The following is a 72,089-nucleotide window of genomic DNA, read 5'->3' as shown; positions in this document are numbered from 1 at the left end:
AAAAGGCTGACCCTCCCCCAAATAAGAGGGAATTTCTTTAGCCTGACTGCCTTCAAGTTGGGATATGGTGGTAGTGTTGTTGTTTTGGTTTTTCCTGTTTTCACACTCAAACTGAAACATTAGTTCCTCAAGGGTGTAGAGCCTGCTGGCCTTTGGACTGGAACCACACACACTATCGATTCTCCTGGTCTTTATCTTGCTGACTACAGATTTTGGGACTTCTCAGCCTCCATTATCACATGAGTCAATTCCTTATAGTCTTATAATACAGCTCATCTTGTGTGTGTGTGTACTCATGCATCCTATTAATTCTGTTACTCTGGATAAGCTGAATACTGATTTGATACTGAGAAGTAGGGTACTGCTATAATACTTGAAATTATGAAAGTGTCTTTGGAACAAGGTGATAAGTAAGGGCTAGAAGAGTTTTGAGATGCATGCTAGAAAAAGCCTCGCTTGACAAGAAGAGACTGCTGGTAGAAATATGACATTAAAGGTGATTTGGGTGAGGACTCAGAAAGAAAGGACAGCTGGAGAGAAAGCATTCACCATATTAGAGGATACATGAATATGAATTGAACAGTATTCTATAATATGGCTTTTCTAATGTTGAGCTTTGCATATGTGGAATAAATTCCACTTGGGGATGATGTATAATATTTTTTAAACAAGGTTGGATTCAATTTGAGTATTTTTATTACATGTGTAGGTTTATGGATCCACCACCAAGTTAATTATAATAAATGTAGCATTACTCAGATTTTGTTCATTCTGTGTCAGTAGTATTTTTCAAGGAATTCATCCATTTAAATTGTTAAAACTTGTTAGTATAAACTTGTTCATAATATCCCTTTAGTGTCCTTTTCAAAATACAGATAATCATGACAATAAAAGTTTTCAAAGAAAGCAAAAAAAAATCGGACTTTTCAAGTCTGAAGGATATGTAGTGATAACTTCCCTTTTATTCCTCAACTGATTATTCATGTCTTCCTTCTCTTTTCCTTGGTTAATCTACCTAGCAATATATAATTTTGTTGATGTTTTCAGAGAGTCAACATTTGGCTTGCAAGTTTTTCTGTTAATCTGTGTTATATTTCATTGATTTCTGCTTTTATTTTCATTATCCCGTCCTTTTACTCACTTTGCATTTACCTTGCTCTTCTTTTTCTAGCTTCTTAAAGTAAAAGCTTAAGTCAATGATCCTATATAGACCTTTCTTCTTTATAAATAAAAGCACTTAAGGCTATAAAAACACTGCTTTAGCTGCATCTCATAAACTTTTATTTTGCTGAGAGGAATTTAAAACTACATAGTGGGTTATAAGACTTGATACTGGTAAGATGTAATTTCTCCCCCAAGTTATCTATTGATAGACTAAAATCTCAATAATAAACACTACCCAGGTTTTCTTTTTCTTTCCCTTCCTCCCTCCTTCACTCTCTCTCTCTCCTCCCTCCCTCTCCTCCTCCCTCCCTCCCTCCCTCCTCCTTCCTTCCTTCCTTCCTTCCTTCCTTCCTTCCTTCCTTCTTTCCTTCTTCCTTTTCTTCTTTCCTCTCCCTCTCTCCCTCCCATCCTCCCTTCTTCTCTTTCTTCCTTCCCTTTATGAGTAGCTGATGCTAAAATTTAAATGTAAATGAAGAGGACCTCAACTATCCAAAACAATCTTGAAAAAGAAAAATGGAGAAGACTCATACTACCTGATTTCAAGACTTTCTATGATCCTACAGTAGTAATACAGTGTGTTTGGTTTACAGATAGACATACTAATTGAAGGAACAGAACAGAGACTTTAAAATAGACCCACACTTAACCAGTCATTGGATTTTCAACAGAGCAATCCAATGAGGGAAAGGCAAGACTTTTCAACAGTGGTGCTAGAGCCACTGGATAGCTATACGAAAAAGAAAATTAAACCCTGATCCATGCCTCATGCCATACACAAAAGTTAATTCAAGATGGATCATAGACCTAAATGTAAAGCTAAAACTGTATGGTATTTAGAAGAAAATATGATTATCGTGACAATAAAAGTTTTAAAAGAAAGCAAAAATCAGACTTTCTCAAAACTAAACATCTATTCATCAAAAATTATTGTTAAAAAATAAACAGAAAAGTTTCGGACTGAGAAAATATTTGCAAAATGTACATATGACAGGATTAATAAAGAACTCATAGAATTCAACAATATCAAGAAAAATAATACAATAAAAAACTGGAAAGATTTGAGCAAACAGCACATAGAAAGTGCTCAACGTTGTTAACCATCAGAGAAATGGAAATTAATACCCCCATGAGATAGCACTACACATCCTTCACCAGAGATAAAATAAAACTGTCAGAGAGAATGTGAAACAATAGGAACTCTCATATGTTGTTCATGGAAAAGAAAAATGGTACAAACACTTTGGAAAAGGTCTAATCATTTCTTATAAAACTGCACATTTGATTACCTTATAACCCAGTATATTGGGTTGAATAGTATCCCATCAAAACTCATGTCTACCAGGAACATATGAATATAGCCTTATTTCCTTATTTTCAAATAGTCTTTGCAGATATAATTAAGTTAAGGTGATATCCTACTGGATTAGTATGGGCCTTAATAAAATGACTGGTATCCTTACAAGGGGAGGGAGATTTGGATACATAGAAGAAAGAGAGCTGTGTGACCACAGAGACAGAGATTGGAGTGACATAGCTCTAAGCCAAAGAATGCTAAGGAGTGCTAGAAACTACTAGAGGACAGGAGACAACCCAGCCAACACGTTGATTTAAACTTCTGGTTTCTAAGCTGTGAGAATAAATTTCTGTTGTTTAAGCCTCTCAGTTTGTGGTAATTTGTTACAGCAACCATAGGAAACTAAGACATCCAGGGACTTATCCACAAGAAATAAAAACAAAAGTTTACCAAACAAAAAAACCTAGCATAAGGATGTTAACATCAGCTTTTTCAAAATGACTAAAAACTGGAAGCCATCAAGGTATCTATCAAGGAGAATGGATATAAACAGTCATATATTCATATGAGGGGTTGAGTAGTACTCAGCATTAAAAAGGAACAGACTACTCATATGTATGCAACGACATGGATATAGTTAAAATCTTTACACTGAGTGAAAGAAGACTTACACAAGAATATGTATTATATTATTCCATTCTTGCAAAATTGTACAGCAGGAAAACTAATTTACAGTGAAATAAAATCAGATCAGTGGTACCTCTCAGGCACAGAGGTGATAGTTTACTGGGATGGGGCACATGGAAACTATGTGATAGGATTTCAGTTAATAATCTATCTTGATAAAGTTTAGGTTGTGGAGGTACAGGCACCGTGTGAACCTGTGGACTAGTACACTTAAGATTTCACATTTCCTGTAAATAAATTCCACCTAAAAAGAAAAAATAACTTTAGGTAATTATATGCATGATACCCATTATTCTTGGACCAACCACCTTTCATCGGGCCCACCCGGCTAAGATGCTAGGATCTGGCTCATAAACTGCCATGTGTAGAGAGCTTAAGTGGACACCCTGGGCATGAGCCCGTGGGTCTCTGCCTGCCTATTACCTGCATGAGCTAAGGAGGAGACGATCTCTTACCTTTCACCACTTGTTAGATTATCTTTGCCAGTACCATTCGGTGTTCAGATTAGATCTTAACACACACTCATACCTGCCAACCACTCTGAGGGATAGAGATTGTCTGAGGAGAATGATCAGTTGCTAAGGACATGCCATGAAGACCTCACAAAATGACAGCAACAGACATACATGAATAGAGCCTCATCACCTCTTTACCTACTCACAGTGAGAATATCAGTCTCTTTTCCAAGAAGCATAGAGCCTTGACATATTGCACTTAACTCAGATATGCTCAACTATTCAGCTCTCCCTGAAATAAACTGCTTGTACTAAACTCCTCACTTTTACCAACCAAGGAGATATTGCTAGAAATCTGTGAGAATAGACAAAATAAAAAATAATGTTAACACCAAATGCTGGTAAGAATGTGGGAGAAACTCAAAAATTGCTAGTGAAAATTTAAAACAGTACAGCTATCCTGGAAATGGGCATGACAGCTTTTTATAAAACTAAACATGTATTTACAATATGACCCAGAAACTACACTCTTGGACATTTATTCCAGAAATGAAAACTTTTATGTTCACATAAAAACCTGTATACAAATGTTCATAGCAGCTTTATTTATAATACCCAGAAACTATAAACAACCCAGATGTCCTTCACTGAATGAATGGTTTAACAAACTGGTACATTCATACCATGAAATACTACTCAGCAATCATAGGAATGAAGTATTGACACATGCAACAATTTAGATGGATCTAAGGAGAGTTATACTGAATGAAAAAAGGCAATCCCAAAAGGTAACACACAATATGATTTTCTTTATATAACATTCTTGAAATGACAAAATTATAGAGACAGAGAGCAGATTAGTGGTTGCCAGAGAAAGAGAGGGAATAAAAGGGTAGCACAAGGAATCCTTGTGATGGAACTGTTCTGTATCTTTGAATATGGGAGCAGTTACATGAATGTACATGGGATAAAATCTCATAGAACTAAATAAATACACACACATACGAGAGAGTGAAGGAAAAACTGGTAAGATCTGAATAAAGTCAGTGCACTATATTAACAGAAATACAAGCCTGGTTTAACAGGAAAAAAAATCAATGTAATTCACCAAATTAAAAAAAAAAACCTAAAAAAAAAAATACACAACATATATGATCATCTCAAAAGATGCCAAAAACACATTTGACAAAATCCAACATCTATTCCCAATAAAAGTCTCATCAAACAAGGAATAGGAGAGGTTTGTCAAATTGATAAAGGCAACTGTAAAACTTACACTTAGGAGGAAAGCATTCCTCATAAGTTCAGGAACAAGGAAAGGATGTCCACGCTCACCATTTAAATTCATCATTGCACTGGATGTTCTCGCCTGTGCAATGAGGCAAGAAAAAGAAATTAAAGACATACTGAATGGAAAGAAGTAAACTCTACTTATTCACAAATAACATGATCATCTATGTAGAAGATCCTATAGAATCTATTACAAAAGCTACTAGGACTAAGAATTTTGCATGTTTGCCAGATACGAGATCATTAAACATAAATTAATTGTATTTCTATGTACTGTCAACAATTGAAAACTGAAATTTAAAAATAGCTTAACTTAAATAGCATCCAAAAATATGAAATACAAAGGGATTAATCTGATGAGATGCACAAGACCTGTGTACCAAAAACTACAAAACAATGCTGACAAAAATTAAGAAGTCTTATAAAAATAGAAGGATATACTATGTATATGTATTGGATGATACATATTATGTATATGTAAATTGTCCACAAATTGATGTAGATTCAACTTAATCCCAATCAAAATCCCAGTATGCTTATTTTGTGAAAATAACCAAGGTAATTTTAAAGTCCAAATGGAAATGCAGAGAATCTAGAATAACTAAAGCAACTTGAAAAAAAAAATGTTGGAGGATTTATACTTTCTGGGTTCCAGACTTATTATAAAGCTACGACCATCAAGACTATGTGGTACTGGCATCAAGATATAAAAAGAGAGGAGTAGAAAAAACAGAACCCAGATATAGACCCATACACATATGGTCAACTGATTTACTGTAAATGTACATAGGCAATTCAGTAAAGAAAGAGTTGTCTTTTCAATCAACGATGCTAGAAAAGAATGGACATTTGTATGCAAAAAAAAAAAAATAAATAAAAGAAAAAGAAAGAAAAAGAAAACACCGGAAAACAAAAACAGAAAAAGAAGTGTAATTAAATCCAGACCTGGTACCAAGCAGAAAAATTTACTCATAATAGGTTATAGATCTAAATGTAAAATAAAAATTATAAAACTTTTAAAAGAAAAAATATATATGAAAATCTTTTTTACCTTATTTTAGGCAAAGATTACTTAAATATACCACCAAAAGTGAGATTCATGAGAAAAAAAATTGAAACTTTGACTTCACCAAAATTAATTGCTCTTTGAAAGACACTATTAGGAGAATGAAAAGTCAGCCACAGAGAAAATATATGTAAATCAAATATGTGATAATGGACTTCTCTACAGAATATATGAAGAACTTTCAAAGCTCAATAATAATAAAATAAGAAACAAATTTTTTAAATGGGCAAAAGATTTGAGAAGACATTTCATCAAAGAAGAGAGATAGATGGCAAATAAGCACATGAAAAGATTCTCAAAATGCATGACACAGCTATGAGAATGTCTAAAATTAAAATAATAATACCAAGTTTTGACAAAGATGTGGAACATCTGGAACCCTCATACACTGCTGGTGAGATGTGAAATGGTGCAGCCACTTTGGAAAACAGTTTGTAAAGTGATTAAAAAGTTAATTATACACCGTATCATACAACCCAACCATTCCAGTCTCAAGTATTTAGCCTAAAGAAATGAAAGTTAATGCACACAAAGACTTGTCATGAATGTTCCCACAGGCTTTATTTGTATTCATCAGAACTGGAGACTACTCAAAGTCTTTCAATAGGTGAATGGTTAAATAAATTGTGGTATCTATATAAAGAAATATTACTCAGCAATAAAAAGAAATGAACTGTTGATACATGCAACACTGTGGATGAAATTTAAAGTAAATATGTTGAGTGAAAGAATCTAGTATGTATTCTGTATGATTTGATTTATGAATTCTAGAAAATGCAAACAAATCTATAATGACAGAAAGCAGATCAGTGCTTGTCTGGATATGGGGAGAAGGGAGAGGACAGGGAGGGGCAGGAGATAGGGCTTACAAGTGAGGCACAAGGAAACTTTGGGGTGATAGGTATGCTCGGTATTTTTGGATTGTGGCAACAGTTTTATGGATGTATACATGTCAAAACTTACCACATTTTATATTTTATATATAGTTTATTATACTTTGATAATATACCTTATAAATATCCCTTAACTATTATACCATAATAATACCTTATACCATAACATATTTTTCTTATGGTAATAAGTATAGCTTATATAACAGTTTTTTTGTTTTTTTGTTTTTTTTTTTTAAGGCAAAAGCATTGAATTCACTGTAAAGTACAAGTCCAGATGTATGGTTGTATCTAGAGCTGAAAAATAACAAAACAAAAATAAAGTGCCAGGAATGTTGAAAATAAAACAATAAAAAAAGACAAATCACAGAAAAATTTATCCTTACCTCCCAACTTCACATAAAATTAATTCCAGTTGGATTAATGACCTATAATGTTCTCAGAATTTATATGGAATTTCTACAAATCAATAACAGAACAAAACAGCCAAATGAAAAGGAAACCCCTTAAACAGTCAAATCACAGAAGAGGAAATACCAATAGCTAATCAATACAAGAAGAGATGCTCATGCTCAAGGAAAGCAAAGCTCCCCCAACCCCTGAGATTTCACCACAGACCAAAGAGATAGGTGAAAAACGAGATCTGACAGTACCTAGATGTTGGTGAGGATGTAAAACAAGAGCGCTCATTGCTGCTACCGGGAGCTGCTACCAGGAGTGTAAAGTGGTATAACAGCTTCATAATACAATGTGGCACATCCTAATCAGGTTGAGAACACTCAGTGTTTATGAACCAGCTGCTGCACTCCTACGTAGTCATCTGGAGAAACTCTTGCAGCAGGTGTTTTCAAGGAAGTAACAAGAATATATAGATAGCAACTTATTTAACGGCCAAAAATCGGAAAAACTTAAATGTCCAAAAGAAAGAAATTGATGATTCAACTTCATTAAAACAGAAATATTCATATAATGGAATCGTGTAACAGTTTTAAAAAGTATAAACTAAACCTGCACATTGTTACAGAAGGATGTATACATTACAATACTATGTACAGAATTTATAAACATGAAAAGCAACACTCTGTATGGTTGAAGGATCATCAAATGGAAAAAAAAGGATAAAGGCAGTCCTGAGAAATGCTAATCCATAAACTGGATACTCAGGGGCGAGGTCGAGGGGCAAACACAACCAGTATGGGGCTGTGGCCTGGTTTTATGTTTTATTTCTCAGGCTGCAGGGAAGGCACACTGGTGCTTATTGCATAATTCTTCATACCCTGTTGTAATCTTAAATAATCCATCATAAAAAAATAATGTTATGGGAATTCATGGAGTAGAACTGGTGCACAAAAAAGTTACCAAGTTAAAAACAGAAACTGGACAGTATCTAGAAGGAGCAGATGATTCAGGCTCAGAAGACAAGTACTATGTTGAAGATCAGGCCTACCAAGAAAAGCCCAATAGGGAGATCCTGTTCATGCTGGAGAATGGACACCAAATGAGCAGAGTGAGACCCCTGGGGGAGGAGCGGGGGTGCGGTGCCAGGGAAGCCCTCTTTGGGGTGAGCAGTTTGGAAGGGAGGCCTGGAGAACAGCTTCCCCTGGGAGATCACAGATGATTCTCCTTCCTCATCTGCTAAGCTCTTCAACTGGCCTGTCTCCTTGTCTACCTGGTGCTTTCCACTCACCTGGACAAAGGTCCAGAAGACATTCACTCTCATCTTTCCAGGGCTCATCTCCTTGTTCCAGTTGTGTGATGAGTTCTGGTTTGGAAAAGGCAATTCCTATTCACAGGGAAAGAAACCGAGGGGACCTTGGGTTAGTGGCTTAAAAGGCTATCACAGAACTCAGTCAGCTGGGGAATGCAACAATGCAGAAGGGAGCAGGGAAGCACAAAGTGGGGACAAAGGCTCTCTGAATGCTGAGAAAAAATGGCTAAAGCGAGGGGGAAATCCTGGAGCTACAGGCACTATGCTGATTCTCCTGTGTGCTTGAGTGAATACAAATATTCCCCCATTTAAAACACGTTCACTTGGGAGGAGTGACCAGGCCTTAAAAGAGGCCTGGAAATATGAAATGCAGTCAACTACACAAACACTCATAACTTCACTACTTTCAACTCTATAGAATCCAGACATTCACTGGGGGTATGGGGAAAATATTATTCTTATTTCTCAGCCAAAAGCATGATGGTTGTTACATAAATCTTAAAATGCCCACAAACAGAGGCCAAGACCTGAGAAGGACCATCCTTACCTAGCGACACCAAGTGGCTGTAGTTCTCCAGCATTACATCCCGATACAGGTTCCTCTGAGCAGGACTTAGGATCTCCCACTCCTTCTCGGTGAAGGCCACAGCTATATCCTGGAAGGCCATTAATGCCTGTAACACAAATACATCCCTGCTCACTCAGGAGCCAGCCATGCCTACTAGTCAACCTAAGCCACTAACCAGGGCCGAGGCAGCAAGAAGATTGCCGGGGGGCACCCAAGTGAGATACACAGATCCTGTTTTTAGCCTGAATCCTGGTGCCATGTGTTAATCCTCTCCTCAACATTGCTAGCAAGTCTATTTAAGAGTTCTCTATTCTGTTCTATTGATTGCTATGTCTATGACACTGTTAAAAAGTTTTGATTACTGTAGCTATATATATAATAGGTCTTGAAATCAGGTAGGCTGATTCCTCCCACTTTTTCATTTGAAAGGTTATTTTAGCTATTCTAGAACACATGGCTCTCCACATAAATTTTAGAATAATCTGTCTATAACTACCAAAAAATATTTCTAGAATTTTGACGAGATTTGCATTAAACATGTATATCAGTTCGGGGAGAACTGACATCTTTACTATGTTGCCTCTTCAAATTCACGAACAGAATGTTTCTCCATTTATTAAGATGTTCTTTGATTTCTTTCATCAGCATTTTGTGGTTTTCAGCAAACAAATCCTATATGTTTTATTAAGAATTTCTTTTTAGTGATTTTAATGGTATTGTAATTTTTGCTATAATTTTTATTTTTCAATTAGTTTACATACAATATTATATTAGTTTCAGGTGTACAACACAGTGATTAGACACTTATATAACTTACAGTGATCACACCAATAAATCTAGTACCCGTCTGAAACCATACATAGTTATTACAACATTACTACTATATTCCCTATGCTATACTTTATATCCCCATGACTATTTTGTAACTACCAATTTGTACCTCATAATCCCTTCCCCACTTCATGCAACCCCCTCACACGCTCTCCTATCTGGCAACCATCAAAATGTTCTCTGTATCCAAGAGTTTCTGTTTTGTTTGTTAGTATATTTTGTTTTTTGTTTTTTTTATATATATATATAAATGAAATCAATGCTATTTGTTTTTGCCTGACTTATTTCAGTTAGCATAATACTCTCTAGGTCCATCCATGTTGTTGTAGATGGCAAGATTTTTCTTTTTATGGCTAATATTCCATTGTATATGTATACCACCTCTTCTTTATCCATTCATCTATCGATGGAAACCAAGGTTGCCTCCATATCTTAGCCACTGTAAACAATGCTGCAATGAACATATGGATGCATATGTCTTTTTGAATCAGTGTTTTGGGTTTCTTCGGATAACTATCCAGAAGTGGAATTGGTGGGTCCCTCTTTGTCTCTTGTTATAGCCTTTGTTTTTCCTTTTTTTTTTTCAGTATTATATTAGTTTCAGGTGTACAACACAGTGAGATTAGACTTTTATATAACACATGAAGTGATCATACCAATAAATCTAATATCCATCTGAAACCGTAGTTATTACAATATTATTAACTATGCCTCTTATACTCTACTCTATATCCCCATGATTATTTTCTAACCACCAATTTGGACTTCTTAATCTCTTCCCCCTTTTAAGCCATCCTCCTAAAGCTCCTCCCATTTGGCAACCATCAAAATATTCTCTGTACCTATGAGTTTCAGTTGTCTATTTTGTTTTTTTAGATTCCACATATAAGTGAAATCATATGGCATTTGTCTTTCACTGCCTTACTCCACTCAGAACAATAACCTCTAGGTCCATCTATGTTGTTGCAGGTGGCGAAATTTCATTCTTTTTTATGGCTAATATTCACTTGTATGTATATGTGTGTGTGTGTGTGTGTGTGTGTGTGTGTATGTGTGTGTGTGTTATGAATGGATAAAGAGGATATTATATATATACTGTATATATAATATATATATATTATATATATATAGTGTGTGTGTATATATATGAATGGATAAAGATATTATATATATATATAATATATATATACATGTGTCTTCAAGTGGGCCTCCTTGGGTTCACCTTGTTTGGGACTTTGCGCTTCCTGGGCTTGTATGTCTATGTCCTTCACCAGGTTAGGGAAGTTTTCCATCATTATTTCTTCAGACAGGTTTTTAATTCCTTGCTCTCTCACTTCTCTTTCTGGTACCCCTATGATGCAAATGTTGGTATGCTTCGTCTTGTCCCAGAAGCCTCTTAAACTATTTTTTTTTTCTTTTCCTGTTCTGACTGGATATTTCCTGCTACCTTGTGCTCCAAATCACTGATTCAGTTCTCTACTTCATCTAATCTACTGTTGATTACTTCTATTCTTCATTTAAGTTATTGTATTTTTCACTTAACTAGTTTTTTATATTTTCTGTCACCATTTTTATGTTTCCTCTTTGACATTCTTACTGATATCATTGAGCATCCTTATAAATCAGTGTTTTGAACTACGCATCTGGTAGATTTCTTATTTCCATTTTGTTTAGTTTATTTATTTATTTTTTCCTGAAGCTTTGTTCTACTCTTTCATTTGGAACATGTTTCTTTGTCTCCCCATTTTGGCTGCATCTCTGTTTATTTCTATGTATTAGGTAGAGCTGCTACATCACCCCATGTTGGGAGAATGACTTTATGTAGTAGGTGTCCTGTGGGGCCCAGTGGCTCAGTCTCCCTGTTACCTGAGCCAGGTGCTTCAGGTATGTTTCTTGTGTGGGTTGTGTGTGCCCTCCTGTAGTAATTGAGGCTTGACTGCTGTTGGCATGTCAATATGAGGGACTGACTCTCAGGCTGATTGGTTGTGAGGACTGACCATGACTAGAGTGGAGGAGCTGTCGTGCAGGGCCTGACCCTATGCAGCAGGATTTGGTTTAGCAGTGCCCTGGTGCCCTTTGGGTCGGTCATTTGTGGAGGTGGTTGGATGGTGCTGTGGTCTAAAACTGGCCACCAGGTGTGTTGGTTCTGAGGCATCTTGAGAGGTGCTCTAGTGCAGGCCAAGGTCAGCTGCTGCCTGTGCTCTAACAGAGGTCACTTGATATAACCTACAAAGTGATCTGCCAATGGTTACCACTTGCACTGGGCTTAGAGGTGCCTGGAAGAGATTAAGCAGTAAACTGAGGCTGGCTGCTGCTACTGCTGGGCTTAAGGCTGCTTAGCAAGAGGTATGGACTACATCAAGGCCAGATGCTGCTTGTTTGTGGTTTGTGAACCTTTGAGAGGTTTTAGGAAAGTTAGCAGCATTAGTCAACATAGGCCATTTGTATGGAAAAGCCACTGGAAATGGCTTGGGTGGGCCCACCAGTTAGGTATGGCGAGGTCTCAGGGAATCACCAGGGTGAGATAAAACTGATGTTAGCTAGGCTGATGAAGATTCAAATACAGTACATGCCTGAGTGGTGGGAGGGCTCAACAAAGGAACAATGGCTACTGCCAGCACTTCTTTCTGGGAGAAAATTGCCCCTTCAGCCCTCTCCCTGAAGCTAGACAATTCAGCTCCTCCTCACATGTCCCTAACAACTTTCTAGCTGCTGCCCCAGTGGTGGAGCTCAGAGCAAGTAAGTCCATCAGCAAGTAAGTCCATGCATAAGCCCTTTAGGAGGAATGCGTAGGACTCCAGGAGCCCTCCATCTCATGCAGCCATACTCTCTGCTGGTTTTCACAGCCATGAGTTATGGGGATTTCTCTCCCTGGCACTGGAACCTTGGGCTGGGAAGCCTGCTGTGAGGATGGAACCCCTGGCTATTCACAGGGGACTTCTGCAGCCAAGATATCCCTCTTGATTTTTAACCACCACACGTGTGTGTGTGTGTGTGTGACTGGCCCCTTTGTGTCTCTGACCCTCCTACTGGTCTCAACATGGCTTCTTTTGTATGTCCTTAGTTATTGGAACTCTGTTGAGCTAGACTTTAGGTATCATGAAAACAAACAAACAAACAAACAAACAAACAAGCAAAAAACCAGAAAAAACAAGTTTTGCAGGGTGTGAAGAGACTGGAATCTTTGTTCATTGCTAATGAGAAAAATAAAATGGCATGGTTTCTATGGAAGAGTTCAACAGTTCCTCTAAAAGTTAAGCAAAGAACTAAAAGCAAGGACTCAAACAGATATGTTATACCAATGTCCATAACAGTATTATTCACAATAGCAAAAAGGTGGAAACGAAAATGTCTATCAAAAAATAAAGAAAACACAGTAAGTGTGTGTGTATACACATACAAGTGTATATTATTCAGTCTTAAAAAGGAAATTCTGATACATGCTGGATCATAGATTACTCTTTAAAATATCACACTAAGTGAAATAAGCCATTTACAAAGAACAAATATTGTTTGATTCCACTTATAGCAAGTACCTAGAATCAGCAAATTCATAGAGACATAAAGTTAAATATAAGTTACTAGAAGAAGGGGACAATGAGGAATGGGGAGTTACTATTAATGAATAGAGTTTCAGTTTAGGAAGATGAAAAAGTTCTGGAAATGGAGAATGATAATGGAGAATGTACAACACTGTGAATATACTTAAAATACCACTGAACTGTACAGTAAGTCCTCACTTATAAATGTCCACAGGTTCTATGACTTTAAGCAAAATGATGTATAATGAAACCAATTTTATTATAGCTAATTGATATGAACTAGAGCTAAGTTCTATAAAATTATAACTAAATTACAGAACCATCACTGGGAGTTGCCTGAGGTCTGGAGGAACAGAAGTCCTACAACTGGGAACATACAAAAGAAGTCACCTCGAGACTGGTAGAAGGGGCAGAAGCAGAAAACGAGCTGGTCCCACACCCATGTGTGGCATTTGAGCACTGGGAGGGATATCTTGGCTGCTGAGGTCCCCCTGGAAAAGCGAGGGGTCCCAGTTCCACACTAGGCTCCCCAGCCCAGGGTTCCAGTGCCAGGAAGAGAAATTCCCACAACCTGTGGCTATGAAAACCAGTGGTGATTGTGGCTGAGTGAAATAGTGGGCTGCAGAGTTGCAAATGTTCCTCAAATCATTCCCCGTTTGCCCTGAGAATACCTACTGGCGGCGCTTGCGGCTGCAGTGTTTATCTTGAGGTAATTCACAAATTACAGTCCTAACCTTACCCCCAAAGTTTGCCACAAAATATCTCGCTTTTATTATTATTTCCCCATCACTCTAGTATAGCGATAGTCTTTGGAAACAAATGACATCATTCTATTTATAGCATTCTGTTTTCAGTAGTGGTATTTTCATCTGCAAAATATAGTAATTCTTGATCACTGAGAATGTCAAATCCTAGAAAACGCAGCATTCTTACACCTGATGTTAAAACATTGTTCTCAAACAGTTGTTAGTCAAAGATTCATTTGATGAATCTGATTTATGCATAAATTTCTGTTACATTAGGATTAGAGACAAGTTCTGTTTAGAAATAACTCCAAGAACAGTTTTTATATTTTGTTTCCACATTGAGAAGCAGTCAGATTTGCTTCAGCTTCAAAAAGTATGTTTATGTAAATTTAAATAAAAGCTGATAGCAAGCTACACGTTTTTTTTCTAAACAGGAAATGGGTTAAAGGGCTTACATGAGGACAGAGTCACTCGCTCTGAGTTCTAGCACTGGAGCAAGTACTTGAGTGCTGGGGACATACAGGAACTGGATTTTCTGGCTTCGGTGCAAAGGCTAGAGGGGCGGCTTTCTCCCAGAGGTGCTGGCAGAGTCCACTATTTCTTTGTTGAACCTTCCCCACTCCTGGCATGTAGAGACTAGCAGCCACCATACCTGAGCTCCATCAACCTGGCTAATACTAGTCACCCTGCCTCACCCAACTTGCAAAAAACAGCAACAAGCCACCTCCAGTGTTTTTGTTTGTTTGTTTGTTTGTTTGTTTTTCCCATACAAATGGCCTGTCTTGGCTCATGCTGCAGATTTCCCAAAATCTCTCAAAAGTTCACAAAATCTAAATAAACAGTATCTGGCTTCAGCATGCCCCTGACCTCCTGCTGAGCAGCCCCAAGCCTGGCACTTATGGCAGCCAGCCTTGGTTACTGGCTTGGCCTCTTGCGGTACCTCTAAGCCCAGCACGCATGGCAGCCATCTGTGGATTATCTGGAGATTTCTGCCAGGTAGCCTCAGGCCGTGCACAGGCTGAACTTGGCCTGCAGCTGAGCACCTCCCAGAAGGCCTTGGCCTGGCACACCTAGTGGCCGGCTTAGTCCTAAGCCAGAGTTGGAGCACCACCCAGGACTGCATCTGAGGAGGACACACCCAAAGAGAAGACTAGGTAGGTACCAGAGCCCTGCTAAAGTGAATCCTGCTCTCTAGGGTCAGCCCCTCACTGGCCAATCCACACAACCAATCAGCCCATGGGTCAGTCTCTCCCATAGAAGTGCAAACAGCAACTAAGGATCAACCACACCAGGAGGGCATATACAACTCACACAAGAGACACACCTTGGGTACCTCACTCAGGTGACGAGAGACTGTGCCACTGGGCCCCACAGGACACCTATTACATAAGGCTACTCTACAAACCAGGAAGCCAAGCAACTCTACCTAATACATAGAAACAAACACAGGGAGGCAGCCAAAATGGGGAGACAAAAAAAAAGTCTCAAGTGAAAGAAGAGAACAAAGCTACAGAGAAAGAACTCAGTTCGAAATACTGGTTATAAAGATGCTCAGTGAACTTAGGGGAAGTGTAGAGGAACTCAGTATGAACTTTAACATAAAGATAGAAAACATAAAAATAGAGATCAAAACCATAAAAAAGAACCAGTCAGAAATGAACACAATAACTGAAATGAAAAATACATTAGGGGGAATCAACAATAGATTAGATGATACAGAAGATCGAACCAGTGATTTAGAAGATAAGGTAGCAGAAAACACTGAATCAGAACAGCAACAAGAAAAAAACAATAAAAAAAAATGAGGATAGTTTAAGGGGCCTCTGGAACAGCATCAAGCATACCAACATTTGCATCATATGGGTACCAGGAGGAGAAGAGAGAGAGCAAGGAATTAAAAACCTATTGCAAGAAACAATGATAGAAAACTTCCCTAACCTGGTGAAGGAAATAGACATAGAAGCCCAGGAAGTGCAGAGTCCCAAACAAGGCGAACCCAAGGAGGCCCACTCGCGGACACATCATAATTAAAATGCCAAAAATTAAAGACAAAGAGAGACTCTTAAGAACAGCAAGAGAAAAGCAGTTAGTTATCTACAAGGGAGCACCACAGAGTCAGCTGTTTTCTCAACAGAAACTTTGGAGGCCAGAAGGGATTGGCATGAAATATTCAAAGTGATGAAAAGGAAGGACCTACAACTAAGATTATTTTACCCAGCAAAGCTATCATTTAGAATCAAAGGACAGATAAAGAGCTTCCCAGAGAAGAAAAAGCTAAAGTTCTCCACCACCAAGCCAGTTTCACAGGAAATGTTGGAGGGTCTTCTTTAAAAAGAAAAAAATCTATATCAATAATATGAATAATAAATAGCAATAACTACATATCAACAATTACTTTAAATGAAAAAGGATTAAATGCTCCAATCCAAAGATAGGGTGGCTGAATGGATAAGAAACCAAGACCCTTATATATGTTGCCTACAAGAGACTCGCTTCAGCTGAAAAGACACACACAGACTAAAAGAGATGGAATAAGATATTTAATGAAAAATGACTTTAAAATAGAGTCTACAAAAAGAGACACAGAAGGATCCAGTAATCCCACTTCAGAGTATCTATCCTAAGAAACCCAAAACAGTACTTGAAAAAAAAAAGACGTGCATCTATACGTCTATTGCAGCATTATTTAACCAAGATATGGAGGTCACATGGGTGTCCATCAGTGGATGAATGGATAAAGAAGAGGAGGTACTGATATACAATGGACTATTACTCAGCCACAAAAAAAAATGAATGAAATATTGCCATCTGCATGGATGGACTTAGAGGGTATTGTGCTAAGTGAAGTAAGTCAGGCAGAGAAAGAAAAATGCTATTTGATTTCACTTACATGTGGAATCTAAGGAACAAAATAAACAAAACAGAAACAAATTCATAGATACAGAGAACATTTTGAGGGTTGCCAGATGGAAGCGGGGTTGGGAGGGAAGGGTGGGTGGTAGAGGGGGTTTAAGAAGTATAAATTGGTAGTTAACAAAATAGTGGGATATAAAGTTGGGGTCCCCAACCCCTGGGCCACAGACCAGTACTGGTCCATGGCCTGTTAGAAACTGGGCCACACAGCAGTAGATGAGTGGCAAGCAAGCAAGTGGAGCTTCATCTGTATTTATAGCCACTCCCTAGGACTCATATCGCTGCCTCAGCTCCACCTCAGATCATCAGGCATTAGATTCTCAGAGGAGCACTGGTCCCTGGTGCCAAATGGCTGGGGGCTGCTGATAAAGTATAGCATAAGGAATACAGTCAATAATATTGTAATAACTATGTCTCATATGGGTACTAGATTTATCAGAATGACCACTTCATAATTTATATAAATGTCTAATCATTTTGTTGTACCCCTGAAATATGATATTGTATGCCAACTATAATTGAAAAATCAAAAAATTATAAAAAAGAGTTCTTACAGTGTCTCATTATTATAACAAAATGACACTGAAGGAAATCATGTTATTCAAGGACCTGATATGCATTTTAAAAATGGTCAAAATAGTAAATTTTGTTATATGTGTTAATAAAAAAGATTATAGTTTTCTGTAGACGTCCCTAATCATGTAGAGTTGTCCTCTGTTCCTACTGTCCTAATTTTTTCCCCCACAAATGGTTGCTGAATTCTGTCAAATGCATTTACTGCAACTGATATAATGATGTGTTTTTTTTTCTTTAGGCTGTTAATATGGTGGATTACATTAATTGGGTTTCAAATATGGAACCAGTCTTGCACCCCTGGAGTAAATGGTACTTGGTAATGGTGTATAGTTATTTTTATATATTGTTCAATTCAATTTGCTATTAATTAAATTTTTTTTTGGTCTACATTCGTGAGAGATGTTGATCTCTAGTTTTAGATTTTTCTATTGTCCTTGTCTGGTTTTGTTTTCAGTATAATACCTGCTCCATAAAGTGAACTAGAAAATGTGCCCCAACTCTCTCTTTTATGGAAGAAATCATGTAGTACTGGTGTTGCCTTCTTTAAGCATTTGGCAGAATTCCTTAGTAAAATCACCTGGGCCTATAGATTTCTTCTGTGGGAGTTTAAAAATTACAAATTGGACTTCTTTAATAGTTATAGGGCTGTTCAAAGTATCCATTCTATATTGGGCGAGTTAAGGTAGTTGGTGTTTTTCAAGAAATAGGTGCATTTTATCTGAGTTTTCAAATTTATGGGTAGATATTCTTTTGATGGATACAGAGTATGTAGGAACATTCCTTGTTTCATTCCTGATACTGGTAATTTGTGTTTACTCTTAGTCTTGCTAGTGGTTCGTTGGTTTTATTGTTTTCAAAGAAGCTCTTTATTTCACTTTCTCTATTTTTACTTTTAATTTCATTGATTTCTGCCTTTATCACTATTATTTCCTTCCATTTGTTTCTTCTGAGTTTATTTTGCTCTTGTTTTTCTAGATTCTTGAGGCAGAATCTTAGATTACACATATGTTGATTAGATTCTGTTGGTTGTTGGCGTTGATGAGTTCTTACTGATTTTAGGTCTATTCTATCATTGAGAGAAGGGTGTTCAAGTCTCCAATTGTTGATGTGTCTATTTCTTTAAATTTTCTGTTCTCATATTTTGAAGCTGTCATTTGATGCTATACATATTGAAGATCACCATGTCTTCCAGGTGAACTGACCCATTTATCATCCTGTCTGGTAACTCTCTTTGCTTTGAAGTCTGCCTAACCTGATATTAATATAGCCACTCTTGCTTTAATTTGATTAATGTTTGCATGATGCATCTTTTTGTTTTTTAGCCTTTTAATCTGCCTACTCTGACTGTATCCAAAGTTTCATTTAGATGATATATAGGGTTTTTAAAAATTCACTATGCCAGTCTTTTAGTTGGTGTATTCAGACTATTCTAATATCAGTTATTCTTTTTCTCAGTTTTCTTATTATTGACTTTTGTGGGTTACTTGAACTTTTTTTTTTTTAGAATTCTATTTTGATTTATCTGTAGTGTTTTTTAATGAATGTCTTTGTATAACTTTTTAAGTGGATGTTCTAGGTGCTACGTTATGTATACATAACTTATCAGTCTAGTGGTGTTGTCATTTTACCAATTTGAATGAAGTATAGAAATCTTGCCTCTCAATACATCTTGCCCTTCTTGTTGAAAATAGAATTTTCTTAAGTACTTCCTCTAGAATTATATCAGACCATGTAATAATTTTTGCTTCAACCATCAAAATTAGTTTAGAAAATTCATGTGTAGGAAGAGTGCCTATTGTAATTACCCATACTTTTCCTTACTTTGTTTTCATCCTGTTCATGTCACAAGTCCCCAAGACCACCCTCAGGTTTGATATTCACTAGGAGGAATCATAAGACTCATCATATACTTGTATGCATGGCTATAATTACAACAAAAGGATTCAAGGCAAAACCAATAAAAGGAAATGGTATGAGAAGCAAAGTCTGGAGGAAACCAAGAATAAGCTTATAATAATCCTCTCCCAGTGGAGTCACATATGACCCACTTAATTCCTCCAGCAATGACTTGTGACAACATGTGTTAAATGTTTTCTAACATTGAGGCTCATAAGAGGCTCAGTACCCCACTTTTTGAATTGGGGGCTGGTTACACAGGCACTTTTTGTCTAGCACATACCAAAATTCAAGATCCTAGAAGGAAAGCAGGTGGACAAAATAAACCACAGTCTACGTAGTTTTAGGCACAGTGAGCCATTAATATCAGTTCTGGTAATGGTGCCAACCTTCTGAAATGCAAGATTCTGGTGACGGCCAAAGGATAATCTAGCAAGTAGGACTCTAAGGATAGCAGTCTTAAGTTTGCAATGTTAACTCTTTACTGCATAGATGTTCCAAGATTCCTTCTTTTATTGTTTCCTTTTTGTTTATAAAATTGCCTTTACTCATTCTCCTGGAAAGAAATTCTCAGTTTTTCTTCATCTGAGAATGTCCTGATTTCCCCTTCATTCTTGAAAGATATTTTCATTTGGTAAAAGATTCAGGGTTAACAATTTTTTTCTTTCAGCCCCTGAAAAACATCGCACTCCTTCCATCTAACCTCTGTAGTTTCTGATGAGAAATCCACCACCATTTTAATAGTTTTCCCCTTTAAGAAATGTGTTTGATTTTTTTTTGGGGGGGGGGAGCTGCTCTCAAGATGTTTTCTTCATTTTCAGTCTTTAGTGTAACATTTCTGTTCCCTTCTTTCCTTTTCCGTATATTTTTTAGTATTTTCTTAGTGGTTACTTTGCAGATTACGATTAACATTAAATTTGTAAAAATCTACCAATTTAGTTACAAACACTCTGCTCCTATACTTTTCTATCCCTCTCCCCTTATTTTGTAATTGTCACAGATTACATCCTTATACATGTATGCCTATTAACACAGATTTATAATTTTTTGTTTGTCTTAAACCATATAGAAAAAGCAAAAGTTATGAACCATACAAAAATACAATAATACTTGCTTTAATATTTTCCTACAAATTTACCTTTACTTTCTACAGTTTTCTTTCTTATAGTTTAGAGTTACTGTCTAGAGTCTTTTCATTTTGGCCTCCAGCATTTTTTGTAGAGCAGATCTACTGTTCATGAGCTCTGTCAAGTTTTATTTATCTGGAAGCATCTTAATTTCTCCTTCATTCTTGAAGGATAATTTGCCAGATATGAAATTTTGTTGTCATTTTTCTTCTGAGACTTAAATATGTCATTCCACGGACTGGTGGCCTCTATGATTTCTGATGAGAAATCAGCTAATTAATCTTATTGAGGATTCCTTGTAGGTAACAAATAACTTCTCATGTGCTGCTTTCAAAATTCTGTCTTTAGGTTTTGACAATTTCACAATAATATGTCTTGGTGTAAATCTTTTTAAATTCATTCTACTTGGAGTTTATTGAGTGTCTTGGATATATAGATTTATGTCTTTTATCAAATTTGGGGAGTTTCTGGATATTGTTTTCAGAAATTTTCTTCCTCTCCTTTCCCTCTGCAATTCCCATTATGTGTATGTAAGTACACTTGGTGGTGTCTCACAGGTCTCTTAAACTCTTCATTTTTGTTATTATTTTTTCATTTTGTTCTTCAGAATGGATAATCTCAACTGAAGTATTTTTAAATTCACTGGCTCTTTATTTTGCCTGCTTAAATATGCTGTTGAACTCCTATAACACATTTCACTTCAGTTACTGTACTCTGCAGCTCCAGGATTTCTATATGGTTCCTTTTTATAATTTCTCTTTATTGTTTGTTAGTCTCTACTGCTTCAAACATTGTTGACCTAGCTCTTTTAATTCCATGTCCATGGTTTCCTTTAGCTCTTTGTGCATATTTAAGATAGTTGATTTAAAGTCTTTGCGCTTGGGCTTCCTCATAGACAGTTGGTAGGTAGGCAGTTTAAAATGCCACCGTACACTCCTGTCACAAAGTAGGAGCTTCTTTCTTCACCAAATCTTCCAGTTTTGACTAGATTCCAAAGTTCTACAAAAATTAATTTTGACAGTTTTTGGCAGCTCATTAACTGCTTGTGGAAGGGTACAGAGCCATGAATTTCCCTTACTCTGCCATTTTTGATGTTGCAGAATTATTTTTTTTTAATTGTATGATCCCGCTAATATGAAATATCCAGAGAGACACAAAGCAGGATAGTGGCTGTCAGTATCTGGGGAGGGGAGCAAATGGGGAGTGATTGTTTAATTAAAAAATGCTTGAACCAGACAGAGGCGATAATTGTACAACATTGTGAACATACAAAATGCAACTGAATTGTACGTTGTAAAATGGTTAATTTTATATTATGTAAATCTCACATCGACAAAAAGTTTTTAAGTCACTTTCAAGATGTGTTTTTAAGGGCACTTTCCATATCCTAGTAGATGACCAAAAATAACACTTTCAACAGATTAGAAACAGACTATTCTCAGGGCTCTCGCCATCCTCCATACATTCACTAAGTATCATCAGAATCTCCCCCATGTTCCTTATACTTCCTGGTGTCAATACTCTGATGTAGAGTCAGGCTCCATGTGGGCTTAGTACATGGAAACTTCCTGTATTTCACTCTATCTATGACCTTTTCCCTTTATCAATTCTCTGGCATGAAACAAATCAAGAGTTTCACATTCATCGTATTTATAGGATTCTCTGTACCCTTATGAATTTTCACTTGTAGATACTCTGATGCTTGTTAAGTTGTGAATTTCGACTATAGACTTTTCCAAATTCATGACATTTGTGGGGTTCTATGGGCTGAATCATGTACTCCCAAAATTCATGTCAAAGCCTTAACCCACACTGTGTCTGTATCTGGAGATATGGCCCCCAAAGAAGTAAGCTTAAAGGAGGTCATAAAGGTGGGGCCCTAATACAATAGTCTGGTACCTTATAAGAAGAGGAAGAGACCAGGGCTCACTCACTCTGTCTCTGCCATGTCTCCTTTGAACATACAGTGAGAAGACAATCATCTGCAAGCCAGGAAAAGAGCCCTCACCAGGAAATCAACTGGCACCTTGAGCTTAGATTTCCAGTCTCTAGAACTATGAAAAATAAATTTCTGTTGTTTAAGCTACTAGTCTGGTATTTTGTTATGACAGTCCTAGCAGACTAATACAGATTTTGGTACTAAGAGTGAAGTGCTACTGTAACAAATATCTAAAACTGTAGAAGTGGCTTTGGAACTGTGTGGTGGGTAGAGGCCAGAAGAGTGTGGAGGTGCATGCTAGAAAAACTTGAGATTGACATGAAAGGACTACTGGTACGAATACAGTATTCTAATTTTTCCTCCAGGCAAAAGCCCTTAGTAGAAATGCCTAAGTGTCATATTGTATGTATAGGTCAGAATAGTTTATATAATTCAGATATGATACATAACACAATATCTGGAAATGCAATTTAAATAACCCTAAAATATGTTATTTTTATGCCTCAATTAACAAACAACAAAACAGATCTATTTGTTCTTTTATTCTTTGAAAATAAGTTAAGATTGTGGTCTCTTTATGAAACAAGTGTGTTATGAGTGCCTCACAGTCATCCAGGTATAGAAATTTCATCTTAAAAAAACAGCCACTCAGAATCTCATGCCCTGGCATCAATTTTTCATGAGGAAATGAATCAAAGGGAAAAAAAACATGTATATGAGAGACATTGGTCATAGGATGAAGTTCAGGATGTGTGGGGATCCCACAGGAAATGGTGGAATAGGAAAAGTAAACTGGTTTGGTGTTCCATTTTGGCTTCTCTATTAACATCATAAACGATAAAGTGAAACATACAAAAGAAAAGCTTTCCCTGTTACCTTAGGAAATATTCTGAATTACATGCACTGTTTTCTCTCAAAGGTATAAAAGGTTTGAGGAACACACAGCTCTCAACGATGGCTGATAACATCAAAACCAATCATTTTTAATTAATACAGAAACAGGCAAATATCCACCACATGAATACAGTATTAAGATCAAGTTCAGATCTCCTTACAAAACAAATCTACATTTGACATACTTATAGGATAGGCAATACAAAACTGAATTAGCACAATTGACACTATTTTGCATAATTAACATAGTCAGCACAAAAGTGGTCCATCCAGTATCTGTTTAGGTGGTCAGTAAATGTTAACTCCATTCGATTATGAAAATTCCCATACTGCCTAGTCTTAGGGATTAGAAAATCATTCCTTTAGGACATATATTCACTCAATTACTATTACTTCCAAATCCTTGATTTCAATATGGCAAATTCCTTTTCAAAATACTTCAAAGCTCAGCTTGCTCCAAGTTCAAGTCCACACTCCTCCGCCTGGCTTTCAGGAGTCAGGCTGAACTGTCTCCAACCAGGCTCAAAGCGGGTGAAGGCAAAGCCTTCATGGGCCAGGCAAGTAATGAGTGAATGAAGCAGGTGCCTTGGACTTGGGGTGAAGAGGAGCAAGGAATATGACTAGACTGTGGAGACACTAGTTGGCTCCAGCTACTTGTCATCCGCCAACAGTGTGGATTAAGGACAGTGGGGAATAATCTATTCTCAGAGAAGTTGGCAATCCAGACCTTTAGATGTAATCTTCCAATTTTTAAGTGTGGAAAACTCATTGAAATAAAAGCATGGGGCCGGCCCAATTAATCCATCCATGAGTCACAAGCACTAGCAAGTAACACCCTCACCTCTACAAAGAGAAAACTGATGTGACCAAAGGCCACTGGCTGCTCCAAATTTCCCATATGGTGAAGGACAGCCTGCCAGTCACTCAGTCTCTGAGATGCACTAAGTTTCCTGTCCCATTCCCACAGGAATGCCTTCCCTTAGCTCTTCAACTTGCTAAATCCACCAGGGGCAGCTTGGTCAACTCCTTCCTCAAAAGCCTTCCTTCAATTTGTTAGGCCCTGGGAATTGCTGGGCACATATGCAGGAATGTGCTAACTTTATATTTTGACTATGCTGATCACAATTTACTACTTGGTAAATGCTTAAGTCATGAGTGAAGCAGAGGTGTCTGAGAAAAGGCTCCAGGTAAGATGGGCCACACCTCCAAGATAAGGGCTAGATATGGCTTAGTACCAGCAAGAAAAACATGATGGGTCCATCCTGCAAGAACTAGAAAGAAATTTCAGGACTTACCTGGTCCCTGGTTGTCAGGAGCCCTGGGGTCATATTCCTGGTCTGCTGAGTGCTCTTTCTAGAGAACAGTCAAGTTGCAGAGGCAGAGCTGGGGAAAGAGAAGTGAGGGTGTGCTTGGGAGGAGTACCCTTCCATCCAGCCTCCTAGTTCAGGAGGAGTAAGGGGAGCTATGAAAGGCAGGTTGCAGAGAGCACAGAGAAGCTTATTTTTAACCAGTGTCCTATAAAGAAGAACCTCAGAGCTGGGCCAGCCGCAGGCTCGGCCTCAATGTCGGGTTGGGAAATGAAGCCCCCAGCAGTGGGGTGAGATTGTCACTGTGTGGACACTATTAAAAGGAAAAGGACCTCAGAGTGGCCAGAGGTGAGCACTCACACTGAGAAATAAAGTGACCTATCATAGTGAAAACAGAAGCTCCCTATCTACATCTGCCCTGAGGCCAAAGGATAAGACCCAGGAAATTCAAAATGGAAAGCACTACACAGAATGTAGATTTTGAGGGAGACCTGAAGCACGTTGGAAGCCTTATATAACTTGGTTTCATGATCCCTTCTACTTATATATCCAAAATTTGATTCCCAAGATGTGAAATGTGACTTGAAATTTAAGAATGGGCAATCAGCCAATGAACCAGGTGCTCAACAAATCAATTTTATTAAAAAAAACAAAACCAAAAAACTTCAAGAGGGGAAATTTTCCTTAATTCAAAGCTACTTAAGAAATAAACCATTCTTCGAATGTCATCTATAGGCCTTGTTTGCACAGATGAACATTTGGGGGACTATAAAGGAGAATTCAATATGAACTGGGTATTAAATGATATTAGAGAATTATTGTGAATATTGTTAGATGTGATCATGATATTCTGAATGTAGAGAAAAACAAGTCATTATTAAGTAATTGAAGTACTGAGAGTCGAACTGACATATTTGTAATTTTCTTAAAATTTTTCAACAAGTTAAAAGCATAAAGAAGAGGGGAGAGAGAGAGAAAGAGGAAGGAGAAGGGGAAGGAGGAGAGGGAGGAGGAGGTGGAAGAGAGGGAAAGAAAGAGAGCACACATACGTACACTCTTGTGGAATAAAAGGAGACAAAGAGATATCCATTAAATGCAATGTGTGGACCTTGTTTAGATATTTTTGAGGCAATCAGAGAAATCTGAACACTGACTAGAAATTAGATAGCATTAAAGAATAATACTAATTTTATTAGGCTTAGGTTAAGAATGGGCTATGGCGACACTCTCTGCAAATAATTTTGACTATGCTTAAATAAAAAATGCAAAGTCTACAATTAACATCATATTTAATGGTGAGATTAAATCAGCTTGCTCCAAGTTAGGAGGTAGATGCTGTCCTCCTAAGATCAAAAACAGGCAAGGCTGTCCCCTTTCACCACTCCTATTCCATATCATACTAGAATTGCTAGCTACTGTAAGAAAACAAAGGAAATAAAAGGCATATGGATAGGGAAAGAAGAGCTAAAACTGTCTTTGTCTGCATATGACTTGATTGCCTATGTAGAAAATCCCAAAGAATCAACAAGAAATTTCTGGAACTAACAAGTCATTATATCGAGGCTGCAGGATACAAGGTTCGTATACAAAAATAAATTGCTTTCTTACGTACCAGCCATGAACAAACAGAATTTGAAATTAAAACCATTACAATAGTCATATGAGCTCCCAGGAAAGTGAAATACTTAGGTATAAACCTTTTAAAAATTTGAATCAGATCTATATGAGGAAAACTATAAAACTCTGCTGAAAGAAACCAAAGATCTAAGTAAATGGAGAGATAGTCCATTTTATGGATATGGAGACTCAGTATTAAGATATCAGTTCTTCCCAACTTGATCTATACACTCAACGCAATCTCCATCAAAATCTCAGCAAGTTACTTTGAAGATATCCTCAAATGGTTCTAAAGTTTATATGGAAAGGCCAACACAATACTAAAGACAAACAGTCGAAGACTGACACAACTGGATTCCACAACTGACTATAAGGCCACGGTAATTAAGAGTGTGGTATTGGCAAAAAAAACCCCAAACAAACAGAGAGCACAGCAACAGACCCACACAAATAGAGTCAACTGATCTTTGACAAAGGAGCAAAGGAAATTCAACGGAGAAAGGATTATCTTTTCAATGAATGGTAATACTGAAACAACTGGACATCCACATGCAAAACAAAAAAAAATCTGGACATAGATCTTACACCTTTCACAAAAATTATCAAATGGATCATAGAACCAAAGGCAAAATGTGAAACTATAAAATTCCTAGAAGGTAACATGAGAGAAGATATAGGTAACCTTGGGCTTGGCAATGTCTTCTCAGATGTAACACCAAAAACACAATCCATGAAAGAAAAAAATTGGTTAAGCTAGATTCTGTTAAGCTAAAAACTGTTCTGCAAAAGATACTGGTAAGAAAATAAGTCAAGCCATAGACTGGGAAAAAATACATAGGTATAAATACATAGGAAAAAAGTAAGTGAAAAAGAGAAACAGAATCATAATCATAGGTAAGAAAACTTACTATGCCTCTCAGTAAGTAAAAAAATAAGTTGACAGTAAATCAGTAAGAAAACAGATTTGAAAACACTATCAGGCAGTATTGATCCAATCTACATTTATACAACTTTAAAGCCAAATGCAGAAGGTGCACACAGAATGTTTACCAAGGTAAATGAAATTCTGAGGTATATAAAACCAATCATCAATTTCAAAGGACTAAAATTTAAAAAGAGTATGTTCTTTGCCCAAGATGGAACTGAAGTAAAAATAAATAACAGTAAGATATCTACAAAGACCTCCATATTTAGAAATTAAGCAACACTAGTCTAAAAGGGATACGGATGAAAGCAAATATTCCAAAGGACATAAAGAAGTGTTTCGAACTTAATGATTATAATAAAATGATTCTAATAAAATCAACATATCAAAACATATCACAGTGAATAATGCAAATATCTTTTAGGATATGGGTTTTCAAGTTTTGGGGGTAAATATCCAGTAGAGGGATTGCTGGATCATATGGTAGATTGATTCTTGGTTTTCTGAGGAACCTCTATACTGTTTCCTATAGTGGCTGTACCCATTTGCAGTCCCACCAGCAGTGTATGAGGGTTCCTTTTCCTTCGTATCCTCTCCGACATTTGTTATTACTTGTTTTGTTGATTAAAGCTATTCTAACAGGCGTGAGATGGCATCTCATTGTGGTTTTGATTTGCATTTCCCTAATAGCTAGCGATATTGAGCATCTTTTCAAATATCTGTTGGCCATTTGTATGTTCTCTAGCATTATTCACAGTGGCCAGGACATGGAAGCAACTGAAGTGTCCTACGATAGATAATTGGATAAAGAAGCTGTGGTACATATATACAATGGAATATTACTCAGCCATAAGACGAGACGAAATACTGCCATTTGTGACAACATGGATGGACCTCGAGATAATCATGCTAAGCGAAATAAGCCAGACAGAAAAAGTTGAAAATCGCATGATATCACTTATATGTGGGATATAAACCTAAAAGCAACAAATAAACAGGACAAACAAACAGAGACTCATGGACATGGACTGCAGACTAGTGATTATCAGAGAGTGGGGAGTGGGGGAGGAGCGCGGAGGTAGATGCAGTAAAGGAGGTCAAATGAAGGGGGATTAGGGGGAGGGAGAAGTGGGTAAAGGGGATCAAATATATGGTAGCTGAAGGAAACTGGACTTTGGGTGATAAACACACAATAGAATATACAAATGTCAAATTATAATGTACACTTGAAAATTATATAATTGTATTAACCAATGTTACCCCAATAAACTTAATTAAAAAACATATCACGACTAACCAAATTTGCGATACGGATTTGTTATGGGCTGTACTATGTTTCCTATCAAATTCATATGCTAAAGTCCTAACCCCCAGTACCTTAGACTGTGACTTCATTTGGAGACAGGTTCTTTAAAGAAGTAATTAAGTTAAAATGACATTATTAGAGTGGGCCTTAATCCAATATAACTGATATCCTTATAAAAAATTTGAATACAGACAGTTCCAGAGAGACCACGTAAACACAGGGAGAAGGCCATCTACAAGCCAAAGAAAAACCTCAGAAGAAGACAAAACTGCCAACACCTTGATCTTTTACAGCCTCCAGAATTGTAAGAAAATAAACTGCTATTTAAGCCACCAGTCTACGGTGCTTTGTTATGGCAGTTCTAGCAAACCAATACCACAGTTCTAGTTTTTCTTTAAGGGAAAATTATAGCTTTCAATGCACCAAAAAAAGAAAAGTTTTAGTTTACAAAATTAATTTATAAAATCACCTAGCACCTTAAGAAGCTAGAAAATAAAGAGGAAAAAAAACTATAAAGAAATTAAGCAAAGGTTGATTATTTGCAAATATTAAAATTGCTAAGTCCCAGGCTTGAAATTGTAAAAAAGAATCAGAGGAAAATCTTCATGACATTGGAATGGGCAATAACACCAAAAACACGAGCAACAAAAGCAAAAATAGACAAATGAGGCTACATTAAAAACTTCTGTGCAGCAAAAGAAACAATCAATCAACAGAGTGTAAAAGCAACCTACAGAATGAGAGAAAATAGATGCAAACCATATACCAGACAAGGGGTTAATATCCAGAACATATAAAGAATTCCTACAACTCATTAACAACAACAACAAAAAACCCTGATTAAAAATAGGCAAAGGACTTGAATAACTATTTCTCCAAAGAGATACAAATAGTCGATAGCACATGAAGATGCTAAACATCACAAATTATCAGGGAAATGCAAATCAAAATACAATGAGATACCACTTCCACCTGTTAGAATGGCCATTATTGAAAAAGCAAAAAATATCAAGTTTGGCAAGGATGTGGAGACACTGAAACTCTAATGTACTATTGCCAGGATTGTAAAATGGTGCAGCCACTATGGAAAACAGTAGGAAGGTTCCTCGAAAAATTAACAATAGAATTATCATATGAACTATCAGATGATCCATCAATTCCACTTCTGGATGTATCTCCAAAGGAATTGAAAACACTATCTTGAAGATACATTTGCAGAACCATATCAGCCAAGATGTGAAAGCAATCTAATTATCTATTGACAGATGAACGGATAAAGAAAAAGTGGTAAATACAAAAAAAAGGAATATTATTCAGCCTTTAAAAAGAAAATCCTGTCTTTTGCTACAATATGGATGAACCTTGAGGACATTATGCTAAGTGAAATATGCCAATCACAAAAAGAAACATGGCATTATTCCACTTATATGAGGTATCTAAGTTAATAGAAAAGGAAGTAGAATGGTGGTTACCAGGGGCTGGAAGGAAGAGGAAAAAGGAAGTGCTTGATCAATGGGTAAAGTTTCACTCATGCAAGATGAAAATGTTCTAGAGATGTGTTGTACAACAATGTGGATACAGTTAACAATACTGTACTGTACATATAAAAATTGTTAAGAGGGTAAATAGGTTATATTTCCCACAAAAAATAGTAAAAGAGGATCAATCTATAATAAAAATTGCTAAATCCATAGAAAGAGTGATTAAATAAAAGTCAAATGATCAGTATCAGGATTGAAATAGGAAACATTACAAATTATGCAGGCATTAAAAGGGATGCCTATTAAAAAAAATAAAACCATTGGCTCAAAGTTCTAAAAAGTTAGATGAAATGGACAAATTCCTTGTTATCAAAACTAAAATAGAAATTTGGAATATCTCTACGTCTGCTAAAGATATAAAAATCATAATTTAAAACTTTATCAGAAAAGTCCAGGATCACTGATTAATTCATAAAATATTTAAGTAGGAAGAGAAGGGAATACTTCCCAATTCACTTTATGAAGCCAGCATAACCCAAATATCAAAATCTGAAAAAGATATTACAAGAAGTAAAATCACAGACCAATATCCTCATGAAAAAATCCTTTAAAAACATCAGCAAGTCGAAACGAGCAATATATTATAAGGATAACATATCATGAACATGTGAAATTTATCTAAAAAATGCAATGTTAGTTTAACAATTGGAAAACAATCAATGTAATTATTTTCATTAACAGAATAAAGGAAAAATATCACCTCAACAGTTGCAGAAAAAAACATATGACAAAATTCAAAGGTTATGCATGATTAAAAAATCTCAGCAAACTAATAGAAATGTCCTCAACTTAATCCATAAGCATCTGCAGAAAAACACCTAGAGCTAATGCCATACTTAATGATAAAATAGTAAATGAAATCAGGAACAAGGAAAGGATATCTGATCTCATCAGCTTTAAGCAACATCTGATTCACCAAGACACTATATATGCTGTGAAATAACTCCCAACTTACAAGGATTGACATTATACATAATTTGTTCTTCGATCTGAGTGGAATTAAACCAGTAAAAATAAGTTATCTAGAAAAATCCCAAATATCTGGAAATGTAATTGAGACTGGGTGAAGAAATACTGGATTTATCGAATGTAGACAACTCTCTTGATGATTTTCATTATAAAGGGGAGCAGAGAGATGAGATAACTGAAGGAAGAAATCATGACTCTCTTCTGGTCAAAACCCTGCAGTGGGTCTCACTGACCACAGAACGAGATCCACACCTATTATCTTGGCACTCATGGCCCTCCCCAGTAACAGTCCAACCCCCTTGCCCACTCGAGTTCCCATCACTCCCCCAACAAACATCTCTTTCCAGGCAGAAAGGATAACCTCTCCTATCTTCGCAGCTGGGTGCCAAGCAATTACCCAGGAGGAGTCAAGAGCCAGACAAGGTCCCTGAAAGAACCATCTCAACACCAGCAGGGCAGCTGGACAGTTGGATGCACCATGAGAGCCTTAGAGTCCTCATGTATACATCCTCTGGGACTGAAAGGGACAGTGGGAGTAATTCTGCCAGAGAATACTCAGAAATCTTTGCCCTGGTGAAATATCTGAGCTAGTTGGTTAACAAAGGTGAATGTGTGAAGCATAAAAGCACGAGGGAATAAAACTGCATGGACTGGAATAGAGTCCCATGTGGCTATAAGCAAGAGTCCAGCTGAAGGGTGAAGGATGATTCTGGAAAGCCTGGTTGGGGTGGGGGGCAGTTCAGAATAGATACACTCTTCCTGAGCACTATGTGCCAAGCACCCTCACCACTTCCAAAGTAGGATCACGTTTCCACCTCACAACCCTAACACTGCTATTAGCCTTGTTTTACAGATGAGAAAAGAGGAGGGACACAGATTGAAGGCAAATGCCCAAGGATAGAGTCATACCAACAGAGCCTCGGAGTCCGACTTCAAAATCCGCAATAGAGGACCCTTTTAAAACAGAAAGATGAACTAGAACAGGGGAAAGACAATAAGCTGAGCAAACATAAAGGTGAGGAGAAAGGAAAAGAGGAGGAAGAATTGACAAGACTTAACAATTCATAACATTAGTGGACAATCTGGAAAACACAAGGAGGCCAGAAGAACTCTGAGATCATGCAGACTGTGCCAAGAGGCAGAATCCTGCCATTAAAAAAGATCAGCAGGGCCAGACCGGGTGAGTAGAAAAGCGAATGGGGATAGAGAAGGCAGATTTCCACTATGGTCCTGCACACACCCCTTAGTTGGGTTGTTGAGAGCTAGATTTGAACTGTAGCAAAGCATTTAGAGAATTTGAGAATTTGACCAGAGGAGGGTCATGATTTCTTTCTTCAGTTATTATCTCATCTCTCTGCTCCCCTTTATAATGAAAATCATCAAGAGAGTTGTCTGCATTCGATAAATCCAGTATTTCTTTACTCAGTCTCAATTTCATTTCCAGATATTTGAGATTTTTCTAGATAACTTATTGTTACTGATTTCTTATTTAATTCCACTCAGATCAAAGCACAAATTATGTATGTCAATCCTTATAAATTGGGAACTGTAGCAAGGCATTTAGATGACATTAAGGAATTTTAGTTAATTTTGTTGGGTGTAACATGTGATTTAAAAGTTGTTTTCTTTAAAGTCCTTATTCAAAAGAGATGCAAACAAGTATTTATAGGTAAGATGTTATCTGGGATTTGCTGCAAAATACTTCAGCAGCGACAACTAAAAGAGCAGAATGTTGACAACTGCTGAAACTAAGTGAGGGGCACCTAGGAGCTCTTACAGTATTCTCACTACTTTTGGCTGTATTTGTAAAATTTTCATAATTTTAAACTTAATGACTTATCTCCCTTCACACCCCAAAATAAGGAAAAAAGAAAAAATCTTAAGGAAGTGAGGAAAAAACTGCAAAGACTAGGTGGTCTGATTCCTGCCTTCTATTGGTGTCATTAATGTCATCAACAGAAGTTAATGTCATTAGAGAATGAGACCAAGGATCAGGAGAAAGTGAACAAATGTTTTATTTTTATTAGCATTAAGTATATGACATGAACTTGAAAAATAGAGCACCTCCTTTTGAATTTCCATTCAAACTTTGAAAGCTAAAGAACAACTAGCTCCAAGACAAAAGGTACTACATCATTTCCCTCTCTATAAAATGAGAATTTTACTACTTAATGTACAAGATAGCTGAGGAAATAAACTATGGCAGTGAACAGAAAGCATACAGCCAGCAACATAGGACTACAGCTCTCAAAACACTTCTCCTCACCTTTGTTTTGCCAGCACTCCAAGGACCTGAGAATACTGTTGGGTGAATGTCTGAGAGGGAGTTCCCTGTAGATGTTGGGAAGCCTCTGAATGAGGTCGGAAGGCTGTGACTCTTCAAGAACAGGCCTGGCTTCAGGGTAAACCACCTGCAGCTCTGAGCCCAGAGAGCATATTACACCCAAGATATCAAGGCCAAGAAAAGCAATGTACCCTCTCCATTATGAGCAAAGACACCACAGGAATATAGGGAAGTGCTGCCCACCTGAGATAGGGCTGCCAGGCCCTTAGGAGTTCTCCCTTCCCTAACAGGCAGCCCCTCTGGATCCGGGGGGTGCACGGGATGCTCCAAGGAAGACCTGGGCATAAAAAGCAGCTCTGGTCTCAGGATTCTCTTCCAGCCCAGCTGGTAGGGTGGAAACCCCCAATCCCGTAGCTGGGGTCCTCTTCACCAAAGTATTAGAACCAGGAAGGGAAAGACGGCCAGAGGGGCAGAGTCAGGGTTTTAGATCAAGCCAGCATGACATCATCTTTCATGTGCCTATGCGTTTAGTAAAAACACAAATTAACGTTACTGAGCACTTAGCATGCGCCAAACAAGTTTTACCTCTTTCCACACTGAAGACAACTTCATGAGAAAGGGTTAGACCTGTATTTGAACTCTGACTTCAGGCCCGGCATAGGCCCCTGGGGAGAGACAGTGCTCAAAGAGAAGCACACTTGGGATTGCTGATTTGGGCGAAAATGACAGGTTCTCATTGCTAAATGGTGAATCTGAGTGATGAATCCATGGAACCTCATGGCTACTTCTGGGTATGATTGTAATGTTTTCATAATGAAAAGTTAAAAATAAGAATTTAAGTGCGGATGTCTTACACGCCCCCCCCAATCCCCAGTAATTCAGGGGGTCAACTAGCAGCCCCATGGGGCTGGGGAAAGTTCTCTGCCCCGTGAGCTCCACTTCACTTCACCCCATGCTCAAGAAAGTCCCGACGCCGGAGGGAGCTGTCTGGCCACAAGGATGTCCCAAGCAACCCAGGATGGCAGACTCCGTCAGCCCTTCGAACTTGCCAGGGGCTCGAAGTTCGCTGACCCGGGTCGCTCGGCCCCAGTCATCCTCCACCTCCTTCACCCAAATAAGTCTAGGTGTCTGCCGCAGAACAATGCTTCCCCCAAAACCCGAATCCTCGGGGCCAAGGAGCGCCTCCAACCACCACGGTGGGCATTATCCAGCCGCGCGCCCCCATGAACCCTCAGGACGTAAGCCGGAGCCGCACGCCCACAGCTGTGGGGATGTCTGCTCTGAGCCAGGGGTGCCGGTGTCCCCCAAATCACCCTAACTATTCCCGGCCTCTCCAGGCCAGGACGTTGGGCACCCAGCCCCCGACCGCGCCCGGAAAATCAAACTCAAGGAACCCGCGGTCAAAGCGAGACTTCTCCCGCCCTCTCTATCCCGGTTTTCCCGACCCTCCTTTCCTGGGCGCCGGCTGCCAACGCAGACTCGCTCACCACAAGTGCGGAAGGACCGTTACCACACGCCAACCTACCCCCGGGGGCGTGGTAGAGCGCTACCCACAGTGCCTCTGGGAGGAACTACAATGCCCACAATGCCCCGGAGCGCAGACTACTCTACCAACAGAGTTCCCATTCCCACTATGAGGCGGAGCTGGCGCGGAGCGGGGGTGTCACACTACCCACAACGCCCCGGGGCGGGACTACAATGCCCGCGATGCCCCGTGGCGCGGTCCCGCGCTACTCGAAATGCTCCGAGGGCACGAGATTAAGTTAGGCACATTACCCTGTAGTCCGGGATTACGCTACACACAGTGTTCCTGGAGTGGGGTCTGCAATAACCACAATGTCCCCGAGAGCCGGCGCACACTACCCAGACTGCAGCGAGATGGACTATACTCCCATAACGCTCCAGGGCGCATGTCGCCTTCCCAGAGAGCCCTACTGGACTTGGTCGTTCAGTGAGGGCGTCTGTAAATCAACCCCTCGATTCCATTGGAGCCCGCGCTCACGTGTCAGAATTAGTCACTTGGGCTCTGGGAGAAATTGTGGAAAATCAAGCAAGTAAAATCAAACTGCCCTGGGGTTACATGGTGGTTCAGGTGAGCACTAAAATCGTTCTTATTGAACTTAATATAGAGTCCTTGTAATTTTTATTTTTTTTTAAATGAAGAGATGTTAGTTACCTGGATGTGTATTTGTCCTCTATCCTGCAAATTCATCCTCGTGTTTTTACATTTAAATAACAGCATGTAATGAATGAACTTCTAAAAAATGCAAAAGGTACTGGAATTTTTCTTTGTTAAAGAGAAGATTCTGAAGCTTTTTTTTAATATAAGAAAAAATTAGGAAAAACTAAACGTGAAGACATTTAAAGCTACAAAATGACATTAATATAACAATCATCGATTAGATGAAACAGAATAGAAAGTTCAGAAACTGATATATCAAAATCGTTATAAAAAGACACACTTCTAGGAATTTGACAGAAGTTTTCAAATTACTTCCTATTTGCTTCTGCCTAAAATGAAGTAACAGGAACCAGATTTAGCCTCTTCTCTAAAAATAATTTAAAAAGGAAAAGATATGTGAAAGAACAGGTTTGAAGCCATTGGACAGAAGCCAGTGAAGAGCAGTGAACCCAGAGTGATGGGTAAGGAACCAGGTGAGCCTTTGAACTGCCCCATGGAGAGAAATTTCAGGTCACAGGACAAAAAAGGGAACCCAAGAGAAGGGTCCTCCTTAAGTATCAGTTGAATACCAACCAACAAGTGCATGTGCAACCCCCAGGACAGAAACACTAAAAAGGATTAGAGGGAAACACTGTGAGTTCACATAGGGCCAGGGTTAGTGCTTGTTCCCACCAGAGTGGCAATCTTCATATTTCACAGTGTGGAGTAAAGTACACCAGGTCCTCAAATAATGTTTCATTCAACATCGTTTCATTTTAATGCTGTTGAGAAAAAAATTGATTATCAGTCACAGGCAACTGTGTGGTTTGCACGTTCTCCCCATGTCTGTGTGGGTTTTTTCCAAGTATTCCAGTTTCCTCCCACATACCAAAGATGTGCATGTTTGGTTCATTGGTGTGTCTAATTTGTCACAGTTTGAGTGTGTGTAAGCACACCCTGCAATGGAAGGGCATCCTGTCCAGGGTTGTTTCCTGCCTTGCACTCTGAGCTGCCAGGATAGGCTCCAGCTGCCCTCGGCCCTGAACTGGAATAAGTGGGGTGGAAAATAATTTTCTTACTTGTGTTTATTAATCATTCTTAAATATATGTATTGCTCACATTTATTACAATGTTTAATATTAGAAGTGTTTTAGGTCTTTATTTAGAAACTTGATGTTTTTGTGACCAGAAATATGTCGTAGGAACTTAACTCTTGTTTATATTAATTAGTCTATAGTAAAATTGGTTTCATTATGTGTCATTTTGCTTAGAGTTGCAGTTTCCAAGAATATATCCACGACGTTAAGTGAAGACTTACTATACTCAAAAGGGTTTTGCCTTAATAGTGGAACAAAATTAGGACCAAAGCTTGATTGAGATAATTTTTATATTAAAATTGGGAAAGAAATATGTCAAATTTGTTTCAGAAATCTTAAAAGTTACTTTCATTTTTACACGAATTGCATGTGCAGAATTATACATATTCTTATATAAATAAAATTTTAAACCTAAATTGAAAGTCTCCCATAAAATTAGCTGTGAATTTAATATAACACAATTAAAAACAGCATTTGCATATTTTCAGTACCACAAAGTAATTCTATTACTTATCTGGATGACTATATTGGTGATATTAATCAAGAAAATGGTGATAAATAATAAAGCTCAATTTGCTTTATTACTAGCATTTTAAAATAAAACTATAATAATCAATGTGACAACGATAAAAGTCAGCTAAACAGAACCGAAGGGAAAGTCAAAGTAAGTAGGAGGGAGAAAGTGGGGGAGAAAGAAAAGTAAGGAAAGTGAGGTAGATGATTTCAAATCAGTTTGGAATGCTCGAGAAAATAGTTATTTGGGGGACATTATGCTAGTTCACAAAATAAATATAAAAAGAGAAATCAGAGATGTAGTATGATGAAATATAAATGATTTTGAAAATATTTTGTAGTATGGAAGGCCTTTGCATGTATCATACCACAGCAGAGAGCATCAAGAAAATGACTCAAGACAACAGTGCAAGGACAGGTGTGCTCATGCTCATCAGAAGATAGCTCTCTCTCAACTCTCTGGGCTGAAATCCAACTGAAGTGACTGAGTGCTATCAAGTGAGAAAAGGGACATCTTTGTAAACTCTTTATTGGTGGTTTAACCTTTGAAACGGCAGAAGAAAGTTTGAAAAATGACTACTAGCTATGGTGGCACTAACTTCTTAAATTCCTCCAGGAATGCAGTACTATTTGTACTTTTTTCCTAGGTAATAACAGTTCTAGTGGTTCCACTTGGCTTTTTCCACCATGGTAGCCCTTATTCCATAGGTCAGAAAATTGATGTAGGAATGCCTTCAGTAACTGAGTATATCTATTGCAATTATACATTCTAGGAGTGCATAAATGACCTCAGGATGGGTTTGGGGACCACTAGGCTCATTGTGAGATAGACTTGATCTAAAACTTCATCATGTGACCTCCATAATCCACTACTCTGACTGGTGGACTACAGTGACATTTTGAGTCGCCTATAATTGACATCAGTTTGGAACCAGTGTCCAGTAATCCCCAAAAGTTCTGATTATTCCCTTTTTCCTAATGTACTGTCACCCTGGTAAAGGCCATAAGTCCATTTGGGAAAGGCTGAGAGAGTTTATTACTTCTGGACGTGACAAGAAATGCTAAAGGGAGTCCTTCAGTTTGAAATGAAAAGATACTAGACAGTAATTTGAATCTGTATGAAGAAATACAAACATTAGGTAAAAGTAAATACATGTGCAATTATAAAAGCTAGTATAATTGTAATTTTGGTTTGTAACTCCATTTTTTATTTTCTACATGATTTAAGAGACATGCATAAAAAGCAATTATTCTGTGTTGCTGGGCATACAATTTATTAAAATAGATGTGGCAACTAACAAAAGAGGTAAAACTGTATAGGAACAGTTTTTGTATGCTATAAAAGTTAAGTTGTTATCAATTCAAATTAGATTTTTATGACTTTACATGTTAAATGTAATCCCCGTGGTAACCACAAAGAAAATATCTAAGGAATACACACAAAAGGAAATTATAAGGTAATGAAAACATTTCGCTACAAAAATTAACAGAGAAAGCTGTAATAAGGAAGAGTCAAGTCTATAAGGCATGTAGAAAACAAATAGCAAAATGGAAGAATTAAATCACTATCAGTAATTACTTTATATTTAAATGGTTAAACTCTTCAATTAAAAGAGAGATTGGCAGAATGGATTTAACCCATTTCCTGTTTGCCCCAAGAATACTTGCTGGTGATGCTTGTGGCTACAGCATTTACCCCAAGATAACTCATGGATTACAGTCCTAACCTTACCTCCAAATTTTGCCATGAAATATCTTGCATTTATTATTTTTGCATTGCTGTAGTATATCGATAGTCTTTGGAAACAAGTGATATCATTCTATGTATAGAATTTTGTTTTCAGTAGTGGTATTTTCATTTACAAAATACAGTAATTCCTGATCACAGAAAATGTTAAATCCTAGAAAACGTAGGATTCCTACACATTATGTTAACATCATTCTCAAACAGTTATTAGCCTAAGATGCATTTGATAAATCTGATTTATGCATACGTTTCTTACATTAGGATTAGAGACAAGTTCTGTTTAGAAATAACTCCAAGAACAGTTTTTATATTTTATTTTCACATCGAAAACCAGTCAGATTTGCTTCAGCTTCAAAGAACGGGTTTATGTAAAATTAACACTGGCAGTGAGCTGCACTTTTTTTTTTTCTAAACAGGAAATAGGTTAAAGAAAGCATGATCCAACTCTATATTTTCTATAAGACTCACTTTAGATCCAAAGGCACAAATAGGTTGAAAGTGAAACGATAGTAAAAAATATTCCATGCAAATAGTAACTAAAAGAGAGTTGGGCTTGCTATGCTAATATCAGACGAGGTAGACTTAAAAATTTTAAAAAGGTTACAAAAGGCGACATTGTATATTGTTTCAATAGAGCAAGATATCAAATTATAAACATTTATATACCTAATAACAGACCCTCAAAATATATGAAGCAAAATAGGCTTCTACAATAGTTGGAGACTTCAGTACCCCACTCTCAAGAATAAAACAACCAGACAGAAGATAAATAAGGAAATAGATGACCTGAACCATGCAATAAACCAACTAGACCTAATACGTATACAGAACACCGCCCCCCCCCCAAAAAAAAAAACAACCAGAATACAAATTCTTCTAAAGTACACCTGGACATTCTTCAGGTTAGATTATATGTGAGGCTACAAGTCTCAATAGATTTTAAAAATGGATGTCATATAAAGTATGTACTCTCATCACAGCAGGATGAAGTTAGAAATCAATATCATAAGGAAAACCGGAAAATTCACAATATGTGCAAATTAAACAACACACTCTTAACAACCAATGGGTAAAAGAATAAATCACAAAGGAAACTCAAAAATCTAAAGATGAATATAAACAAAAATACAATATGCCAAATTTATGGGAAATGCATAGCTTTAAATACCTACATTTACATCTGCATTAAGATGCAGAGGGAAATTCATAGCTGTAAATGCCTACTTTAAAAAGAAGAATGATTGTACTATTCATGGTGGCCAGGACATGGAAGCAACCAAGTGTCCTACAATAGATGATTGGATAAAGAAGCTGTGGTACATATATACAATGGAATATTACTCAGCCATAAGAAGAGATGAAATACTGCCATTTGCGACAGCATGGATGGACCTTCAGATAATTATGCTAAGTGAAATAAACCAGACAGGAAAATGTTGAAAACTACATGATATCACTTATATGTGGGATATAAACCTAAAAGCAACAAATAAACAGGACAAACAAACAGAGACTCATGGACATAGACAATAGACTAGTGGTTACCAGAGGGGAGAGGGAAGAGGGGAGGTAGATAGAGTAAAAGGGGTCAAATATGTGGTGACAGAAATCTATGGGCGGTGAACACACAATGCAATGTATATATATGCCTTACTGTTGAATTGCACGCCTGAAACTTACTGTATTTCGTTAACCAATGTCACTATAAAAAACAATAATAAAAAAAAGAAGAATGATTGAATTCCAGTCAAGATGGCGGGCCAGGTAAAAGCAGGGTTCCCCTCCTTCCATGACCGTGTTAAAATTATAACCAAATTATAAATAAAAACAGCTTGGAGAACCACCTGCAGTCTAGCTGATCGTAACACATACATCTGAGGATATAAAAAGGGACAACATTGAGTCTAGTAGGAGGAGCTGAGACATAAAGCAGGCTGGTCCCACACCCATGCCTAGCGGAGAGTGTGGCTGCAGAAGTCCTTCCTGAAGGAACAAGGGGGCCTAGCCGCACACGAGATCCCCAGCCCAGGGTTCCAGTCCTAGGAAGAGGAGTTCCAAAATCTGACTGTGAAAACTAGTGAGGACTCTGGCTGTCTGGGCGAGATGGAAAAAACCTGAAAACTCAGATGTCTCTTTAAAGGGCCTGCACACAGACTTGCTTATAGACATGCCCTGGGCTCCAGTGCAGGGTCAGCAGCTCGGGAGGCACAAGAGACATATAGGGAAAGACAGATGCGTGGCACTGGGGCAAGGGCTGGAGGAAAAGCTGCTATTGCTCTTTCGTCAGGCACCCCTTTGGGGCAGTCTATAGGTGGGTGCCATCTTGCTTGTGCCTAACCCTCCCCTCCACGCAGCCAATTCTGAAGCTGCTTTGGCTGGTGAGATTGGCCCGCTCCACCCTGTGTCTCCTTGGGGTCCTGCCCTACCCAGTCCACAAGTTGTCTGTGCAGCCTTTTATGGAGCCTCCAGCCTCACCCCTGCAGCTTCCCTGGGCCACATATTTATTAGGAGGCAGCAATCCTTAGCTCATGTGGCCCATGCACAGCCCATACATTTTGGGAAGAGACTTGGTGGAGAGCCACTGGTGCCAGTCCGAGCTGCACTATCTCTTGAGTGGGTCACGGGGGTCTGAGGGCCTGAGGACAGTGGCAGACTTTGCTGTGGTCTGAGACTTTTACAGAAAGCTGCAGATTCAGCACTGGCATGAAACCTAACTCTGCATTGGCTTGGTGAAATTCGTTTGCTTTACCCCTGTGACTACCTGGGTCCCCAGCCCACCTAACTTGCATACCCCTCAAAGGCTCTTCCAGCTGCAGAGTCATATAGGCAGTTGGCAGGCAGCCCCAAGCCTTGAGATGCACTGGTCCTTTTGCTAAGCCACCCGAGGCCTGGTACTGGGGTCAAACAGCTTGCAGCATGGTCTCTCCCACTTGACTCCAGTTCCAGCATAGCCTTTGTTTTAAAGTCCATTTTATATGATATCCTCAAATCACTGTAGCTCCTACCAGGTAGCCCTGAGGAATCAAAGGCAGTAGCTGACCTTGGCCTACATGGAGACCCTCCCAAAAGGCTACAGAACCAACACATCTGAAAGCTGGTGTCAGACCACAACAGAGTACAACCTGACTAGCCCCATAAGCAGCATACCCTAAGGGTGGTCTCTACAGGTATGAGACTGCTAGGGTGAATCCAATTCCATGGGGTCAACCCCTACACGGCAGCTCATATCCTGAGGGCATGGCCAATCCCCACAGCTAGTCAGCCCAAGAATCAATCATATCCACTGACGAGCTACCAGCAATCAAGGCATAGCTACAACAGGAGAACACACACACCAAGAAAAGGAAAACACCCAGAGCCCCCGATGCAGGTGATCAGGGAGACTGCGCCACTGGACTACACGGGACACCTACTACATAAAGCTACCTGGCCAAGTCTAGGAGACAACAAATCTTCCCAATACATAGAAATGAACACAGAGAGGCAACTAAAATGAGAAAACAAAGTAACATGCTGCAAATGAAAGAACAAGAGAAAACCCTAGGGGAAAAAAAAATGAACGAAATGGAGGCAAGCAACCTACCAGAGACAGAGTTCAAAACACTGGTTATAAGGATGCTGAATGAACAGGGGGAGAATAGATGATCTCAGTGAGGACTTCAACGGAGAGTAAGTAACAAAAGGACATAGAAACCATAAAAGACAAGCAGCTATAAATGAAGAATACAATAACTGAAATGAAGAATATACTAGAAAGAATCGACAGTAGATTAGATGAAACAGAGAACCAAATCAGCAAGTTGGAAAAACAAATAGAAAAAATTTAAAAATGAGGATAGTTTTAAGAGACTTCTAGAACAACATCAAATGTACCAACATCTGCATCATGGGAGTGCCAGAAAGAGAAGAGAGAGAAGGGATTGAGAACCTATTTGAAGAAATAATGACAGAAAACTTCCCTAACCTGGCGAAGGACATAGACATACAAGTCCAGGAAGCGCAAAGAGTCCCAAACAAGAGGAACCCAAACAGATTCACATCAAGATACACCATTGTTAAAGTGCCAAAGGTTGAACACTAAGAAAGAATCCTAAAAGCAGCAGGAGAAAGACAGCTGACCTTCAACAGAAACTTTGCAGGCCAGAAAGGATTGGCATGAAATATTCAAAGTGATGAAAAACAAGAACCTACAACCAAGACAACTCTACCCAGCAAGGCTATCAATTAAAACTGAAGGTGAGATAAAGAGTTTTCCAGACAGGAAAAAGCTAAAGGTATTCATCACCAACAAGCTAGGATTATAAGAAATGTTAAGGGGACTTTTGTAAAAAGAAGAGGGGAAACACCATAAATATGAATTATAAAATGGTAATAACTATGTACCTATCAATAATCACTTTAAATGTAAATGGATTAAATGCTCCAATCAAAAGACACAGGTTAGCTGAGGGATAAGAAAACAAGACCCATACATATGCTGTCAATAAGAGACCCACCTCAGATCAAATGACACACACAGACTGAAAGTAAAGGAATGGAAAAAGATATTTCATGCAAATGGAAATGAAAAAAAAAAAAGCTAGGGTAGTGATACTTATATCATATAAAATGGACTTTAAAACAAAGGCTATAAAAAATGGCGTAGATGGGTAACTTTGGAAGATGACAGACTAAGTAAAAGCAGGGTTTGTCTCCTCCCAGGTCTGCACTGAAATTGTGACCAAATTATAAAGTAATCAGCGTGGAGAATCACCTGAAGTCCAGTTGATCATAACAACTACATCTGATAATATAAAAGAGCCACATCAAAGCCGGCAGGTGGGGCAGGGTCGCAAATTGGGCTGGACCTGCACCTGCGGGTGGCGGAGGATCATCAGGAGAGAGAGCGAGGCTGCAGAGGCTCTGCTGAAGGAGAGGGGGTTCCTGGTCTCATCTGGGGGCTCCCCAGCTCAGGGAAAAGGTGATTCCAATAACTCTGTAGAAACCAGAGGGGATTCTGGCCGTCTGGGTGAGATAGAAGGAGACCGAAACCCTAGACGTCCTTTTGAAGGACCTGTGCAGTCTTTCTGACCTGCGGACTCTCACCTGGGACACCTGTGGTGGGTTAGAGGCTTGCTTGGGATTCATTCTGAGAAAGTCTGCATTGCCTGGCTCTAGGGTGAGTGCTAGAAGGGCAGCCACCGTTGTGCCTTAGTCCAGCCTCCCCACAGGGTAATCTATAGACTATGTTAGTTTGACTGTGCAGACAGGGGTCAGAGGGGATCAGCCTGTCCCACCCAACCTGCAGATTGCTTGGAGCATTTGTTGCTGGATGGCTACCAAGCCCTGCTCTGATTCAGGGCCGTGCATTCCCATTGGGTGACCAGTGCTGTGAGCCCCATTTCCGAGATAGTATCAGGCAGATCACTGTTGCCAACATGAACTTGGGTGGATATCAGGGTCCTATGAGCCAGTCCCAGGCAGGAGCTGGTCTTGCTGTGATCTGGGTCTTATGTGGGAGCTCACGAGTTACCAAAGTTGCAGCAAGACTGAGGCTGTATTGATCTTACTGCCATTGTCTCTCTGAGACCCCGCCCCAACCTATCCACAATTTGCCCCAGGTGGCCCATTGACAGTGAACTGCCATAGCCCTGCCCCTCCCCTCCCGTGATCTAATCCACACAGGCAACAAACTTGGGCTGGCACAGGGTGGGCAACGCACGGAAATCAACGGCAGGCAGAACTTTGCTGCCTGCAAGAGTTGCAATATTGTGTCCAGTGAGCACAGGGGTCTGTGGGACCACCCCAGACAGCATCTGGTCTCACTGCGATCTGTGTCTATAGCGGGAACGGCCAGGCACAGAAGTTGCAGCAAAACTGAGGCTGTATTGGCCGAATGGACCTTGTCTCCCTGAGATCCTGTTTTACCCAAGCCACAAAGTGCCTGTAGCCCATTGACAAGCAGCCTCTTGTGCCCTGCTTGGTTCTGAGACTGTGCAGTCAGTGCAGGCAATAGACCTAGGGTAGCACAGTGAGCGCATTTCAAGGAAAACAGTTGTGGACAAACCACTGCCGCCCGTACGAGCTGCAATATCTCCTGAGGGGATTGCAGGGGTCTGTAGTGGCCTGATGGGTCCTTGACTCCCTGAGCTCCTGCCCCATCCAATACACAAGGTGCCCGTTGCACGTTGATAGGCAGCTGCCCCCGCTCTGGGGTAGTACATTTAGACCCAGGGTGGATAGCAGTTGACCTTGCTACAAGTGCAAACTTGTACAGGGAGCCACAGAGACAGTGTTGGCATGTGAACCGACACTGCAGTGGCAGAGGGAAATTTACTCAAATAGACCCTGGAGACTCCCAGGGTCCCTGTGCCACCCAACACGCATACCACCCAGAGGCTCATCCAGTTTCAGAGACTTACAGGCAACTGACAGGCAGTATCAGGCCTTGAGGAGCACTGGTCCCTCTGCTAAACTGCCATAGGTCAGGGACGGGGGATAACCAACAGCTGCCTACAGCATTGTCTCTTCCACTTACCTATAGATCCAGCATAGGCAACAACCATCAGCAGATTGCTTTGTAGTTCTTACCAGGTACTCCTGAACAATCAAAAGCAGCGGCTGACCTTGTCCTATGGGGGAGCCCCTCCCAAGGGGCCACAAAATAATGCATCTGGAGGCTGGCACCAGACCACAACAGAGCAACTCCTGACCAGTCCCATTAGTGATACACATAAAGGGTGGTTGCAACAAGTACACAAGCCTGCTAGGGCAAATCCCACTCAGTGGGGTTAAAATGGGACATCACTTGTAAAAATCTTCATCTTTCAGTGTGAAATGAAATGAGACATCTCTTTCAGAGTTCTTAATCTTTTTAGTAAAAGATTTCTTCCTTTCTTTGGGAAAAAGGCCCTCTCCCTCAAATCCTGATAATTCCCCTGAAACTGGTGACTCAGATCCTCTGGGTATCGACAAGGGTCATCAGTCCATTGTTAGCAGAAATGGTGTTAAGCAAGACAGGGCCTTTAGAGGCTGAGAGGGGAGGGGATTTAGGCTAAAGGTTTTTTTTTTTTTACTCTTTAAGAAATATATTAACCAAGACTGTTTCCCTTTGCTCAACTGGCAAATCAATAATATAAATTAATAGATATATGATTTAAATAATAAGTTTGTATCTTCTTTTCCTTGTCTAGGGACTGAGGTGGCACTTTAGCAGGAAACCCAAGACCCCACCCTGACTGAGGCAGAAAGGGAAAGAGCTCCATGAAACCCCTGTAGGCGGGGACTACAGCCATTCTCAGCAGGAAGCAGATAAGGAAGAAGAGACCTCCTGTCCCTCAACATCCATACTAATAATAAGGGGGTTCATGACTCTTAAAAAGGAGTTAGGCAGGAAAGTTAGGGGGTTTTGAGTCTGCCTGGAAAGACTCTGAGGTCATCCTACCCTAGATAGGGGCTGCCCTAATCCACCCACAATTAGGCAAGCCAAAAGCATTTTTTAACTCTTACAAAGAAACAAGACAGTTTAAGCCAGTCACTCATACCTGTGCAATGAAGACCCCAACAACCTTCAACTCACCTGAGTCTCATTATACCATCATTATAATATGACGCATATGCCCAGAAGTTCATTAATATCATTATAACAGACTGAATTCTGGAAAAAAACATGCGCAGAAAGCAAAATGATGAATCACTGAGTCCTGTCAATCTTAGTTGTCAATCATGGAAGCCCACCTCTCTAAGAAAACCACCCACGGCAAATAGGGCTAAAATCCCCAAAGATTTTGTTACCAAGCCTTCTGAGCCATGCTTCTTCTGCTTCCACTCCTTTTCCTTCTAATAAAATTTTACTGTATTTCAGTGTCTTGCTCAATTCTTTGTTCGAGACATCAAGAACCTGGACAACACGCCGGGAGAGGATCTCCGCTCTCCGGTAACAGGGCCAGCCCCAACACAACTCTTACCTGTGGGTAGAGCCAACTCCCACAATTAGTCAGCTTGAGCGTTAATCTCATCCACTGATCTACTAACAACAATAAAGGCTTGGCGACAACAAAAGATCACACACAACCCACACAAAGATCACATCCAGAGCTCCCAGCATAAGGGATCAGGGAGAGTGTGCCACTGGGCCACACAAGACACCTTCCACATTCAGGCCATCATGCCAAGGCTGAGAGATGAAACAAATATTCCTGACATATAGACACAAACACAGAGGCTAATAAAATGAGAAAACGATGAAACATGCCACAAATGAAAGAACAGGAGAAAATTCCAGAAAATAAGCTAAATGAAATGGAAGCAAGCAACCGACCAGAGACAGAGTTCAAAATAATGGTTATAAGAATGCTCAATGAACTTATGGGAAGGATGGATGAGCACAATGAGAAACTATAAAAAAGAACCAGACAGAAATGAAGAATACAATAACTGAAATGAAGAATACACTAGAAGGATTCAACGGTAGATTGGATGAAGCAGAAGATCGAATCGGTGATTTGGAAGACAAGATAGCAGAATACACCCAATCAGAACAACAAAAAGAAAGAAAGAATTTAAAAAAATGAGAGTTTAAGAGAACTCTGGGACAACATGAAGCGTAAAAATATCCAGGTCATAGGAGTACCTGAAGAAGAAGAGAGAGCAAGGGGTTGAGAATCTATTTAAAGAAATAATGACAGAAAACTTCCCTAACCAGGCAAAGGAATTAGATATACAAGTTCGGGAAGCACAAAGAGTCTCAAATGAGGAATTCAAACAGACCTACACCAAGACACATCATAATTAAAATGCCAAAGGTCAAAGACAATCTTAAAAGCAGCAAGAGAAAGGAAGTTAGTTACTTACAAATGTACCCCAATAAGAATGTCTGCTAACTTTTCAATGGAGAGTTTGCGGCCAGAAGGGAATGGCAAGAAATATTCAAAGTTATGAAAAACAAGAATCTACAATCACAAATATTCTATCCAGCAAGGCTTTCGATTAAAATGGAAGGTGAGATAAAGAGCTTCCCAGACAGGAAAATCTTAAGGAATTCATCACCAACAAGCCAGTATTACAAGAAATGTTAAAGGGTCTTTTGTAAAAAGAGGAGGGGTAAAAAAATTAGAAATAACAAATATGAATAATAAAATGGCAGTAACAATGTAATCACTTTAAATGTAAGTAGATTAAATGCTCTAACCAAAAGACATAGGATAACTGAATGGATAAGAAAACAAGAAGCATGCATATGCTGTCTACAAGAAACCTACTTCAGATCAAACGACACTCACAGACTGAAAGTAAAGGGATGGAAAAAGATATTTCACGCAATGGAAATGGAAAAGAAAAAGCTGGGGTAGCAATACTTATATCAGATCAAATAAACTTTAAGACAAAGTCTATATAGTAAGAGACAAAAAAAGGGCATTACATAATGATAAAGGGATTGATAAATCAAGAGGACATAGCCCTAGTAAACATACATGTACCCAACATAGAAGCACCTACATACATAAAGCAATTATTAACTGGCATAAAAGGAGAGATCAATAGTAATACATTCATAGTAGGAGACTTTAACACCATATTGACACCAATAGACAGATCTTCTAGGCAAAGAATCAACAAGGAAACAATGGGCCTAAAAGACACACTAGAACAAATGGACTTAATAGATATTTTCAGAGCATTTTACCCCAAAGCAGCAAAATATACATTCTTCTCAAGTGCACATGGAACATTTTCAAGGATAGACTACATGTTTGGATACAAAACAAGTCTCAGTAAATTTAAGAAGATTGAAATCATATCAACCATCTTCTCTGATTACAATGGTATGAAACTAGATATCAACTACAAGAAAAAAACTAGAAAATACACAAATACATGGAGGCTAAATAACATGCTACTAAACAATGAATGGGTTATTAATGAGATCAAAGAAGAAATCAAAAGATACCTGGTGACAAATGAAAGTGAAAACAAAACAACTCAAAATTTATGGGACACGATGAAAGCAGTCTTAAGAGGGAAATTCATAGCAATACAGGCCTACTTTAAGAAACAAGAAAAAGCTCAAATAAACGATCTAATCTTATACTTAAAAGAACTAGAAAAATAACAGGATACAAAGCCCAAAGGGAATAGAAGGAAGGAAATAATAAAGATCAGAGCAGAAAAAAATGAAATAGAGTCTAGAAAAACAATATAAAAGATTAATGAAACCAAGAGCAAGTTCTTTGAAAGGATAAAGAAAATCGATAAACCTTTAACTGGATTCATCAAAAAAAAAGAGAGAGAGAGAGAGAGAGAAAGGACCCAAATAAAATCAGAAATGAAAGAGGAGAAGTAACTACAGACTCTACAGAAATACAAAGGATTATAAGAAAATACTCCAAGCAATATTATGCCAACAAATTGGACAATCTGGAAGAAATGGATACATTCCTAGAAACATAAATCTCCCAAGACTGAGTCAAGAAGAAACAGAAAATCTGAACTGACCAATTACCACCAATGAAATCAAATCAGTAATCAAAAACCTCTCCAAAAACAAGTCTTGGACCAGATGGCTTCATAAGTGAATTTTACCAAACATTCAAAGAAGAATTATCACCTATTCTTCTCAAACTATTCCAAAAAATTCAAGAAGAGGGAAGGCTCCCTAACTCCTTTTATGAGGCCACCATTATCTTGATTCCAAAACCAGGCAAAGACATTACAAAAGAAAAAGAAGACTATAGGCTGATATCTCTTATGAACATAGGTGCAAAAATCTTCAACAAAACATTAGCAAACTGAATTCAGCAATACATTAAAAATATAATAACACCATAATCAAGTTGCATTTATTCCTGGGATGCAAGGTTGGTTCGATATCCGCAAATCAATTAATGTGATACACTACATTAACAAATCAAAATATAAAAACCATATGATCATATCAATAGATGCAGAAAAAGCATTAGACAAAATCCAGGATCCATTTATGATAAAAACTCTTAGCAAAGTGGGAATAGAGGGAACATATCTCGACATAATAAGGGCCATAGATGATGAACGTACGGTTATCATCATACTCAATGGGGAAAGGCTAAAAGCATTTTCCTTAAGATTGGGGACAAGACAAGGATGCCCACTTTCACCACTTCTTTTCAACACTGTATTGGAAGTCTTAGCCACAGCAATAAGACAAGAAAGAGAAATAAAAGACGTCCAAATTGGAAAGGAAGAAGTAAAAGTCTCATTATTTGTTGTTGACATGATACTATATAGCGAGAACTCCAAAATTTCCACCAAAAAACTGTTAGAACTGATCAATGAATTCAGTAAAGTAGCAGGCTACAAAATAAATATTCAGAAGTCAGTGGCATTTTTACACACCAATGATGAACTTTCAGAAAGAAATTAAGAAAACAATTACAAATGCATCAAAACCAATAAAATACCTAGGAATCAAATTTACCAAGGAGGTAAAAGAACAGTTCTCAGAAAATTGTAAGTCATTGAAAAAAGAAATTGAAGAAGATACAAATAAATGGAAGCATATACTGTGCTCATGGATAGGAAGAATCAACATCATTAAAACGGCCATACTACCCAAAGCAATCTATAGATTCAATGCAATCCCTATCAAAATACCAAAGGCATTTTTCAGAGAGCTAGAACAAATAATTCCAAAATTTATATGGAACCATAAAAGATTCCAAATAGACACAGCAATCTTGAGAAAGAAGAATAAAGTTAGAGGTATCACACTACCTGATATCAAACTATGCTACAAGTCTACAGTAATCAAAACAGCATGGTACTGGCATAAAAACAGATATATTGATCAATGGAACAGAAAAGGGAGCCTAGAAATAAATTCACGTCTGTATGCTCACTTAATATATGACAAATGATGCAAGAAAATACAATGGGGTAAAGACAGTCTTCAATAAATGGTGTTGGGAAAATTGAACAGAGACATGCAAAAAAATGAAATTAGACCACCTTATTACATCATACTAGAATAGACTCAAAATGAGTCAAAGACTTCAATGTAAGACCCAAACCATAAAATTTCTAGAAAAACATAGGCAGCAATATCTTTGATATTGCTACTATTAATTTTTTTTTCATTTATATCTCTTCAGGCAAGGGAAACAAAAGAAAAAATAAGCAAATGGGACTACATCAAACCAAAAAGATTTTGCACAGCAAAAGGAAACCATCAACAAAACAAAAAGACAACCTACTGAATGGGAGATTTTCGCTTATGATACATCTGATAAGGGATTAATATCCAAAATATATAAAGAGCTCATACAACTCAACAACAACAAAAGAAAACAAACAATCTAATTTTAAAAATGGGCAGAAGCCCTGAATAGATATTTCTTCAAAGTGGAAATACACATGGCCAATAGACATGAAAAGATGCTTGAGGTCACTAATTATCAGAGAAATGTAAATTAAAACCACAATGAGATATCACCTCACATCTGTCAGAATGGCTATCATCAATAAATAAAAAAATAACAAGTGTTGACAAGGAAGTGGAGGAAAGGTAACCCCCATACACTGTTGGTGGGATTGCAAATTGGTTCAGCCACGATGGAAAATAGTCTGGAGGTTCCTCAAAAAATTAAAAATAGATCTACCTTTTGATCCAGCAATTGCACTTCTGGGTATTATTCCAAAGAAAACCAAAACAATAATTTGTAAAAATCTACACATCCCTATGTTCATGGTAGCACTATTTACAATAGCCAAAATATGGAAGCAACCTAAATGCCCATCAACAGATGATTGGACAAAGAAGTTATTGTTCATATATACAATAGAATATCACTCAGCCATGAAAAAAATGAAATCCTACTATCTGCATCGACATTGGTGGACCTAGAGGTCATTATGATGAGTGAAATAAGTCAGACAGAGAAAGATAAATACCATATGATTTCATTTATATGCGGAATCTAAGGAACAAAAAGAACAAACTAATCGAAAACAGACTCACAAATATAAAGAACGATCTGGTGATGGCCACAGGGGAGGGTGGTGGGGGGCTTGGAGAAAGGGTTTAAAAAGTACAAATTAGTACTGATAAATGGTCACAGGGATGGAGAGCACAGCATAGGGAATGCAATCAGCAGTAATGTAATGGCTATGTGCAGAGCCAGAGGAAAGATAATCAGGGGGATCGTTTCATAGATATCCTCCTCAGGGTTATATAGGACAGGGCAGGATGGATAGCAGTACTGGGGTATAATCTGCCATAGAAAAGGAGAAAATGTCTATCATGCTTTCTGCCATGAGGCAACAGCCTGTCCAGGAACCAGGCATTCGGGACGGGTCAGACAGACAGTCTCTGAGGGGATTTTTGTGAAGTAATTTCTGTTCTGCCCCAGATCTGATAGGTCTGGCAGCATTCAGGAGACAGTCACATCATGAAATAGTCTTTCCTCTACACTAGCCAACACAGATATTATTCTTTACACTTTTGCCAATGTGACAGACAAAAATTTCTGTCTTATTCTACCCGAAATTTTATTTTCACTAATTATATTTCATCACTGGTGGTGGTGTGCATCTTTTCATGTTTATCCTTCTGTGAATTCTGTTTATAAATTTTCCTATTTTTCTTTTAAATCATGTGTCTGTTGGGTCCTCCAGGAAGCAGATGCTGAGATAGAGTTAGGAGTGTAAAGAGTTTCTTAGGAAGTACTTTTCATGTGAAAGGAAAAGGGAGGAAGCAGGATTGGGCAAGGGAGCCATTGGTATACAATGCAGATTGCCAGTCAAAGCATCCTACATTGGGCAGAGGTTGGTAGGCCCTCATGCCAGTGTTGCTCAGCCATTGGTGGGATCTACTCCAAGAACAGTGTGACCCTCAGGTTCAAAGTTTTAGTGAACCTGAAGGAGTCAGCAGCTGAATGCCATTAGTTAATCATACTCCACAGATTGCCTTTTTCTTCCTGGATTGTAGCTTTTCCGTATATATAAAACAATTATTAGTCTTTTCTTTTATAAATGTTTCCTCTTGTATGTTCTGGCTTTTGTATCTTTATTAGACATACCTCCCTCACACTGACATTATAAAAATATCCTCCCATATAGTCTTCTAATATATTGAGACACTTTATTTATAAACTATTTTATATAATGTGAATCATAAATATAGGTCCCAGAGGTATGAATTTTCTATATAGATATCCACTAGCCCAATAGCCTTTACTGAGCTCTTGGTCTTCGCCACTTATTTGGCAAACAGTTTTAATCTTACATTACTGAAGGCTGTACTTTAGTCATCCAGAATCCACAGGAGTGATATGATAGATAAAAATGAAAGAAAAACCACAACTTCCAAAATATACCGACTCACAAAACAGATAAATTCTACCAAACCAAAACTATGACATTTATCACGAACTCCCTAAATTAAAACTCTTTTAACATTAGTTTGTTCTAACAGACCCATGTGTTCCAAGAACACAAACTAGCCCAAGAGTAACAAACAAATATGTATATTCTGAAATAAGACCACTGTTACATTAAGTCTGTAGTTTATAAATTCTGAATAATCCATGCCAATACCATCCTATGACTAACTCCAGCCCCCAAACATACCCTAACAACCCTCTAGCTCCATTCTGAGATGCCTCACACACTTCCTTACATACAATGTATGTTCTCCTTGACTGCAGAGTAATAAATCTGTCTTTAACTACAGGTGTATTCCTGATGGTCTTTGGGCAATGGCATTGTCAATTTTTTTAAATCATAAATTTAAACCTGAAACAAAAATAATACTACTCTCTTAATAAACTGAAAAAGATGACAATTCCTTGAAAAGGGGGAAGAGGATGAGAAGCAGTTAATGGAAGACATGACCTTAGACAATAGCCATAGGCTGGACAATGCAGGAGAATTCTGCTTTAGACAGTGAGCACCAGAAAAAAGGTTTTCTTTCCCCGCGGTGATGAAGCCAAGAACAGGAGCAGCCCAAGGACAAACACATGGGAAAATTGGAGCACTTTATCAAAATCGAAAACATTTGTTCATTAAGACACTGATAAGATAATGAATAGGCCGAGACAGAAAATAACTGCAAAACATACATCTGACAAACATATATCTGTCTCTAGAATATATAAAGCTATATAACTTGATAATAAGATAAGAAGCTCAATTAAAAAATGGACAAAAGATCAAAACAGGCACTTAACCAAAGAATATAAAAATAGCAAAAGAGAACATGGACAACATGCAGCATCAGTCAAATAAAATTCAACCCAATGAGATATCTCTTCACACCGACTAGAATAGCTAAAATTTAAAAGGCCATCTGTACCAAGTGTTGGTGAGGGTGTGGAACTGTCATTGCTAGTGGCAAAGCAAAATGGTACAGTTCCTTTGGAAAACAGTATGGCAGTTTCTCACAAAGTTAAATATTCACTTACCATATGACTCAGCAATTCCATTCCTAAATATTTACCCAGGAGAAATGAAAGCTTTAAAGACCATACTTGAATGTTCATAAAGAGCTTTATTCAGAAGCAGCTTTTTGGCTCCTTCTGCAGTGTCTGTCAGTTTTGGCTCCTCCCCTTCACTCTAGCCTCCACCATGTCCATGAGGGTAACTCAGAAGACTTATAAGGCATCCACCTCTGGTCCCCGGGCCTTCAGCAGCCACTCATATTTGAGTGCTCCCAGCACCCGTATCAGCTCCTTGGCCTTTTCCCGGGTGGGCAGCTACTGGGCTGGCCTAGGCATCAACATGAACCTGGCTGGGGGTTACGGCGGGGCTGGAGATATGGGGAGCATCACAGCTGTCCAAGTGAACCAGAGCTTGCTGAGCCCCCTGAAGCTGGAGGTGGACCTCAACATCCAGGCCATGCATACCTAGGAGAAAGAACAGATCAAGACCCTCAACAACAAGTTCACTTCCTTCATCAACAAGGTATGGAGCCTGGAGCCGCAGAACAAGATTCTGGAGACTAAGTGGAACCTTCTGCAGCAGCAGAAGACAACTCGCAGCAACATGGACATCGTGTTTGAGAGCTACATCAACAACTTTCGGTGGCAGCTGGACACACTGGCCCAGGAGAAACTGAGGCTGAAGGCAGAGTTTGGCAACATGCAGGGGCTGGTGGAGGACTTGAAGTACAAGGATGAAATCAACAAGCACACAAAGATGGAAAATGAATTTGTCCTCATTAGGAAGGATATGGAGGAAGTTTACATGAACAAGGTACAGCGGGAGTCCTGCCTGGACGGGCTAACCGATGAGATCAACTTCTACAGGCAGCTGTATGAAGAGGAGATCTGTAAGATGCAGGCCCAGATCTCCAACATGTTCGTGGTGCTGTTCATGGACAACAACCGCTCCCTGGACCTGGATGGCATCACTGTCAAGGTCAAGGGCAAGTATGAAGATTGCCAACTGCAGCCGGGCTGAGGCTGAGACCATGTACCAGATCAAATATGAGGAACTGCAGTTATTGGCTGGGAAGCACGGGGATGACCTGTGTCACATGAAGACACAGATTTCTGAGATGAACTGGAACATCAGTCGACTCCAGGCTGAGATTGAGGCCTCCAAAGGCCAAAAGGCTTCCCTGGAGGCCGCCAAGGCTGATGCTGAGCAGCGTGGGGAGCTGGCCCTTAATGATGCTCAGGCCAAGGTAGCTGAGCTGGAGGCTGCTCTGAGAAACTCCAAGCAAGACATAGCCTCGCAGCTGCGTGAATATCAGGAGCTCATGGTCCTGGATGTGGAGACTGTCATCTACTGCAAACTTCTGGAGGGCAAGGAGAGCCAGCTGGAGCCTGGGATGCAAAACATGAGTATCCATACCAACACTACCAGTGGCTACTCAGGTGGGCTGAGCTTGGCCTATGGGAACCTCACAAGCCCTGGCCTCAACTACTGTCTGAGCTTCCAGTCCAACTTCGGCTCTGGGGGAGGCGGGGCACTCTGGCTCCTTCAGCCGCACCAGCACCAGCTCCACCAAGACCGTGGTTGCAAAGAAGATTGAGACTCATGCTGCGAAGCTGGTTTCTGAGTCATCTGACGTCCTGCCCAAGTAAATGGCTACCATGGTCTCTCCTGGCCTCCGAGCCTGTGGGAAAGGAGCTGTGCAGAGGAGCCTCTGGCACAGGAGACCTGCCTAAAGCTTAGCCTCAGTCCTCAGCCCAACCCTGGGTGGGGAGTCTACTGCCTGGGGGCCCACCTCTTACCTAAGTCAAGTGTTTCTTCCAAAATAAAGTCTCAGCTGGCTCTGTCAACCCTTAAAAAAAAAAAAGAAAGAAAGAAAGAAAAAAGAAAGAGCTTTATTCATAATAAAGCTGAAAACAACTCATAACCATCTACTGGTGAATGGAGAAATTGTAATAGATACATAGAATAAAATACTACTAAACAATCAAAATAAGTACTGCTTATATAAGAACATGGATGAATTGCATAATCCATATGCTAAGTAAAAGAATCCAGACAGAAAGGACTACATTCTATATTATTCCATTCATGTGATATTCTGGAAAAGGCCATCTTATAAAGGCAGAAAACAGATCAGTGGTTGTCAGAGGCAGGTGGCATTGGTGAAGGGATTAGTGCAAAGGGCCACGAAAAAACTATGGGGTGATAGAAATGTTCAATGTCACGACTGGTTGTGATTATACAAATGTATACGTTTTTCAAAACTCATCAAATGATACAATTAAAATAGTAAATTTATTGTATGTAGATTATATCTAAATAAAGCTAATTTAAAAAAAAAGCCATTCCTTATCGAAATTACAGAAGCACACATCCTTGGGCCCAATAATAACATTTTAAGAAATTTATTCTATAGATATACTCACACACAAGTAGAACAGTTATGTACAAGGTTATCATGGCATTGCTTGTGATACTTCATTTAAGAGGAACAAGGTATTCAGGGTGTGGGGATGGGTGGGAGACTCTTTGCTTTCATACTTTTTAGATTTTGAATCACTGAATTATTTGTTAATAAAAACAAAACAGTAATTTTAAAAGCAATTTCCATGGTCCAGGTAAGAGATGCTGGTGGGCTGGCCAAGGTCCTCTGCACCTCGAGTTAGCTGCTTATTTATCATGTGGCCCCAAGCATGTGATTCCCTCTCCATCTCTACATCTGTGAAATGCCTCCTTGTTCCAGAGCCTTCTCACTGCTCTGGCTGAATATCAACCCAGATGTTTCCAAATCCCAGGACATTGTAAGAACTTTTTCTTCTGGGACTTCACATCCTCTAAAGGTTCGTTCTTTGTGCTGGTCTTTTCCCTTTAACTAGGTGGAGGGCACCCCAAGGCAGGAAACATAGAACTTAGGTGTCTTTGATGCCAACACATGGCCTGGCGGGGGGTGGGTGCTTCGGATGCTATTTGACGACATAACCACCAGATGGCAGCATAGCTCTTTCCTGGAGGCCAAGTCTAAGACACTAGGTCTGCCTACTACTGTAGCCACGAGCCATATAATGGCTATTGAGTACTTGAACTGCGGCTAGTCCCAACTGAGATTGTTTCACATGTAAAATACACATGGGATTTGAAGTCTTAGTACAAAAAAAACCACAAAGTATTTCATTAACAATGTTTTTATGTCAGTTACATGTTCAAAAAACATTTAGATTTATTGGGATAGGTAAATTTTCTCACCTGTTTTTACTCTTTTCAATGTGCCTACTAGAAAATTTAAAATTACATATGTGGTTCACATTATATTTCTATTGGACAGTGCTGTGCTAGATCCTCTGTAACACCTACCAGCAGAATCGGTAGAGAGCCAAGGAGATAATGCCCCTGCCTCTGTCCCACTTGTGGCATGTGAATGTCATAGAACTACTTTACCATCACAGCAGAGCCAGTCCCAGAGGTCTATGTACGTCAAAGCCCAGAGAACAACAAAGGGACTGCTCCTCCCCTTGGGTCAAGTCAAATGGGGAATCCATGTGGAAGAAGGCAGACCCAACTGGGCACTGGCAGTGTTAGCCAACATGCAACACTTCACCTGTATTCTCTCAATCACCCCTCACAGCAACCCAATTTCAATAAAGAAATGGGATCGAAAAAGTGGAGGGACCTACCCAAGTTCTCCAGTGGGTGACTCATAGAACTCTAACCAGACGTCACTAGATGCATACTTTCTTCTTCTGTGTCTCACTGCTGTCCTCGTGAGCTCATCAAAGCCTCAAAGAGGGGAAGGAACTATCCTTCCACATGCTTCCTACTGTGTTATAAATCTGGACTGCAGTCACCTCTGTTCTGTTCTTGGGTCGCCTGTGCTTTCTTGAAGGCATAAACTGAGTGGCTTACCTCTTAGGTGATACCCACACATTTGACAAGTGGAGAGCAGCTTGTTTGCATCCTCAGACCACATTGTGAATGGAATGTGCTAGAGCAGCAGTCTTCAATCTTTTTGGCACCAGGGACCAGTGCTTCTATGAGAGTGATCTGAGGTGGAGCTAAGGCAGTGTTACTAGTGCTGGGGAGCGGCTACAAATACAAGTGAAGCTTTGCTTTGCTCCACTCGCCCACTGATCACCTCCTGCTGTGCGGCCTAGTTCCTAACAGGCAACAGGCAACAGACCAGTACCGGTCCACAGCCTGGGATTGGGGTCCCCTGTGCTAGAGGGAAGACTATTCCAAGGGGAGGTCAGGGCAGAAGTCTTTACTGAGGGCTGGCTTCAGAATGCCAGACTTGTGCCCGTGTACTTTTCTTACTTTATCTAATTTAATCCACATGGTAACCCTCCAAAGTAGATGCTTTTACCCCCAATTTACAGTTCAAACTGACACATAGATTTCTGTGTGGACAAGCAGAAGTTGAAATCTTGCAGTCATATTCTATGTCTTCTTCAGGGCTTCAGGCTGTGGTGTTTCAGCAGTGTGAGGCTGAAGACAGTACTTTTCTGACAGTGGGTAAGGCTGGGCCTTCCAGAGACCGCGAGGGGAATGATGTGGGACAGGGATCCTGAGAGTGTACTCCAGACCGAGTGACCTCTGAGACAGATTGAAATCAGACTGAAGAAGCCTTGCAGGGTATGCAGATGGCCGTGTCTTTACCTCTCAAACCAATTTTGTGGATTCCCTTTCACCTACTGAACGAGAACTAGGCATCTTAGACCTGTGCTCGTGGTCTGAATCATCCAGCTACAAATGATACTCCAGCCTCACCTTTCACAATGCACACCTTTCATGTATCCAACAGCTTGCTCACTGCTTCCCATATATGCCACCTTGCTTACCTGTCCCCTGGTCTTTGCTTCCATCATTTCACCCCCTGAAAATGTCCCACACAACCTACAATGGCCCTCTCATTTTTGCCTGTCCTCAGCTTACTCATCATTCAAGGCACAGCCAAGGCACATATAGCGAAACATAACAATAAGGCATGTTTGACAGGTAAGTGTTGTCAAGGACTGTCAGGAGCCTTGAATGCTAGCTGAAGATGTGGAGAGAGTTCCTGACATTCAGGAACAAACAAAGCTTTGGGGGCAAGGGAGAGACTTTAAAAGGGTGGTTTTTTAGAATATGTAACAAAGGTGAGGAGGAGCCCAGGGAAGCTATTCAGAGACCACAGAACTCAGTGATTCCAAATGATGCTTTTTGCATCACAGACTTGGGCTTCAGCCTAGCCCTGATGCAAACTTATTGCATGGCCTTGGGCAAATCACTTTCAGCATTCCAGATACAGACCACAAAGATGGCATTTAATTTTACAACTCTTTGAGATTATATGCTGTCTTTATCACTGGTTTATAAACAAACTGAGGCTTTGGGATGTTATACTATTTCTCTAACATCATACAGTAGGAGCTGGAGTCAGGAATCCACAGGCCATAGCTATAATAAGGATAGCACAGATACCTAAAGTGCTCAGGCTGGGTATCTCAAATAGTAAGCTCCTGTTGAGAAATGATGGACTTAAACCAGAAAGTGGAAGTACCAATGGAGAGAACACCTGGGTTCCATAAATACTGAAGCAGTGGGGAAAAAAAGACTTTATCATTAGTAATAATGTATACATGTTGATTGTGCATTTTCACAGAGCTCATTCACATCCTTTATTCCAGAAGAATCTCCCAAGAGACACGTGAGCAGACAGGGCCAGGAATTTCACCCGTTTTGCAGGTAAAAAAATGAAGGCATTTCTAATAGGGGGCAGTGCCATTTCCTACATTACATTTTCCCAGTGCTTTTCCCATTGCTGTATGAGTCAGGACACTGTGGTTGTAATGAGGTGAACCAGACTCAACTCAGCTTAAGCAAAAGGAGGAATTCAATGGAAGGATGATGGGGCAGGAATGCTTCATAATATCAGAGACAATTGGGACCAGGACTCAAAAGACATTAGGAATTTCCACTCTTGCTTAGAACATAGAAAGTCACAGGGAAATATCTCTCCAACCCTAACAACAAAAACAACAACAAAGCCAGATAACCTACAAAATCGTAGTTTTAAAAAAAAATGATGGTTTAACTCATCAGAAAGCTGAGGTCACCAAGAAATCTACTAAGCTAAAATATAAAAAGTGACAGACTCCTCTTGAAAGAAAAGGTACCTAAGTTATTTTATCTTTGAAAGGGCAGCAAGAATAAAAGGATAACATAGACATGAATATGAAATTTTGAAGGCCAAATATGGGCTGGTTTGAGAGTTTAAAATCTTCAGTAGCCTGAAGAGAATACTGAAAAAAAAAAAAAAATTGGCACAATAAAGGAAAACGAAGAGACCCCACAGGAATTCTGAGCCTTATACAGAATATGAGGCAACTGTGTTCTACAATCGTAAGAATTAATAGGGGAGCTAAGAAAGAACTGGCTGAAGTATGGGAGGGCAGTGTATGCTGAAGTTGGGGCAGAGTGGGAGAACTGAGCAAACTCTTAAGACACTTTGGGTCCTACAAACAGCCCAAGGCAATGGCAGTCTATGGCAGTAATCACCAAGAAAGGAAAGATTCTTGATCCAGACATGGCCTCAGTGTGAGGATTACGAGACAGAAACTAAAATAACTATGATGAGTATTTTAAGAAAAATAGTGAAAAGGAAGGATAATATGAACAGTGGGGAATTTTACCATACAGATAATTTTTTTTTCAAAAAGAGCTAAAAGGAATTACTAGAAATAAAAAAACACATCAAATAAGAATAATTCTTTTGATGGACTTCCCAGTAAGACAGAGAGGAAAGAATAAACTTAAAACATATCAGTAGAAAATACTCAAATAGAAACACACAGAGTAAAAAGTGTCAAGAAAATCATTTTTTTAAAAAATGAACAATACATCATAACCAAGTGGGTCTATCCCAGAAATGCAAAATTCATTTAACACTTGAAAATCAATATAAACCTCATATTAACAAGCTAGAAGAGAAAAAAAGATCATTTCAATAGACGCAGAAAAGCACGTGACAAAATCCAATTCATTCCTGATTTGTAAAAATTCTCTTCAAACTATAAATAGAAGGAAACTCCTCGACTTGTGATACCTACAGTTGATATCACACTGAATGAAAGCTTTCCCTCAAACACCAGAAACAAGACAAAGATGTCCACTTTTACCATTTTGATTCAAAATTAAATTGGAGCCCAGTAGACTAAATGTAAAAAGATTAATAAAAAGCATAAAGAATGGAAAGTAAAAACATCTTTATTCACAAACGATGCAATCATCTATGTAGAAAATCCAATGATTAATTCTGATGAAATGAATAAATTTAGCAACTTGCAGGAAACAAGAAAAAAAATCCTATTTTAAATAAAGAACATTTTTATAAAGAAATCCAGAAACTGAAATTTGAAAGACAATAATATTTACAATATCATCAAAAGTATACAATTCTGAGGGATAAATACAACAAAAGATATTTGAAGACTTGAAAATTACAAAACATCACTGAGAGGGATTAAAAAAGACCTTGTTCATGCATAGAAAGACTCAAAGTTGTTAAGATGTCAATTCTCCCCAAAATGATCTACAGATTCAATAAAAGTCCAATCAAAATACTGAAAGGCATTTTTGTAGAAACTGACAAGCTGAGTCTAAAATCCATATGGAAATGCAGAAATTTAGGAGTCTACAGCTTTTTAAAAATAGAACAAAGTTGTAAGTCTAAGGCAATCTAATTTCAAGACTTACTATAAGGCTATAACAAGACAATGTGATGTTGACATCAAGAGAGACAATTAGTTAACAGACTAGAATTCAGAGTATAGAAATAGGTACACACACAGAGAGAAAACTGAATTTTGACAAGGATGCAAAGGCAATTTAGTGGATAAAGGATGATCTTTTCAGCAAATAGTGCTATAATAATTATATACCCATATGCAAATAAAAAGATCAATCCATGCCTTACATCATATTAAAAATTAACACAAAATATATAATAGACCTAATTGAAAAACCTAAATCTATAAAACTTAGAGTAGAAATTCAGCAGTCATAGGAAACAAGATCAAACATAAAATCAATTGCATTTCTACATACTAACAAAACTTTTTAAAATTAAAAACACAATACCTTTACAATTCTTCCAAAGAAAAATTCCATATAAATCTAACAGAACAGAATCTGTATGATGAAAATGACAAAAGGCTGACAAAAAGAATCAAAGAATACCTAAATAAATAGACATACCATGACTATGGACTGAAAAACTCAGCATAATATTTTAAAGATTTCAATTACACTGAAATTGATCTGTAGGTTTAATGTAATTCCTATCAAAATCTCAGCAACATATGACAACTATATTTTAGTATTTAAAATCCTAGCAAGGTTTTGTAAATTTATTCTAAAGTTTAAATGGAAAGGCATAAGATCTAGAATAGCTAAAACAATTTCAATAAAAAGAAGTGAGACCTTACTATATAGTTACAGTAATCAAGACAGTGCAGTGTTGATAGAGGAACAGATACATACATCAACAGAACAGAATAGAGAACCCAGATAGATCCCAAATATACAGAACTGATTTTTGACAAAGGTGCAAAAGCACTGTAACTGAAGAAGGACAGCCTTTTTTGGCAAATGGTGCCGAAGCAATTAGACATCCATGGGGGCGGGGGTGGGGGGAGGAATCAACCTTAACCTAAACAGTATTACATTTATATAGAAATTAACTCAAAATGGATCATAGACTTAAATGTAATACATAAAACTTTTGCAAAGACAAAAACAAAAACAAAACAAAACAAAAAATCAGGAGAAAGCCTTCAGGACCTAAGATGAGGCAGGACTTAAGCACAGAATTCTTAATCTTGACACAAAAGGCATGATTTATAAATGGAAAAATTGATAAATTAAACATAAATCAAAAATTTAAACTTTTACTTTGTAAAAGACCCTGTAAAGAGAATGAAAAGACAAGTTACAAGCTGGGAGACAATAATTTCAAATCACGTATTCAACAAAGGACTTGCATCTAGAATATATAATGAACTGTGAATACTCGAAAGTAAAAATAAATAAATCAACTTTTTGAAAGGTCAAAAAACATGAACAGACATTTCACTAAAGAGGATATAAAAAGTATATACAGATGGCAAATAGCACATCATTAGCCATTAGGAAAATACAAATTAAAAGCACTGAACACTTTACAGAATCAGCAAAATAATAGTAGTAGTAACACAAAATGCTGGTGAGGATGTAAAGTAACTGGATTTCTCATATATTGTTTATGGGAATGTAAAATGATACAGTTACTCTGGGAAAGGATATGGCAGTTCCTTACAAAACTAAATTTAAGCCTATTCTATGGCCAAGCAATTGTATTCTATAGCATTTATCACAGAAAACCAAAAATTTATATGCACACAAAAACCTGTACATAATTGTTCATAGCAGCTTTATTCCTAATAGCTAAAAATCAGAGACAACCTACTATCCCTCAATGGGTGAATGTTACTCAGCCATGTAAAGGAACACAACAACTTGTATGGAGCCAAGTGGAAAAATTCAATCTCAAAAAGTTATGTACTATATGATTCTATATTTATATATTCTTGAAATTTTAAAATTATAGAAATGGAGATCATATCACTAGTTACTAAGGAATAGGGATGTGGGAGGAAAGAAGGTAACTGTGACTATAAAAGGTTAGCATCAGTGATCCCTGTGATGGAACTATTTTATATCTTGATTGTGGTGTTGGCCATTTGAATTTACATGTGATAAACTTACATAAAACTACACACGCACATGCACACAAGAGCATGTAAAACTTGTAAAATCTAAGTAAGCTTGCTGGTGGATTGTACCAATGTCAATTTTCTAATTGTGATATTGTACTACAATTACGCAAGATGTTACTGTTGGGGAAAATGGGTGAAGGGTATATGTGATTCCTCTGTGTTATGTCTTATGGCTGTATGTAAATCTACAATAATCTCAAAATTAAAAGCTTACAAAACAACAAAAAACATAGAATAAAACACAGATAAATTCTGTATGACCTTTGGTTAAGCAAAGATTTCTTAGATAAAGCATTGAAAACAAAATCCACAAAAGAACCAATTAATAAATAGGTCTTCATAAAAACTGAAAACTTCTGATCTTCAAAAGACATCGTTAGGAGAATGAAAAAGACAAACCACTAGCTGGGAAAAAATCTTTGCAAATCAAATATCTGATAAAGGACTTGTCTCCAAATGTAGAAAAAGTGCTCAAAACTTAGTAACAAGAACTCAAACAACTCATTTTTAAAAAATGGACAAAAGTACAGCATTAGTCATTAGGGAAATGCAAATGAAAACCACAATGGGATATCATCACACACCTGCTGAAATGGTTAAAATTATGTGTTGTCAAGAATATAAAGAACTAGATGTCAGAAACATAGTGGAGTGAAAGACATCCCCAGATCTCTCCCCTTGACACAACAATAAACTGAACATCTAAAACTCAACAAAAAACACCCAAACTGCACATTAGCATGTCTGAGTGTGGGATCTGCACGTAAGAGCTACCACAGGTCAGAAACCCTGCAGTCGGGAGGCAGACTGGGAGAAACAAAGAAGCTGCTTCTCGCGGCCAGAGCTCCCTGTAGGAGGAGGGGGAGGGGAGTAGGAGTGGCAGGTTCCCTCAACTACCCTGCCTGGGAGAGCCGTGCGATCCACGCACTGGCACTGTCGAGGGATCAGGGCAGAAAGCAGAGAAGTCAAGATGGCAGAGAAGCAGGGATGGCAGAGAAACAACAGTTGATTTTTACTAGCCGCGGTTGCAAAACCAAGGCTGAGCCACAGCCCCCATTCTCCAACCTAGCGGGCCCCTCCCCCCATATCATCCAAGACCGAACACTGCGGAGCCCCAGGGGAATCTAAGTGAACGCTACCAAAACTGTCTCTGACACTGACAGGGACTGCAACTGACGGTAGCGAGCGTGATTAAACATCTATAAGAAAAAAAAAGGCACTATTAGGGCTTTATATAAAGCAAGGATCCAAGAGGCTTAGACATCACCTACTGGAACCAAGAGAAAATCACCTTCTTTGCAACAACCTAGAGAGATCTTTATATAATAAATCTTCTTTCTGGAAAAAAAAAAAGCAGAATACACTTCTATTAATGCCTGGGCGGAGAAATAGTCCATTAAACACCATGAACAACCAAGGTGACAAGGCATCTCAGAAAGAAAGAGATACTTGATCTTTGGAAAAATGGAGGAGTGAGAGACATCCCCAGATCTTTCTCCTTGAAACGACAATAAGCTGTACATCTAAAACTCAACAAAAAACACCCAAACTGCACACCAGCATGTCTGAGCATGGGATCTGTGCATAAGGGCTACCTTGGTGTCGGGCAGTGGACCGGAGAAATAAAGAAGCTGCCTCTCACAGCCACCGGAGATCCCTGCAGGAGGAGGGGGAGGGGAGAAAGAACACTGAGTTCCTGTGGCGAGTTCCCCGAACAGCCTGCCTGGGAAAGCTGCAGGGCCCAGTCATCAGGGAAGAAAGCAGAGAAGTGCGATGGGACCGCAGAGGAACAACAGCTGATTTTTGCTGGCCGTGGTTGCAAGACCGATGCTAAGCCGTAGCCACTAACCCCCAACCCAGAGGGCCCCTTGCCTCATACCCTCTGAGACCGATCACCGGAGAGCCCCAGGAGAATCTGAGCAAATGCTGCTGAGACTGTCGACACTGACAGGGACTGAAACAGGGTAGTAAGCATGATTAAATATCTACAAGAAAATTTAAAAACCGTTAAGACTTTATATAAAGCAGGGATCGAAGAGGCTTAATCGTCACCTACTGGAAACCAAAAGAAAAGCGCCTTCTTTGCAACAGGCTAAACAGAGACCTTTATATAATAAATCTTCTTTCTGGAAAAATAGTAGAATACGCTTCCATGAATGCCCAGGCAGAGAAATAGTCTATTAAACACCATGAACAACCAAGGTAACAAGGCATCTCAGAAAGAAAGAGAAAAATCTCCAGAAAATAAGCTTACAGACATATGCAACTTAAGTGACAGAATTCAGGATGGTACTTCTGAAAAAACTCAACGAGATCCAAAATAACTCATGTCAACAATTTCAGGAATTGAAAAAACAACTAGATGAACAGAGCAAGGAGACTGAAACCCTCGAAAAGAACTAAATCGAACTTCTGGAGATAAAGAACACACTGCAAGAGTTGAAAGATGAAATAACAAGCTTGAGAAATAGAGTCGACCAAATGGAGGAAAGGAACAGTGATATGAAAGACAGAAATCTAGAAATGAATCAGAAGGAAGAAGAGAGAAACCAAAGAATGAAAAATATTGAAAGAGAAATTCAAGAACTAATTGATACCATCAGGAGAGGAAACATAAAAATAATGGGCATTCTCGAAGGAGAGGAAAAGGAGCAGGGACTAGAAAGCATTTTCAGACAAATAGTTGACGAGAATTTCTCAAATCTAAGGAATGAGCTGGAGCTTGGAATTCAAAAAGTCAAGAGAACACCCAATTATCTCAACCCAAAAAGGCCTTCACCAAGACACATTGTATTAAAATTATCAAAAATTAACGACGAAGACAGAATTCTCAGGACAGCCAGGGGAAAGAAGACGGTAATATATACAGGTAAACCCATCAGATTCTCCTCGGACTTCTCAGCGCAAACTTTACAAGCCAGAAAGGAATGGAATCAAATATTTAAATTATTAAGTGAAAGGAACTACCAGCCTAGAATAATGTATCCAGCAAAGCTCTCTTTTAGATATGAAGGAGAAAATAAGACCTTTCCAGACATATATAAATTGAGGGAATTCTCCACTATGAGGCCTGCTCTACAGGAAATACTGAAAGGTGTCAGCTCATCTAAAACAAATTGACAAAAAGAAAAAAAAAACATAAATAGGAGTAAAGTGACTATCAGGCAAATAGAAGCAGAGGAGTACAACCCTTACTAAGAACAGGGCATTATAAGCTTAAATAATAAGAAGAGAATTGTTATAACAAGATAGTAATAAATGTTCAGCATACATAGGAACAAATTGAGATAACAATTCAAAGATCCAAATTTGCAAAGGAGAATGGAGATAAAGCATGCACAGAAAAAAATGGACGACTATATATATATATATATATATATATATATATATATATATATATATATCGACTATATATATATACATATATATATGTATATCTATATATATAACTATCCTTTATATATATATATAACTATCCTTTACATATTCATAATGGTAACCACATGCCAAAGATTCAGAACCATTATATATAACATAAAACAAGAAGGACCAGAGGAAAAACCACAAAAGCCAACCAAAATAAAGAAAACAGAAGCACAAGGACAAGGAAGCAATGGAAACACCGAGCTGCCAGAAAGCAAAAGATAAAATGGCTATAAGAAGACCTCATGTTTCAATAACCACCCTAAATGTAATGGACTGAACTCACCAATAAAAAGGCACAGAGCTGCAGAATGGATCAAAAAACAAAACAACCATATGCTGCCTCCAGGAGACACATCTCAGTTCCAAAGGCAAATACAGACTCAAAGTGAAAATGATACTTCAAGCAAATGGCATTCAGAGAAAAGTGGGAGTAGCGGCACTAATATCGGATGAAATACACTTCAAAATAAAAAGGCAAAGAAAGATACTGAGGGACACTTCATAATGACAAAGGGAATCATGCGCCAAGAAGACATAGCACTTATTAATATCTATGTTCCCAATCAGGGAGCCCCAAAATATGTAAAGCAATTACTAACAGAACTAAAGGAAGAAACAGACCAAAACACTATCATAGTAGAGGACCTAAATACCCCACTGTTGGATATGAACAGATCATCCAAAGAGAAAATCAATAAGGAAATAACATCCTTAAATGACACAGTAGACCAACTAGACATAACTGACATTTACAGAGCCTTCCATCCCAAAACAGCTGCTTATACATCTTCTCTAGTGCACATGGAACATTCTCAAGAATAGACCACATACTGAGACACAGAGATAGCCTCCAGAAATAGTAGAAGCGAAGAGGAGGCATCTGAAAAAAATGCAAAGGGAAGAGCCTGCGGAAGTAACCGACTTAACTGGTTAAAACTGCTCTCTCCCCACCTACTGCCCAGTGCTCTTCAGCTAACATGTTTTCCCATAGCTACCTTCCCCACCTCAAGGACTCTCCGGCTCACATCTGTTGATTCATAGCTTGCTATCCAACTAATGTTCTTATCTCTGTAGCTGTGTAGGAATAACAAGACTGTGTAAAATTGCTTGTTATGTTACAATTAGAGCTCAGCCTTTGGATAGGAATCTGCTGAGGAGGTCCCGTCTCTCTGTTCAAGAATCCTATAATGGTGTTGGTAATGCCAAGGTTGGGGATTCTACAAAACAAACGACCTGTAAGATCAGTGGTCTGGAAATCCTCCCCGCTTGTAGCCCCCCACCCGAAGCTCCCTCTCCCATCCTGAGTCATGAAGCGCACGTGAAACCTCAGACAAAGGAATGACGCGTCCCTTGCATGGAGACTGCAAGGGCATATAAACTGTTAGAAATCTAACCAAAGAGAGATCGTGCTTTGGGTCTGTTGAATGCCCCATGCTCTCTGCCGGCAATAAATTCTCCTTCCTCTAACAAAGTTGTCTGAGCATCTGATTTCCTCTGTCGGATGTCATTTCCTACAACAGATTTCTGGTGCATTGGTCGGGAAGCAAGGAGAAACAGCGCCTGCATTTGGCGGACTTCGGGTACCCCATTGGGGGACCCCAACCCGCCCTGTAGACACACCCACTGAGTGCGCACTGGGGATTACCCTGTGTGGACACCTCACAATACGGAAAGAGAAGCCCTAACTGCTGGTCCCTGCAAGGATCAGGCAATGGAGGATCAAGAAAACTAAGACACGTCAGGGCCATGATAAGGAAAAAACAAGCACAGGGTAGCTAGCTCAGGTCCTGCCCCTGAGAAGGGAAGCCTGATCACCTCCTGAGGTCACCCGAGTACTCTACATTTGTTAGGGGAAACCATGACTTCACAGGGTGGAGGGTAGAATGTGATAGGTTAACACTGGGCAAAAGGAAAGCCCAGTGCCCCTCCAGAGAGTAACCAAGCACCCTCCACAGGTTAAGAGGAGCGACTGCTTACTCTCCACAGGTCACGGCCTTCCGAGGGGGGAAAGACAAAGGTCAGGGCCTTCCAAAAGGGAAGGAGGCAATGTTTTAACCTGGTGTGTGAATGAGTGAATGAATGAGTGGCCCAGTCGGCTTGACTTGGTCAAGTACAAATTTGTAGCTCCATGCCTAGGCATTCTTAAAGTCCCCTAGAGTCCACAGAGTTCGAGTGGGCTCATCTGCAGCTCCATGATGTATGGCATACGGTCTATGGCAGCACTGGACTAGTGTCTGATCGTAGGTCATAAAGCTGAGTCAACTACAGCCAAGCATCACCCAAGCTCCTTCGGGACACGGCCAGGTGAGCACCTGAGTGGTCTCCTCTTTGAGGAGGTACCCACCCTTGTCTTTGCATCACCAACACAAGGTGAGATACATGGGGGTGGGGAGGGCAATTAATTACTAATTCGGCTTAAGAACTGTCTACCTCCAAATGGACCTTTTGATATAGGGCCCTCTGTCAAATTATTTTCTTGAAACTTTAAGGTCTATTTTCCCCTCCATTAAGAAGCTCCCTAAGGCAAATATGTGGGGAGGTTCCTCTAAGCCAACTGTCTTAAATTGTATGTTGAAAAATTTTAAGAAAGGCTTCTCAAAGGATTATGGGGTCAAGCTGACCCCAAGAAAACTACAGGCTCAAATTACCTTTGACACACGTGACCAAACCCCTCTATGAAGCCGCAAAGGGGAGAGAACAGGAGCCCCTACTCTAGGAATCTACACAACAGATGGCCTTGAAAAGAAAAGGAAAAAAAAAAAAATCAAACGGGCACTCGCTAACGCCCCTGGACTAGAACTCCCAGATCCATGCTGCTGTCTCCCATTCCCCTTCTGCATTTCCAGGTGGCACCAGCACTACACCACAGGATGCATACACAATCCTCTCCAGGTGAATTACATGCTTTCAGATTCAGACAGCAAGGATTGTGTTTCTTGGTATCTTAGGGGTTAAAGTTCAATTCTTTTGCCCAGGCAGTCCAGGTTCAACTTACGGTGAGTGAAAAAAATATTTTTCCTCCTTCCTCACCAGTGGCACAAACACTTCCCAGCTTGTGCCTTGGAGGGAAGGTAAAAACCACAGCCCCACAGCCTGACTGTGCATGAAATACTGCAGCAGCAATTCCTCACAGAGGGGACCCAGAGGGAACCTTCCTCCTTCCAAACGAACAATAGGAAGGGGAATCCAAAAGTTTAGCCTGTAAACGGTTCACTAAACTACAATACTATCCTCCAATTAGATCTCTTTTGCAAGAAGCTGGAAAATAGGAGGAAGTCTCCTACATACAAGCTTCTATGCTCCTTTATCAAGACCCAGACTTATTAGATGGCCCAATGATAAGAGCACCTTCCCAGAGATCTCAAAATCATCAGGAGTTTTCTCCTCTCCCTTCACCCTCAGACTCTGAAGGGGTCCAAGTTCTCTAGGGATCCCATTTATTTCATCACTCCCTGAGGAAACTAGATATGCACCCCCAGGAAAGTTACAAATACTGATGATGGGGAAATATGAATATGTACATGACCTCTGATCTTTGTCTGTGTTATATGTAATATAATGGTTGAATTAAGAATTGTTAATTATGATGGAAAGGAAAATGTATGTTTTTGGTAACAGAAGGTATAAAGTATAAAAATTTATTTTGAAGGAAATTAAAGAAAAGGTGTTTGTCTTAAAGTTGGTTATTTCTGAATGAGGAAAGTAGTAGAAGGTTTGTAAAAAGAAATCCTCAGAAAATTTTATGTGATAAAGCTAAATGAGGTTGGAAATGTAAATGCCAAAAGTAAGCTAAGGCAAAATTAAAGTTGCATTTTAATGTTTCTTAGACTATTAGTCTGCTACTGATGTTATAGAAAAGTTTTCTGAGTAGAAAACAAGGATTCCGTGTTTAATCAAAGTAATTTCTGTGTTTTATGTTGCCTCAACCAGTTTTCTGAGGCTTTTAGAGAATATACTAACATTAGCCCAAAGTCTGAGGGCCAGACACTGCTAGCTATACATTTCTTAACTTGGTCTGTGCCTAATATTCAAAAGAAGCTCCAAAAGTTGGGGCCTAAACCCCAACTCCACAGGCAGTCTTGGTGCCAGAGGTCTTTAAGTTGTCCAATAACTGGGACTGGAAAGAGAAGGAAGCAAAGTACAAAAAGGGTGCAAATTTTAGCTGCCATAATACAGGGACCATGTCGAGGTAACCCTAGGCAATAAAAACCTTGCAGGCCTGGAGGGCTTCAATTTTGGTTGGCCATGAGTGGCACTGTTGGGACTGAGACATAATCAATGTGCAAACTGCAGAACGAAGGGCACTAAAAGGGCAAATGTTCATCCAGCCCTGGGAAGCTGGGGAGGGGTAAACCTCATAAGCCCTCGCCCTACATAGCAAGTCTCTCATGAAGGAGCTGCTCTCTCCTCCAACAACGGAGGCTCAAGC

At 39.0% G+C, this 72,089-nt stretch overlaps 2 protein-coding genes across 2 annotated transcripts in view; one reads left to right on the top strand and one right to left on the bottom strand.

Moving 5' to 3' along the window:
- ZNF169 (zinc finger protein 169) overlaps positions 1-34,974 on the bottom strand; it is a 43,062-nt gene extending 8,088 nt beyond the window's left edge. The window contains 4 exon segments of the mRNA XM_039875727.1: positions 8,534-8,629; positions 9,102-9,228; positions 33,518-33,670; positions 33,779-34,974. Of these exon segments, the coding sequence (XP_039731661.1) occupies positions 8,534-8,629; positions 9,102-9,228; positions 33,518-33,670; positions 33,779-33,880 (478 nt within the window). The 5' untranslated portion in view covers positions 33,881-34,974.
- Positions 34,975-51,843: 16,869 nt separating this feature from the next.
- Positions 51,844-56,289, top strand: LOC120613102 (keratin, type II cytoskeletal 8-like). The gene is given in 3 exon segments (XM_039875726.1): positions 51,844-55,444; positions 55,446-55,980; positions 55,982-56,289. Coding segments are annotated over 3 exon segments (1,554 nt in total). The 5' UTR covers positions 51,844-54,539; the 3' UTR covers positions 56,096-56,289.
- The last annotated feature ends 15,800 nt before the right edge of the window (positions 56,290-72,089 follow it).

Source organism: Pteropus medius, unplaced genomic scaffold (assembly GCF_902729225.1).
Source record: "Pteropus medius unplaced genomic scaffold, Ma_sr-lr_union100, whole genome shotgun sequence".
NCBI lineage: Eukaryota > Metazoa > Chordata > Mammalia > Chiroptera > Pteropodidae > Pteropus > Pteropus medius.
This window is presented reverse-complemented; position numbering and strand designations above follow the sequence as displayed.